We start from the raw sequence: 72,089 nt of genomic DNA, 5'->3' as shown, positions 1-72,089 counted from the left end.
AGTCCAAGCACCATCATATGGTTCTCTGCCAGCCTGCTTTTGCAGATGACCCAAAGATAAGAGTAACTCATAAGGTGACAGGAGCAAGATTGAAAGGGCCTTCCAGTGGTTGGGACTGTACATGGACTATCTACCTAGCCCCTCCCCACTAGCAGAGATTTAATAGGTACCTATGCAAAATCACAATCTGGTCTTTCCTTGGCAAAGGACCTACACATACAGAGTGGGGTGAACTGTAGGCACCTGGGAGGTAAAAGGGTAGAAGGGAAAGTTGAGAGAAGGAAGATGTTGAGGCCATGGGTATCAAGAGGTAGTGAAGTTGATTAGCCAACTTGCTTGTGAAAAATGCCACGTGGTAAAGGCAACTCAAAGCTTGAAGCACATCAGAAAGCAAAATGCATTTATGTTCATAGATACACATATATAATTCTTGCTTAGTAGAAAAAATCAAAGTTAAGGTATTTGCCTACTTATAAAACCTATGAAAATCACCAGAGGTACAATGGTGAGACAAAAGCTGGGGAACTGTAAAAATTCTAAGCCTGTTATGCAGATAGAATCAGGCAGCAGACACCTGAAAAGGGGCCACACAGGAGCAGAGGGAGGTGGATAAATTAAGAGCTTTATGGTCTGAAGACCTGGGTTTGAGTCCTAGTTTTACCACTAGTAAGTGGTAACTCTGAGCAAGGTAACCTCCACTTCTCTCAGCCTCAGCCCCACCCCATCTGTCAAAATAGTATCCCTGTTTTATATATATATATATATATATATATATATATATATATATCCCTTAAACCACTGGGTTGTCTTAAAGAGCAAATAAGATAAAGTTATTTTAAGTGAAATCAGCCGATTCATGGTAGATAACAGTACAGAAAAGTAATAGCTATTCCCTTTCCACACAGTGATCCTTCAGATATAAAAGTGAAGCTATCCCATTACTTTTTAAAGTTTTTAAAAAATATTTTCACTATTCACAGATGACCTGACGCTCATCGTACCTAATTTAGAAAATACAGATAACTAAAAAAAATTTTTTTAATCCCTCATAATCTTGTGGACCATAGGTCACCATTATATTTTTTGTAAAATCTTCAATGTTTCTATGCATATATGTAATCATATAAAATGGGCTCATATTATACCTACTGAGTTGTATTCTGCTATTTTCATTTAAAACTTGGAAATTTCTTCACAGGTCAGTAAATACACTCTATCATTCTTACTGGTTGCATAATAGTACATTTTGTGGCTGTATCACAGCTTATTTAACCATTTCCCTATCATCAGACAGTTAAGTTGTTTGCAGGTTTTTTTGTGGCCATTATTTTGCTAGTGCAAACAGTGCTGATCTAATCATGAAGAAACAGCAGAGAACTCCAGATTGAAGAATGTTCTACAGAACAGCTGGCCCATACTCTTCAAAAAAGTCAACGTCTTGAAAAACAAAGGCAGAGGAACTGTTCCAAGTTAAATGTGACCAAAGAGACATGACAACTAAAAGTAACGTGCGATCCTGAGTTGGATCCTGGTTCAGAAAAAGAATTCGTGCTATGAAGGACATTTTGGGGACTTTTAACTAAATGTAAATATGGACTGAATATTAGATGATACTGTATCAATGTTAATTTCCTGTTTGTGATCATTGTTGTTATATAAGAATATCCTTGTTCTTAGAAAATACATACTGAAATGCTTAGGAGTAAAGGTGTGTCATGTCTGCATTTTAACTGGTTCAAAAAAATAATGTGGGTGTGTGTATGTATGTGTATGTATAAAAAGACATAAAGCAAATAGGGTAAAATGTCATAAGTTGGTAAATCTTGGTGAAGGATATACAGGAGTTCTTTGTATTATTCTTGTAACTTATCTGTAATTTTGAATTTTTTTTCTAAGTTAAGTTAAACACACCAGCAGAAACAGCAGCTCTTGTTAAGGGAGCCTGAAGAAGGAAATAGGAGTAAGCCTTGGTGAGCCATCAGGATATTTCACTAGGGAACCACATCTGGAGGAAAGAGTATAAACTGTATTCGGATCAGGTGGCCTAGAGAGGAGCCCTCTCCTTTCCCATGCAGGAATCAGGGAATTGGGAATCAGGGTGATTCCCAACCTTTTCTACTGAAGTACACCCAAAATAGAGGAAATTGGTCTTTTGAGCTGTTTTCACCCTTCAGCTGCCACTGTTATGCTTTGTATCTCATTTCTTCATCTATCTTAGATTCCTTTTTCATTTTGTTGAAGTAACATTTCTTTTTTTCTTATAGGATACAAAGTAACAAATATTTAAAAATAATGCTGAGATGAACATTCTTAAACATATAGCTTTCTGCCCTTGTCTGATTATCTCCTTAAGATAAATTTCTAAACAAATTCCCAAGTCAGAGTTCTGTGCACATTTTTTAAAGTCCATTAATTCATATTACTAAATGCCCTGCAGAAAGTTTTTACTGTGAACACATTAGCCAGTTTCAACAATTATTAACTAACTTCCAATCTTGTTTCATATATACCCCTACCTGTTCCTCTCCCACAGAAATATATATATATTTCTCTAAAAAACAAAGACTTTTAAGAAATAACAATCACAGTACTATTATTGAACCCCTCCAGTGTTTAAGTTTCTCCAGTGGTAAGTGCTAAGTGTTTGTTATTCTCATCTAAATTTCCACAGATTTGAGGAGGGAGAAGCAAACAGAAGTTCTTGAGGTTTTGTTTGAAATCATCTTAAAGGTCATAATTCACTTTATATATAATTTTCTCTATATTATATGTTATACAGGTATATATTACAGGCAATTCTGGTAGACTGTATAAAATCAGATGCTTATTAATCTAGTTTAATGCTAATTTAAACTCTCCAAACACACTTTATTAGGATATACGATCAAAATAATACAGACAATTGCTAAATAATTATTACAAACATTTGTCGGATAGCGTGCCTTTAAAAGTCCACACACAAAGTTGAGTAGAAACAGTTTTATATATTCATGTAAATTGCAGAATTTTACCTGGATTCGGCTAAGCAAATTATTATGAAATAGCTGCCAGTGAAAATGAGTTATTTAAAAAGCAGTTGATTAGGCAACAATGAATTTGTTGCCTAGTCAATTGCTTTCTAAATTTCTAATAAATGGTGGAAATTAGGCATAGTCTTAATTATGTAGTAACAAAGTCATTATTAGCATTATTTTTTATCCATGCTGATACTATTCCTTTAAACTAGTTTCCTGTATTAGGAAGGTGTTTCCAAAGAAAATCCCATGATTCGTCATTTCCACTGGTAGTTATTTCGCATAGCCTGTGGATCAGCTAAAGGGTGAAAACAGCTCAAAAGACCAATTTCCGCTATTTTGGGTGTACTTCAGTAGAAAAGGTTGCGAATCACCCTGATTCCCAATTCCCTGATTCCTGAATGGGAAAGGAGAGGGGTCCTCTCTAGGCCACCTGATCCAAATACAGTTTATACTCTTTCCTCCAGATGTGGTAGTTGCTGTTGGTGCCCTGGCCAGGTCCCTTTACCAGCTGTGCCCCCATCCCACATTAGCTTCGAGTGCACCTTACACCTGGGACCTCTGGTTTCTTGCCCTTGCCTGATGGGAGCCTAGGAGGCTACACTCACCCTCTTCCAAGGTAGTCAATGATTCCAGGATACAAAATCCTTGTCCCCCGGGCCTGAAGGCAGGACTGCTGCAGCGGGTCAGTCCAGGGCTCTGTGTCCTTGCTCACCTCTCTCCCTCTCCTGCTTCGATTCCTCCCTTGTGAGTTTTTCTTTAAGAGCGCCCCCTCCACAAATCAGAGAATTGAAATAACGTATCAGTCAGGGAAAGAGTTATGCTTTTCTTTTAAAAATTTAAGTTTCAGTTGCAAGTCCACTGATAGTGAATTTTTAAGCAAATGTATTCATTCCAAGGGCATTGACACAGCCTGCTAAACTGAGGGTTAGAAGTGGAGCAGAAAAGAAAGAATGGGGCCTTTGTCTATGCCTGTCGGAAAATAGAGCATTAAAAGCAATTCTGATAAGATTCTAAGACAACCGCAACTAGATTTCTCATCAGTTTTACTCAGTCCTGTTTCGATTTCCACTTGGAGTAGTCGTCTACTTTTGTGAAGTCATCTGCCTCTGCACCAAAATAGTCCTGGGAATCCTGAGTCTTAGGTGCACTGGAATAGTCTGTCAGTTTTATGCACCTGGTAGCAGTATCAGCTTACACTGAAAAGCCTGCTTCCTTCCTCCCGAGGCTCTGAGACTGTTCTTTACCATTCCTTCCAGAAGACTCTCTAGCCCAGAGCTGTCCTACAGAACTTTCTACAGTGGTAGAAATGTTCTGTGTCTGGCCGCTGAACATTTGAAATGTGGCTAAGTAGGACTGAGGAACCAAGTGTTTTACTTTATTTAATTTTAATTCACTTAAACTTAGATTTAAATAGCCACATGTGGTTAGTGGCTGCTCTATCAGATGGCACAGCTCTATCGAATTTATAGCAGGGCCCTTTAAGTAAGTGTGAAGGGAGAGCAGAAACCAAGTGCTGAAAGATGGAATGGTTCTGTTTCATTTTTTAGAGTAACCAAAAGTATCAGAATGGAGGAAAATGGAATGCCTTATTAGAGAATTGTACGCAAGTGAATGGACCTACTTGTAACTTTTTATTAACTTAGTGTATGATAACCCTGAGGCAAAAACATATTATGAACAGAGAAAGCCTTGATAAACCTTCAGGGTGTTAAAATCTGTCCCAGTACAGTGTGTGCTATATAATCACTTTCAAACAACAGAGCTATTTTAAACTCAGCCATAAAATCTTCTTTAGAAGTCAATTTATCTGTCACCTTGTTACTACCCAGCTTGAAAAGGTACCAATTTCCTATAGTAGTATTTGGCCTATACAAAATTAACCTAAAGTAACCTGAGCTTCTGTCTTTGACTTAAAACTTTCCCTGTGTTGGAAGCCTGAACTATATAAGACAGTTTACTGTTGAGCTCGTTAAAAATATATGAAGCATATCTAGTATACCTAATTATTTCTAACACACACCCCTCCATCCTGATACCACGGGTCAGCAGATGAGGGAGTAAGCCTTTGGTGCTAGCAGCCACCTAGGAGGGTGCTAAAGATGGTTTGGTGTAAAATACCCTGTTCATTTTAGTATTCTGAATTTTGGGCCCCATCCTGGAAAAGAGCAACATTAGAAAGAGATGTCATGTCAGCATACAGATAACCTGAGAACCCCAAGAAGCCACAGCCTTAGCTGTATTAATAACCGGAGCAACAGTGCTTTCTGAAAACCACAATAGCAGGTAACATAACCTTAGGGATTTTAACTTCTCTAGAAGTAAGGAACCCTTTATTATTCTTTCTGTCTTATTTGCTGATTTTTCTACAATTGTCTATAGCAGAAACACTCAAATGCAGCACATAAGCATGAAGGTAGGCCTTTTAAGAGTACAGATTTATGTTGGGTGAGGCAACAACTCTGCCTTCATTTAGAAAGTAATTTTTGGGACTTCCCTGGTGGTCCAGTGGCTAAGACTCCATGCTCCCAATGCAGGGGGCCTGGGTTCGATCCCTGGTCAGGGAACTAGATCCCACATGCCACAACTAAAGACCTGGTGCAGCCAAATAAATAAATTTTTTTTAAGTAATTCTTTTATTGCCTCACCTTGAGAACAAACTGTATACTCAATGTGTAGTCCTTTTTATTTTTGTGAGCTACTAATTCTATTTTATATAAGGTTCCCTTTTCAAAAAAGAATTTAACATACCTCAAAATGTACGTATTTCAATATACAAATTTAAGTATACATACACATACTAAATACTGATAGATGGCATTACATTTTAAACCTTAGTTGTTAAAATATAATTACTCTTGGGACGTCCCTGGAGGTCCAGTGGTTAGGACTCCACGCTTTCACTGCCGAGGGCCTGGATTCAATCACAGGTCGGGGAACTAAGACCCTGCGAGCCGCGTGGCATGGCCAAAACAAACAAACAAATAAATAAATATAAATTACTCTTTAAAAGCTTATTATAAGACTCTTGGTTTTTATCATCATGATTTAAATTATAACCTAGTGCCCAGAGCTTGGTTTCTAATGCCACTCTCCAATGAAAGGAACCAGGGCTTTTGGGGGAAATGGCTGATTCCAAGGCTAGGGCAGGGAAAGTACAAGATGAGCCTAGAATATCATGCGGTGCCAGAAATTAAGAAAGTGCCCAGGACTTCCCTGGCAGTCCAGTGGTTAAGACTCCGTGCTCCCAATGCAGGGGGCACGGGTTTGATCCCCTGGTTGGGGGAACTAAGGATCCCGCATGCTGCATGGTGCGGCAAAAAAAAAAAAAAAAAAAAAGTGCTCAAAGAATGGTGGGGAAATATCAAGACACAGGAGCCAACATAGAGGGACTCCCAACAGCCAAATCTTGGGCAATTTGGGCAACAAAGTAATGCTATTAATGGATCATTACCTATAAGATAAAATTGGAACCCGTGAGTCCATGACGATGTAAATAATTTAATAAATAATGACTGGGGAGAAGGGAACGCTCTCCATTATAATAGCATTTCAGCTAATAAACTAAGAAGGAATGATGTTAATAGGAAAATCAACATTTGACATACAACCCAGTAATAATTACTTCAGGCAAGAATCATCAGTGGATGCTAAAATTGGTGAAAGTTTGATGAGGAACAATATTTACATAGTCTTAGCATCATTCCTCATAACCTTTATTAGTTACAAAGGGGAAAATAATATCTTTATAGTGAAGAAACCTGGCAGACACTGCCTTAACTTAGTGATCCAAATGAACATCAGTAATGGGACAGATCGGTAGCATATGCCTCCAAATACGAAGCACTGTGAAGGACACACCATCACAGCTGCTGTATTTCTGACCCAAAATGGAATGCCTGAAATTTAATGAGGCCGTACCATTGGACAAACCCAAATTGAGGGAAATTGTACAGAATAATAACTCACCAGTGCCCTTCAAAATTGTCAAGATCATATATACACTATTGATACTATGTATAAAATAGATAACTAATGAGAATCTACTGTATAGCACAGGGAACTCTACTCAATGGTCTGCGGTGACCTAAAGGGGAAGGAAATCCAAAAAAGAGGGGATATATGTATATGCATAGTTGATTCACTTTGCTGTACAGTAGAAACTAACACAACATTGTAAAGCAACTATACTCCAATTAAAAAAAAAAGTCAAGATCACAAAGAGTGAGGAACTGTTCCAGAATGATGGAGACTTAAGGATATGCAACATGCATTCCTGGATTCAGCGTGGTCCAGGAAAGGGATAGTAACGAGACACTTGGTGAAATTTAAATAAGGGTTCTAGATTAGTTAACACTGTTGTAGCAATGTGAGTTTCCTGATTTTGATCATTGTACTGGGTGTGGTTGTATTGGATGTTAACACTGGGGAAGGGTATACTGGAAACTTTGAGAGAGAAAGCAAGAAGAAATAGGGCAGCAGGAGAATCAGGAAGGTGGTGTTCCGGAAGCCAAAGAGATGGCAGAGACATTCAAGAAAAAAGTGATAAATAGTATCAAATGCAATGTGAAGGACAGTTATACAAGGCCAAAGATAGTGTCCATCGGATTTGGCAAGATAGCAGTCACTGGTGTTCTTTGTCAAAGCTGTTTCAGTCCAATGGTGGATGCAGAAGACAATGAAAGTTTGTTGAGGGGAGATGGGAAGTGGGAAACTAGATAGAGCAAATATGGAGAGACTCATCACCTCTGGGCCTGGAGGATAAAGGGGAAGAAGCAGTGTAGATGTGGGTGGAAGGAACTGATGTGATTCAGGCCTGATTCCTTCCCTCTCTTCATAAGTTAATGGGTTGAGTCTTCATTCTAGAGTGAATTTGATGGGGTTGAATAGGGATGAATGTTAAGAGCATTACTGAGGGGAACAAGACGGGGAGCTGACCAAGCACTTGTGAAGGATTGTGGAAGGGTGTTTAGGGCCCAGTTGAGGTTTGAGACCGTGAATCTGTAGAGGAACCAACCCGCATGGTTGCGGGGTTTTCTCCTACAGCCCTCCACAGCCTAACAGGTAGACAAAACAGGCTGTGGGTTGATCCAGGGTGTGGCTTTGCCATTGTGGCAGAGCAGAATTAGAAGGGCACAAAGGACTTCTGGCAGTGGTGAGAGAGTGGTTCATGTGGGATGCAAACTGAACTGGGAAGTCAGGGATGTAAGGGAAGCCGAGAACAGGGTGATAGACCGTGGAATTGGAGGTCTCCCGTGGATCTGAAGCATGCTTAACGTTAGGCAGGTGGCCAAAGTGAACTGGAGAGGGAGAAAACTCTCAGAGATTGGGGGACTTCAGTTGAAGAGCTGCCATCAGCAGCATTGGAAAGCATCCCCCAGCTGGCCCTATACCATTGTAGGTATATACATTGTAGGTATATACATTCCAGTTTGCCCAAAACATTCCCAGCTTATGTGTTATCCCGGCATCTTGTCCAGTTTAGCATTTGTCCCAGATTTTTCATTTTCCCACGAAGTGTATTAATAGTTGAATTGAAATAAGCCAGGATGGGTCTGCTGCATCACCACTTTTTAATTCCAGCTTCTGCCTTGGTCTCATCTACTAGCTTGTGAGATGCATGTACAGAGAACCAAATTCTCACTTTAACAGAGAGTTAAACCTAAACAACAACCAGTGATAACTCTTCTCCCTTTTCCTAAGTTTTTCCAAATACAGGGTAACTAACAGCTCCCTCTCAAGGACAGTGTGCTGGGTGTTCACTGATAACAAAGCAAGTGCACTGACACTAGGAGTTAAAGACAACCGACTCATTCTTGTCCTGGCTAGGGATTGGGGGGCAGTATTCACCACTGTGCCCCTTGCTGGACACTGGGTGTGCCCGCTGGGTGTGCCCGTGCCCAAACCTGCAAGTTACAAGAAGCTGCTAGGCCACCAGTCAGTAGGCCAGTGGACACAGGGAATTACATATTTATGTGTATGTAAAATACATTCAGGAAATAGAGGCAGAAATATGTCCTGCCATAGAACATAATACAGCGAGTAATCTGAATGCTCTTGGTACAATGGTTATGTCATTCATTATATGTTGCAAATCTACAGCCCTTTTTTTTTTTAAATTTGCAGTCCACCCTTTCAGCATGGGTTCAAAAAACTAAAGTGCATAACTGATAAAAAATACCAAATTTGTTATTCCAGAAAATTGATCATGAATGTGTAACATGAACAAAACATTTTTGATAGTTATTATCACTGACTACATGAAAACCAGAAGACATGTCTACAGAGACAGCAGCATCATCTACCTCAAAGGTTTGTAGTTATTTTAAGAAGGCCATGCAGCAAAGGTGATTTAACAAGATGCAGCTGCAGAGAGGGTATCTTCATATTGCTCGTGAATGACTTTTTTTAGATCAAATAACTTCTTCAAAATTCATTTACTCATTTTTGATTTCAGGTTTCCTTGTACATGATGAAAAGTGAAACAATACCTTTTAATAAGTAGCTCTATTTGCAGGAGAACTTCACAGTTAAATGATGTCAGTTTTATATTGATATTGTGAGATGATTCAAATTGAAAATCAGTTATATTAGTCAGGGTTCTCCAGAGAAACAGAACTAACAGGATGTGTGTGTGTGTGTGTGTGTGGGAGAGAGAGAGAGAGATTTTAAGGAATTGGCACACACGGTTGTGGAGACCTGGCGAGTCCAAAATCTGATGGAGAAGGCCAACAGGCTGGACACAGGGAAGAGGTGCAGTTCCAGTCCAAAAAGGCGGCAGAATTCCTTCTTGCCTGCAGGGGAGGTCAGCCTTTGTTCTATTCAGGCCTTCAAATGATTGGATGAGGCCTACCCACATTAGGGAACGTAATCTGCTTTACTCAGAGTCCACTGATTTAAATGTTAATCTCATCCAAAAAAACACCTTCACAGAAACATCCAGAATAATGTTTGACCAAATATCTGGGCACCATGGCCAAGCCAAGTTGAAACATAAAAATTAACCATCACATTGGTTAATTCCAGTAATGGTTCAATTTGTCATCCAATTCATGGAATCAAAGTAAAGCTAATGGGAATTTATTCTGATGAAGGCGAAACATCTGACATTGAGAAAGCTATTGTAAATTCAGTTTGAAAATTCAACATTTAGGATAAGTATTTTTTAATAAATTTATTTATTTTTATTTTTGGCTGCATTGGGTCTTCACTGCTGTACACGGGCCTTCTCTAGTTGCAGTGAGTGGGGGCTTCTCATTGCAGTGGCTTCTCCTTGTGGAGCACGGGCTCTAGGTGCACAGGCTTCAGTAGTTGTGGCTCATGGGCTCTAGAGCGCAGGCTCAGTAGTTGTGGTGCACGGGCTTAGCTGCTCTGTGGCATGTGGGATCTTCCCGGATCAGGGATCAAACCTGTGTCCCCTGCATTGGCAGGTGGATTCTTAACCACGGCACCACCAGGGAAGCCCTAGGATAAGTATTGTTGCAGTGATAATTTTTTTTAATAGAAATACAAATTTTGGTGGACCACAGCACCATGGTAATGTGTGGAGCAGAAATATACTCAGAATTGGTTGTGGTACAGAAATAATTCCTCATTATGTCCACATAAGTGGATTACAAAACTGTTCTGGAAAGTCAGGAGTGGGGCAGGGGAATCTTGGGTTATACCCATGCTTTCCTTATTTCTTCCTTCATGCAGATATTCTAGTAAAGATCGGTGGCATACATAGCATATTTGACACCCAGAATGACAAAATTATACGAGAAAATTATTTTGTCTGACAAAATTATTTTCTGTAATAGTAAAAACCATTATTTTCTTGATTTCATCTTTAGTTTTGAAACAATTAAAAATTTAAAAGAATACATTTCAATTTTAAATACATTGTCCAAATTCAGTAAAATATTTCATACATTAACCAGATTTTCACTTACCAAACAAAAGGATTACGTCTTGTAGGCTGCACTTTGTTTGCTGTTTTAAATTTTAAACACAAGTAAAAGCTCCAAGTTGTCACCTAGAATGACAGGGTTGAAATAATGACTGTTTCTTTGTCTTTAAAGTCACTGGGCTTTCACCATTTATTTCAAATCTCTGTTAAAATACAGGAGTATGTGGTACCATAGGGGCTGGAGAAAGAAACTGCAAGCCAGAAGCAAGCTGGAAGGGTTCTGAAGTGTTGGTATCTAATTTAGAAACCAGTGTGGGTGGCTGAGTCCATTTGTGTCAGGGGCCAAATGTATAACCGAAAGTTCTCTGAATTAATTTCCCAGTGAAACAATGATTGTTAAAAGAATAAGTAATAAAATGTGCTAATACGAACTTCAAAGTCTATATACCCAATGGAAATGCACTCATGTTCACCAAAAGATACGTAAAAAAACAAAAAAGTTCATAGCAGCACTATTTTTTAGAGAAAGAGACTGAAGCTCCGAGTTCAATGACTTACCCCGTTTCACAAGTCACCTACCATCACATTTCCCTCAGTGGCCTTAATGGAGGCCACCAACTTTGTGCTGGGCACTGTGGTGGGTGGGTGCTGGAGCTACACAGATGAGCACGTTAGGAATGGAACAACTCTTATTTGCTTACTCGACCTATTGGAGAGTCGGGGAAGATTTTTTCACCCATTTCCGTATCGGGAATTGTGGTGGCAAAGAATATAGATCAGCAAAGGTGATAGTTCCCATTTACTGATTGTGCACTGTCCTAAGTGCTGTACCATATATATATAGATAGATAGATAGATATACATATGCACACACCATATACGTACACATCATCTTCTTTAATCCTCAACGATCCTTGTTAATAATATCCCCATTTTACTGAGACGAAAAAGAGAGGCTCAGTGAGCCTGATTCGCACAAGGTCACAGAACAGTTAAGGGTTCCCCTCACATTTGTACCCTTATCGGGCTGACTCTAGGGCTCTAGGTCTCAACTCTTATATCCAGTTAAAGATTTTTGTTAGAATCCGGCTACGAGTCAGGAAAAATGGAAGCCGCAATGCAGTCCAAGGAACCTGAAGAGCCGGCGCCCAGTTTAGGGCCACTGGGAAGAAAGGAGGGCGGTGGCAGGTCTGGGAATTTGGGAGCCTTCTGGATGGGAGACTGAGGGAAAGAGGAAGAGAGGCTGCGCGGGAGTCTCCGCTTCTTTGGGAAGAAAATTCCCACGGCCACCTCGGGAGCGTGGAAAGCCGCAGGCTCCCACGGAGGGGCGCGGGGAGCGCGCGGCCGTTATGGGCGGGGCCTTGGGGCGGAGCGGGGGCGGGGCCTGCTGCGCCTCAGCTCTTAGCGGCGGCGGCGGCGGCGGCGGCGGCGAGGAGCGCTCGGGCGGACTACTCTGCTTTCCCGCGCGGCGCCGCCTCCTGCCGCGCCTCCGCCTTCTTCTCGGCCCCGCCACCGGCTTCCTCCTCCTCAGACTGCCCTCAGCCCGCGCACCAGCCGGCTCCGTTATGGCGACCCGCAGCCCCAGCGTCGTGGTGAGCAGCCTGGCCCGCCAGGCCCGTGGCGGCGGCGGCGGCCGTTCCCTGAGACGCGGGGCCGCAGTGCGGGCTCGGGTCGGCGTGGCCCGGGGCCGGGGGGCGGGGGCGGCCGCAGCCTCCTGGGTTCGGCCGCGCGTCACACCCGGGCGGTTCGGGGGATGGAACGGTGAGGTGGGGGTGGCCGCCTCAGGAGAGCCCCGGGAAGGAGGGCTGCGTGTGGGAGGAGAGGGTGGAAATGGCGTTTTGGTTGACATGTGCCGCTTGCGAGCGTGCTATGGGGAGGGGCCGTGGGCCAGTTCGGGAATGATCTGGCGGGGTGAGGGTGGGAGCTTTCTTAGGAGGGGCTCTTCCCTGTCGATTTGCGGTGTGTGGGTGAGGTCCTCGGGGCAGCTCCATGAGAGGGACCAGGAGCACGGAAACGACCACATGGGAGGCATGCGGGGACTGGTATTTTAATCTAGTTTTGCAGACATTGTAATGATTATTTGTGGGAATGCGCATTGCCTCATTGCATCCTCACGGCAGCCTTGGCAGCGGTAACCATGCCTACCTTTTTACACACGTAGAAAGTAGTTAGCCGATATTAGGTAGCTTTCCCACGGCCCAGAGGTAGCCAGGCCTCGTAATCAGATCTGCTTGAATCCGGATCCTATGCTCTTTGATGCTGCAGGGGACAAAAAATGCGAATCTGGTCCTTACCTTCAAGGGCATTGGCACCGTAATCCGTCTTTGGTATCCTGTCTCCAGCCTCATTGGTTCTTTTCCTTGTTTCTCGAACAAGCCCAGCTGCTCCCTCCCCTTACCCTCCCGTTTTGATCACGCTTGCTAAAATAGCCAACCCTCTCTCAATAGTTAAATGCCTTAGCCTGCATTATTACTATTATTATTATTATTTTAGCAGTTACCTTATTACCTGTTGATTGTCTCTCCCACAAAAACATAAACTTTATAAGGGCAGGAAGCACCGCTGTAACCCCAGCGCGTAGTACAGTGCCTGGCATGCAAGAAATTCTCAGTGATGGTCTGTTGGATGAATACATTAAATAATTAACCACTTGAGCCCTAAAAAGGGAAGGGTTCTAGTTCATATTAGGCATTGTGACTTAAGGTAAAGAGTAGTGCTCTTAATGGAGTCTGGCCTGGGATCCTGCTTGCGTGGGTTATTTACTAGCAGTGTAGCCTTGGGTAACTACCTTTCTGGATTTAAGTGTCTTATGTATAACTGAGGTGCTAACTACCTCATGGTGTTATTGAAAGGATAGCCGGTCTTTGTGAATGAACAACCTTTGCGTGGTTCCTGACTGGGAATAGTAATATCTATCGATGTGTTTACCTACATAGTCCTGTTTAGTCCTCAAAACAACCCTCTAACAAAAGTATGATTATCGTTTTACAGATGAGGAATCCTTGAAGCCTCAGTGAGAGGTTAAGTAACTTAACCTCTTAACGTAACATACCCAGTGTCACACGGTTATTAAGAGGAGCTCAGACTCAAACCTAGGTCTCTCTCAAGGAGGGCCCATACACTTAAATGTTATGCTAATAGTAGGTACTCAACTGTTTTTATTCAGTTGCTGAGGAAGTTAGATGCTTTTAAGCTTTGGGGTCCAATGGCTGCACCAGCATATAGTGAATTATTTTTGCTAGAACTGGCTGTTAGTTTTGTTTGAGCATCAAGATATTGATTGTGTTTTCGGTTTGCAAATTCCTGTTCCTTTTTTAATTTCCTTCCCAGAAATTGTCTTCATGTTAGCAGTGACGGACACTTAAATAGTGCTTACTGTATGCTGGTTACTAAGCCCTTTACACATATTAACTGGTTTGATATTTATTTTAAAAATTTATGTGGCTCAGAGAGGTTAAGTAACTTTCCCAAGATTACCCAGCAATACTAGGATTTGAATCTAAGCTATCTGGCCCCAGAGTCTGCTCTTAACCTCTCCACTTTTAGGTTCATAGTGACAGTAGTAGATATTTATTTAGTACTTACTATGCTTTAGGCATTGAAGTAAATATTTTGCAACATTATCTAATATAACTGCCCTAAAGATACATAATAGGAGGGAGAGAGATAAACACTAGTATGACCTTGGAGGCACAGATTGGTGAACTATTGATAACTTGCCCAGTATCACTTAGATGAAATTGACCTGCAGATCTGCCTGATATGACCCATGCTACTTGTAACTATCTCTCTAAACTTCCAGGGTAAACTTGGACACACTTGAACAAAGAACAAGCTTCTGAATGTTTGCAAGTTATTGTGAAACATCAGATACACATTATGTGGATAAAATATCTTCTAAATTTCAGGATGGTAGTGCTAGAAATGTAACCCTTATTAACTGGACTTAAATCTTACCCGGCTAATAATTTTCACAGAATTGATAAAATAGTGCATTTTTTTGGTCCACAACCCTGTCATTGTTATCAGGGTTTAGACTGACAATGTAGACCAAAATTATTCTTGGTGACCACCAAAAAATGGAGCAGTTGAGTTTGGGGGTTTCATTCTACAAATTGATTAACGTGACATGCATACTGTAGATTCATCTTAATTGTTTTCTGTCCATTTTTTGTATCTAGGTGTCACAGAAAGTCCATAGGCAGGAGGTAGGAAAAAGACAAAAGGACCAACCAGATCAGCAGAGAAGAGGGGTCTTGAAGTTCTCTTTTAGATTTCTGTAGTTCACTAGGCAGTAACTGGGCCATGTCATTCTTTTCCCCTGTGAAGAGATGATAAAGATGTGCTAGTGTGCTCTTCTTCCTATCTGTAATTGTATATTGTGTGCATTGATAAGATTTATATGCTATAAAAGTGTCAACCACCATCGTTAATATTGAGACTGGATTGTTATTTTCCACCAGTGGCTACCAAATTACTAACAAACATTTAGAATAACTTGCTACTAATAAGAATTCAAACAAACACTTCAGATTGCTATGAAACTACTATCTTCAGCACTGTGCTTCTGATAATTGATAGGCATTTATGTTTTGCCCAGAATTAACATGCCTGTTATTCCACTGTGCACACTGGAAAGGAAAGATGATAGTATTAGATAGTAGTTATGGGCCCGCTTACGTAGAAGCAGGTAATAATTTATCCCTGAGTTGAATAGAATGCTGATTTTAATTCTTGTAACCCTTAGATTCTTGTAAACCTTTTAATTCTTTTCACATTTAGGGATAAATGCATCAGTAGTTCATAATTTTGGTCTTATGATATCCTGAGTTATTACAAATTATCCCAAGGGGATGACACATCTGCTTTGGGTTTTTCTGAGAATTTTAAAGTGTCTGAATATAAAAGGTAAAAATATGCCACCTAGCCATTTCTGCCTATTCTAGAAGCTTGGAATTATTGTTGGTTACTAGGAATAAAATAAAATGTATTTTATCTATTACTGTACATCTTTTAATTCATATTTTTAAAGACTCGCTTCCTCACTTCCATTTAGTCTTGTTTGGACCCAGGAACATTGTCATTTTTTGACCACAAACAGGCTTAAGCAATCCTGCTCACAGATGATGAATTGATGTTGCATGTGTTGTCTTAGCTCGAGTTAATTTCCATGCTTACTGTAATTTTAGATAGTATATCTCTGTAATTAGACATGTGTAAACCACAAAATTTTTCATATATGGAAACCATTATTATCGATGTGACACATAATTATTAAGAATTTGTGGCTTCAGTTTTACTGAAAAATAAAATTATTTTGGTAATTTATGATAGCAAATAGACAAAAGATAGTAATGTTACATTTTCGATAATCTTCCATATTAATAAAAGTGCCTTGTAGATTTTACCATTAACAAGTATATTACAGATAGGCTAGAATTTGAGAGCTATGTTTTAAAGCTCTGAGGAGATGCAGTCAGATTTCTGAACTGTCTGGGTAAATGGTAAGTAACTGAGAGCTATTAATAACCTATCCTTTGGCCATTTCTGGCTGAACTGGAAATCAGAGTAGGAAAGGTGGATCTGCAGAGAAACCACATTTCATTTGTTTACCACTTCCAGCCCCTCCAGGGCTCTCCCGCAAATATTTTGGGGTTGGGCCCTCCCCAAAGCCATCCAGGACCTTCTTTGCGATCTTTAGCCATTTTATGTTAAGTTCATATGTTGAAGCTCTAACCCCCAATGTGATGGTATTTGGAGATGGGGCCTTTGGAAGGTAATTAGGATTAGGTACGGTCATGAGGGTGGGGCCCTGGTCTTTTAAGAAAGACACCGGAGAGTTTCCAGCCCCAGCGCTCAGCACACAGATAGCTAGGAGAAGATGGCTGCCTACAAGCCAAGAGAAGAGACGTCAGAATGAAATCTACTTTGCTGGCCCCTTGGTCTTGGACTTCCCAGCCTAAAGAACTGTGGGGAATAAATTACTGTTGTTTAAGCCACCCGGTCTACAGTATTTTGTTGTGGCAGACTAATGCAGTTCTTTTAGAAGGTGTTGGTAATAACCACGTGCTTAGACATGCAACACCAAGTCACAAATAATAAAACAGATGTGATTTATACTCATATACAAAGTTGGGCATTGCTATTGCCTAGTTGATTTAGAAGACTGTGCTAATTCAGTATCAGAGACATACCAGTCTAATTTACTCAGTTTATATCCTAGGCAACAGAATATATTGACTACTTTAAGCTTGATATTGCTTTAGGAGGGAGTCATTGGTGCTGGCTGACCTTGGGTTCCATGTTTATCTTTAGTGTGTATAACCGCTTTTGATAATCACACGTTTGTGGGCTTCTGAAGTTAGATTTGGTACAGATTATAAGCTTTAATGTGCTGCATAGTTAGTTATATGTGTATATGTCTTTTCCATTAGATTATATGCTCTTTGAAGGCTCTAAATTTATAATCATCTTTGTATCCCCCTACAAAATCTATTGCATAGTACCTTAATCAAGGTGGGTGCTGGATGCATTTTTATATAATTAAACATATTGCAATCCCTTCCTATCAGAGTACCCACTGGATTGTTAACTAATCCATGTTAGATGGGGTTAATTAATACCAGATATTAACCAATATCAGATGGAACAAATAAGGGCTGATAAGATTAAAGGCCACCAAGTATATTTCTCTCTAGCTCTTCTAGAGATTGAGATTATTAGCCCTGTTTAATATGAAGCTTTGGTGCTTGGGATGATTAAAACAAATTCCTGTCTATTGAATTATATCTTCTGTTATTTCTTATTGTCAATGGTCTAGGTGCAAGCAAGGCTTCTGAGAGTTTGAGTACCCTCCTAAACTCCCATAATACTTTTTCTGTATTTTTAAAATAGTTTCACACTGTCTTATGGTTTTTCATGTATATGTCATATCTTCTACTACACTGTAAGCTCTTTGCGGGTAGTTGTGTCAAATTTATCTAATCCTCTCTAGTATGTACAACATAGTAGGTACTCAATAAATATTTGAGTGAGTGTTGGTGATAAGAATTACAGGTCCTGAATAAGGTTCTCACCATTTAAAAATTACTATTCTAATACATATTTGAACATTAAATATGAATTTTTAAAACTTGGATTTTTCATTAATGTAAAATTGAGAAAAAGTGATGTTGGTGCCTCGTTATCATTTAAATAAATTGCTTCCTGTTTAACTTTATTTGAAACATACACAGGTACACATATTAGTATAATGAACCCTCATGTAGTCCTTGCCCAGTTCTGACAATTATCTATGCATGGCCAAATCATATGTTTCTTAAATTAGGACCCCCATAAATACACCCCATGTATTTATAGTGAATTATAACAAAGTTGTGAACTTATGCCTAAAGTACCTCAAGTGATACAGGTTTTATGAATTCTTATTTTTGCCTTTTGGGAAGAGTTATATTGACATGTTTTTTTAATCTTGAAATAACATATCAACCCTTTTACACTGAATGTGATATGTAAATCTAATAGTATTGATTGAAAATAAAACCTTTTGAATTGGAAAAAAGAATTTTTTTAATTAAAAAACATTTTTTTGCCACGCTACACAGCTTGTGGAATCTTAGTTCCCCAACCGGGGCCCTCAGCAGTGAAAGCGCAGAGTCCTAACCACTGGACCGCCAGGGAAGTCCCTGAATTGGAAATTAATTTGGCGTGTTGACAGAGAGAGAATTCCTATTTGGGGGGGGTACATCTGTGCTGGTCTGTCTGTGTTAAACTGCATGTTTGGGATGAACTCTGGGCAGAATTCACATTGGCTTTGTTTGAGACAAACAAGACTCTTGAAGTTCTTAGGCTGCCTGCAAAACCCATAGCCAGGCACTGAGCCATTTTCACAGAACCAGTAGGCTTTATAAGTGTTGCATGTTTCAAAGAGTCCTGGGTGGGTCCTGGTTTATGCTTATGGCAGAAGCAGTGAGTAACTGGGAGGAAGGGGTGAGTAAGTCTCAGGGAAGCCATTTTGGTGCTCCGGATCTTGACTTTAAAAGCACTATGAAATGGTACGTTTTCATTCTTGTCAGGTAATAGCAGATCTGTTCTGATGAGCCTGATATCAATGTTTGTCCTCTTGTAGCATCTAGCAAGGTCTAGCTCTTCTTTTCCCAGAACTTTTAACTAAATTTCAGTTTATAAAATTTAGAAAAGTAATGCTTGCTTGTTATGAAGCATTATAAAAGTAATGCTTGCTTGAAATACTCTTGTAGATGACACAAATGTCCTAGTCCCATTCTTTTTTTTTAACATCTTTATTGGAGTATAATTGCTTTACAGTAGTGTGTTAGTTTCTGCTTTATAACAAAGTGAATCAGCTATACGTATACATATATCCCCATATCTCCTCCCTCTTGCGCCTCCCTCCCACCCCCCCATCCCACCCCTCTAGGTGGTCGCAAAGTACCGAGCTGATCTCCCTGTGCTATGCGGCTGCTTCCCACTAGCTATCTATTTTACATTTGGTAGTGTAGATATGTCCATGCCACTCTCTCACTTCGTCCCAGCTTACCCTTCCCCCACCCGTGTCCTCAAGTCCATTCTCTACATTTGTGTCTTTATTCCTGTCCTGCCCTTAGGTTCAGAACCATTTTTTTTTTTTAGATTCCATATATATGTGTTAGTATACGGTATTTGTCTTTCTCTTTCTGACTTACTTTACTCTGTATGACAGTCTCTAGGTCCATCCACCTCACTACAAATAACTCAATTTCATTTCTTTTATGGCTGAGTAATATTCCATTGTATATATGTGCCACATCTTCTTTATCCATTCATCTGTCGATGCACACTTAAGTTGCTTCCATGTCCTGGCTATTGTAAATAGAGCTGCAGTGAACATTGTGGTACATGACTCTTTTTGAATTATGGTTTTCTCAGGGTATATGCCCAGTAGTGGGATTGCTGGGTTGTATGATAGCTCTATTTTAGTTTTTTAAGGAACCTCCATACTCCCATTCTTTTTATAGTAAATGTCTTCTGAAATAAGCCTGATGACAATGTTTAGCAGATACATTAGTACTTCACCTTAGAGGACCTGGCATAATCTTTTGCCCCTCAAAATAGGATTTTTTTCCTGCATATGAAAGTAATACATGTTTTTAAAAAAACAAATCAATATTGACTTCACACCTCGTGCCGAGCGAGTGCCTGTGCACTATGTGCTGCTGGAGCTTACCTGTGGGCATGTCCCAGTCCACCTGCCTGAGTCACTGCCAGGCTCCTGGCCACGTGCTCCAAGCAGAAGCGGTGCACAGCTACTACCAGTCTGACATGACGGTACTTGAAATTCCACCGAAGTCTGGAAAACTCAGAGCTCTTGGGACTGAAAGAGAGATGATGTGAACCTCAAATTTCTTAGAATATAATTATCAATTCTGTGAATAATAAATGTATCTTAAGTATATATTTTAGAAATTTATTGAAAACCAAGATACTTGTCCTTAAGCACCTAATACAGTGCTGACTGAAGGAGGAGGTACTCAATAGATATTAACTGATGCAGTGAGATTTAATTATGGTTTGACCAGTATTTCTTGCAAACTGCCAGAGTTCATGTCATCAGCTTCTTGAATGTGATTTGGAAGATACTTAGTCTTGAATGTCATGTGAGACAGTATTATAATTGTGGTTTGTGTCTTTGAATAAGCTTTAAATATAATGCTGAGTGGGAATTATAAATCAACTATAATTTTTTTAAAAAGTGAAATTGGCAGTGAGGAAAAAAAAAGAAGTCAAAGTGTAGAAAGTGGCAGGTCCCCACTTCTTACAGTTGACTATTGTTTGGTATATTCTTCCATACCCACCCTTTCTTTCTTCCTCTCTCCCTCTCTCTCCTCTTTTTTTAACTTTCTGTATTAAAATTTTTTTGTTTGTAGATTTGGTTTTAATATATCATAAAATTTCCCCATACTTTTCACATATGTATATAAAAACACATACTACCACAAATAATTTATAAGAAAGACTTGATATTTTTAAAAAGCAATATGTACTCACTGAAGAAAATTTGGGATATATAGTATAAAGAGTTAAATAAAATCGCTGTAACTCCCCTCCGCAAGACAAAAGTTTTTTATGATTTTGTTATATTTTTCTGTGTTTATAGGCCCATTATATAATTATAAAACTGTAATCATAGTACATTTTACCACCACAGGTACCTCATCATCAGTGTTATTAAACATTTTGCATTATAAGGACTGGACATATCAAGACGACCAATATGTGGTCCTACTCAAACAATCTTAGAGTATCTATTATGAAGGCACCTCATGAGTTGATTATAACAATCTCAGACTTCTAGAAGTTTGGATTTTTAAGGAATCACTTAGCTTTTTTGGTGATTTTTTTTTCCTACTGTGAGATGAGAGAGACTCTTTGGGTTTGAGGTGGGGAACAGCAGTTTTTCTTGCTCACTGTAATATTTTAACTTGCTAGACTATACTGTATTAAGCATTTTTTACTAAATTTTCAAACATTTGCAAAAGTCGGGAGAATAATATAATGGATCCCCATATACTCATCACGCGTTTATAATATTGTCAAGATTTTGCCACATTTGTCTTAGCTCTTTAAAGTTTTTCTTTTACTCTGCTGAACTAAAGAAAATTTCATGTCATTTTACTCTGTAATCTTAACTATTCATCTCTAAAACATGTAGTTGATTTCTTATATAACTGTAATTCATTATCATACCTACGAAATTACAGAAAGTTCTTGATATCATACCTAAATTTCTGTGATAGGCTAAGGGTTCTAAACGTCTAAATCCAATCAAGTGTTTGTATCATGAAATGCTCTCACTGAAAACAGCCATATTTCTCTTTCAGATTAGTGATGATGAACCAGGTTATGACCTAGATTTATTTTGTATACCTAATCATTATGCTGAGGATTTGGAAAAGGTGTTTATTCCTCATGGACTAATTATGGACAGGTTAGTACGATCTTAAATTGAAATTTTGTTTTTTTCTTATATTAATTTCAAGTGTCAGCAACTGTTTTAAGTAGTTGATGTTTGAACATGAACTAGACCAGCTTGTCACATAATAGATGCTTTCTGTTTTAAAAGCCCTCTTGACAAAAAAGGGAGGAAGGGAGAGCTTACTAATTACCCAGTATAAGTCATAGTATACTGGGAATCTGTAGGGAGTAGAATAAAGTAAATATTGAAGGGAGATTGGAAGAATGAACTCTAGGCACAAAGTCTGATTTCTCAACCCTGAACAGGGTAATGGACTGGGGCTGAAGCACGGGAAGACAAGGTCAGATTTTGATGATTATGCACGTCTAGCTTGAAAATTTCCTGTTAAATGAATTGCAGTGAAAAACTTTACTTGTTATTTAAATGCTTGCCTTGTGTGTCTGGCTGTTGTTTTTTATTTTAAAATTATAATATCAATATTATAACTCTATTCTAATATAGCTATATTCTAGAATTCTAAAATATTCTAACTATAGAGACTTAAACAAGAAGAGTGAAGTTCTCTCAGCCTGCTGTACACATTTCCTCCCTATACATTGGCCATGTACATATACTATATATTTTAACACATGGGTATTACTATCATATAGGTCTAAAATTTATTGGGCATTTTTTCATATTAATACATCCAGAACTATCTCATATATTTTAAAGGTTGCATGGCATTCCATTTTCTGACTGTACCATAATTGATATAACCAGTTCCTTATTGATTAGGTGCAAGATGTCTCCATTATTTTGCTTTTGCAGATCATACTAGAAGGGAACATCGTCTTATAGATGTTTGGGCAGTTGCTCAAATTTATCCACGGGGAAATTTTGTGACAAGGGGAAGGTGTTTATTGAATGTTTTGATACTGCCAAATTATCCTCCAAAAAGTTTATATTAATTTATACCCCCAATGGTATATGAGAGTGCTCTTTCCTTACAATCTCTTCTAATATTGTATTATTGGAATTTGCTGGTTTGATAGGTGAAAATTGTATCTTATTTTAATTTGCGTTTTTAAAATTTATGATAGATGTAACAGTACACTTGGATTTGGAAGGTTTTTGAAATTTTTATCTTCACTTTATGAGCAAGGATATTATACTTCATGGGGGCAAAGGATGTGTTTTGTTGAAGTTTAATCTTTTTTTTTTTTTTTTTTTTTTTTTTTTAATGCTTGGCTGAGCCTCGCAGCTTTCGGGATCTGAGTTTCCCAGACCAGGGATTGAACCTAGGGCCACGGCACTGAAAGTGCCGAGCCCTAACGACTGGACTGCCAGGGAATTCGAAGTTTAATCTTTAAGGGATGTTTGTTGTAAAGTTTAAATGTTCCTTTTATAATATAATTTAATTTCTATTAAATTCTTGATTTTATTTCTGTAGGACTGAACGGCTGGCTCGAGATGTGATGAAGGAGATGGGAGGCCATCACATCGTGGCCCTCTGTGTGCTCAAGGGGGGCTATAAATTCTTTGCTGACCTGCTGGATTACATCAAAGCACTGAACAGAAATAGTGATAGATCTATACCTATGACTGTAGATTTTATCAGACTGAAGAGCTACTGTGTAAGTATATTTAATGCATGTTTAAAATAAACGTGGCATTTTTATTATATGTATCCTATATGTATGAGCTTTAGCTGGTTATATATAAATTCCATTAGCTTATAACTTATACAACTAAAGAACCAAAATTGATCTACATAATAGATAAAAACAAAACCATATGAATTCAAATTAACATTAATTTGATGTGAAGGACTATGTTTTGCTGAAATAAAAACAAAACAAAACAAAAAAACCCATGGCAACTGTAGGTTTTCCTGTATGTTTTTGAAGCTCTGCAAACTATACTTACATGTTCATTTTACTTGGTTAGAGTGAGATTTTCTAATATATTCCCTAGTACTGTATATCCAAGTAAATATTGTCTTTTTCAAACTAGTCGCCTATACTTATTTTAAAGGTTCTTTGGTTTACTTTTGTTTTGTTTTGTTTTGGATTTTGAAAAACCCGTTTTCGGAATTGCTCTTGGGACTTGGGGGATATACTCTTTTGACTGTACTTACTGGTGGCAGATGTCCTCTCTGGAGCTAGATTGACTTGAGGGGGAGTCATATTTGGAGTTAGGTGTGAGTAATAAGGTGGGTCAACAGCTGTCTCTTAGAAAGTGCGTATGGAGCGAGAGCATTAGCACATTGAAAAGACCACTTTTGAGTCACAGTCGCTTTGTCTGTGTCACACAATCTCAAATGCTTCAGAATATTGACACTTTGTGGTGAATCAAAATCCAAGTCATCTTTACTCGTGAATTTCATCATCCACAATTTCTTTGATCGTGTGAATGTTTGATTTTTATTACTTCATACTGTTGCTTTTTTTCTGGTTGTATGTTGTCATTGTAGTTCCTGAGAGTTACTCCTTTCCTTAAAAATAGGATTTTTCCTAGCTTCTTCAAGGATTAGAATAAATGTCTGATCTTTGCTCTTTCATGAATCAGTATTGTAGTGCATCTTTGTAGAAACTTGGCTTATGTTTACATTTTCATTGAGCATAAGACCACTTATCTACATTTAACTTTCAGCCTCCATTCTCTTCGTTAATCATCGATTTGACCCAAGTCTTTGACCTTTTCTCCATTTTCATCAGTCCTGTGGGTGATTGGACAGCCATTTAAGCATTATCATAGACATTTTCCCTATCCTGTTAAAAGCCTTTGTGCTCATATATCATGACATTACTTCATACTCATAAGCTCCTTTTAACGTGTCAGAGTCTCACTTGAATTAAAGACTTGCTTAAATACAAAATTTGGATTTTTACTCAACAGAAGTTATTTATTTTGCTGATTTACACTAAGATTTAATTCTAGGCAGTATAGCTGCCCAGGCTTTAATATGTTGTTGCTTAGAGGCAAAACATGGGCTTACAGTCCAGGGCTTGATTTCTCTGTTTGGTCTTCTTAAGCACCGCCCCCCCCCGCCCCCCACATGTGCACATAAAAATCAATTTTGTTACTTTATGACTTATACTTCATTGCTCTGGGGACTTGTGCAGAATGTTCTTTCTTTGAAAAGAAAGCTCATTAAAAAACTGAGAGGAGTTTAATATTTTTAAGAGTATTTTATAGTTATAGAGCAATTTTGAAGCGGTAGAAACACTTTGACATTTTAATTCCATTTTCTACTTTTAGTTTTTTTCCTGTTTGTTGTTTTTTATTTTTTTGTTTGTTTTTGGCCACGCTGCGTGGCATGCAGGATCTTAGTTCCCCAACCAGGGATCGAACCTGTGCCCCCTGCAGTGGAAGCTTGGAGTCTTAATCAGTGGACCACCAGGGAAGTCCTAGTTTTTTTCCTATTAGTTTCAGATGTTAGAGGATTGTTAAGCTGAACTCCTCAACTGATAAAAAGCGTTGGAACATTCAACATGATTAAAGCAAACATTTAGGTAAATTTTCACATAGAGAAAAAAATATCTGTTCTGTTTTATGTGAAATTCTGTGTAGATTTACTACTAAACAATAGAAATTAGGAAAACCATATACTTTCTGTTGATTTGAAGTAACATTTCTACCCTATTTAATAATTCATCAGCTTGTTGTGGAAGATATTCACATGTGCCTATAAAAAACAGGCAATTTAATTTGATATAATCATAAAATGGGAATTTAAAATTGCAGCATCAGTAACATTGATGTTAATGCAGTTTTACATGTTGATCTTGACCAGTTTGAAACAGTGAATTAAACATTAACTGTTCTGTACTTATCCTAAAGAAATGCTCCATGAACTATTAAATGTTCCCAGAATATATAAAGAGCCATAATAATATTAACACACCCCATCTAGTTTTTCTTCAGAATGAAAATTGTATTTTTCCGATTAAAAAATACATGTTTATTATAAAGAACATACAACCATGGAAAGTTATAAAGGAATTAAGTCACCCTAAATTCCACTACCACTTTTATTTCTAATATTTTGAAGAATTTTCTCTCTGTGTATATACACTCACATTATAGTTTACATACTTAGAGTAGCTAGGCAGAATTTTATTTGCTTAGTGCCTAGTTGACAGATTGCCTGGGGATTCCAAATACCATGTTTCATTAAATCTTAGCACTGATTTTAAGATTTACCACTATTTTTTGTACTGCTAAGAAAGAAGACGCTGTCAGTTATTGTTGTAAGTTGCTGTTGATTGTAATATGTCAGTTTCAGGGGTATTAAAATGTGAATGTACATCTTAGAACAATAAAATGTAGTACTATATATTTAATGACTTTTCTATCCCTAAGGCTCTGTGATATTAAAAAAAGACACAGTTGATAAGTGTGCAAATGTATTTTCTCTGTTGTGAGTTCAATTTTGCAGTGAATTTTTTTTTTTACTAAAATAGTTTAATTAAAAAAAAAAATGAGGAAGTCTCGAGAGGGAAAGTTGTCCAACAAGTAAATTTTTTGTGGGAATATTTTTTGTGGGCCCTAAGCAAAGGAGAAATTAACCTGATTTATGGTGTGTCCAGACTAAATGGCTTACGTTAAAATGAAATTCTTCTTAGAATTTTATTTTATTTATTTTTCATTATTATTATTTTAAAAATATTTATTTATTTGGTTGTGTCGGGTTTTAGTTGCAGCAGGCGGGCTCCTTAGTTGCAGCATGCATGTGGGATCTAGTTCCTGGTCCAGGGATTGAACCCAGGCCCCCTGCATTGGGAGTGTAGAGTCTTAACCACTGCACCACCAGGCAAGTTCCTCTTCTTAGGATTTTAAATCTTGCAGAAAACTTTTGAGTTATGAATTATTATCTCCATGTACATTTGAGAACAATGAGGGGCAGAGGGATTAAGTGACTTGCCCAGGATCATACAGGTCTTCAATTTGAACACAGGCCTTTAATTCTGTGCAGAACTGAGAGTCTTATTTGGGAAAACTTTTAACTGACTTGGATCCTCTAATATGGGCTTCCTATTATTTCTTCAGAAGTTTTGCATGCAAACAATTCATTTTGCCAGTTATGGGATTTTTCCTCAGTTAGGGTCAAGGTTCAGAAAGCTATAAGTTTCAGTCTTAATCTTGGAAGTCACTTGATTAGTAGCTTGATTAGGCTATCTGTTTAGTATGTCAAAGGTACAAATTACTTTATAGCAATTTGTTATTTGTAAGAAACTGACTTTTTGAGTGAGCTTGTTGAAGAAAACTGCAGAAAATATTGGAGTAGTTTCTTAAAGTGTCTCGTCTAAGAAGAGGTCAGTAGCTTTTGGTCTGACACTTTTCTCTGTATGTATTCAGTTAATGGCTTTAAGGTATGCTTTTTTCTCCAGAACAGTTGAAGTTAAATGTAAACGTACCACTTTGATGTTGACACTAGATAGTCTAAAGCTTATCTTCTGTAAATCTATCTATTTATATAAAGAAAGTGAAGTGATTTATGCCTTTCTCCTGCTTATTGAACTAAGACCATAGACGTGGATGGAGAAAAGAATTTGTTCGGTTTAAATTGGCAGGAATGGGGATGTGTACTGTCCATGGTATAAGGAAACACTAACAGAACTAGAGTCAAAAGTATACTTTCTAACTCTTGCCTGTGGATTTTCACTGTGATGTAGTCCTTGTCGGACAACTTAGGTTTTATGTAAGCACCCTGATTAGTAGAACATGAAGGTACTGGTCAGGTTTGGCCCCATGAAACCACAACGTCTATTTTTAAAAAAAATTAAGGAGGGAGTTTCCTGGTGGCGCAGTGGTTAAGGATCCACCTGCCAATGCAGGAGACATGGGTTCGAGCCCTGGTCTGGAAAGATCCCACATGCCGTGGAGCAACTAAGCCCATGGGCCACAACTACCGAGCCTGTGCTCTAGAGCCCGCGAGCCACAACTACTAAGCCTGCGTGCCACAACTACTGAAGCCCGTGTGCCTAGAGCCCGTGCTCTGCAACAAGAGAAGCCACACAATGAGAGGCCCGTGCACCACAACGAAGAGTAGCCCCTGCTCACCATAACTAGAGAAAGCCCGCGCACAGCAACGAAGACCCAACACAGCCATAAATAAATAAATAAATAAACAAATTTTTTAAAATTAAGGAAATTGATTAATTCACTCAGCAAACATATTACCACCTGTTGTATGCAAGGTACTATCTTTTAGGCCATGAAGAGTGGTTCTGTAGAACATGTTTATCAGATCCTAGTCCCAAACCAGACATGGAATGAAAAACAAGAAGACAGGTTGCAATAACTTCTGAAGGTTTGAAAACAGTGTACTTGAAAATACTAGATATTAAATATCAGCACTAACACTTCAATCTTTTCTGGTACCCTGTTGTACTAAATGATATCTTTGATGTGTGTAGAGCAATGCTGAGCAACAGAACTTTCTGTGATGATGGAAATGTTCTGTGTCTGTGTTGTCTAGTACGGAGCCACTAGCCACATGTGACTGTGAGGCTGTGAAATATATATCTCATGCAACAGAGGCTCTGGTTTTCTTTGGGGGCCACACTGCGCGGCATGTTGAATCTTAGTTTCCTGACCAGGGATTGAACCCGTGCCCTCTGCAGTGGAAGCGGATTCGTAACCACTGGACCCCCAGGGAAGTCCCTGAATTTTTAGTTTTATTTAATTTTAAATAATGTGGTTAGTGGTTATTATATTGGATAGTGCAGGATTAGATGATCTATAAGGGCCCTGCTTCATCAGCATCATTTTTAAAACTGATAATAGCTTCTTTTTCCTTTAAAGCAACATTTTAAGTTTAAAATAACAGGTAAATAAATTGACTTATTACCTGGGCATATATCCTTCCAGACTTACTATTTTCTGCATATATTTTTAGAAAATTGGATATCTGCCGTTTTTCATCTGAGGTGCAGTCTACCTCTAAAAGTTCATGATTCTAATATTCTCACTTTTGTTGATATTTGATCAGGGTACAGGAGACCAGTTAAAGGACACAGAGGATGGTTGAAATTATGACGTGAAGAGAAAATATGATTGAGTGTGGTGGACTTGGGACCTAGCTGGATGTAGAAGGAACAGTTGTTTCCCCATAACTCCATTCTAGGGTCCTAAAGAATGATCTGAAGTTCACTGCAAAAAGGAAGGCACATATCGCTAAGCCACTAAGTGCTAAGGCTGGACTTCCTACATCAGTAATACTCCTAGTCTCACCCTCTTGGGAGCCCAGTTTTGGTGATTAACCTCTCTGCATTCTCTTCTTATGGTCTCAACCTGTTTGTTCCAAGCCGTTCTTTTGCAGCCCACTCATTAACGTGTTTTCACACAGCTTTCTCTCCTCTTTTCCTATACCAAGCTTCAGTTCCTGTTGCTACCTGGAGGTTTGCAAAATTTTTAGGGATAGACAGATAAGAAAGTTCCTTCCTATTTCCTTTCTCTTTTTTTTACGTAGACTCGAGAAAAGGTAGATAAAATGGAAACACAGACACGGAGGGTATGTATTTGGTAGACCCAAAGAGCTTCTCTGGGGATTTTATGTAGTTGACAGTGACATTCTGAGTTAAGGACATATCGGGCTCTCCCATGCCAGTCCCATCATCTCCTTAAAGATGAAGCACATAAGAGTCACTCAGTAATGAAATGCAGCAGGGATACAGTGGGAAGCTTGTCATAGACAGGAAGGGAGGGAGCAAGGGAAAATCCTCTGGTGGGGTAATTGATTCATGGGTGCCATTTGTATGCAATTTGGGCACTTATACCTGTATTCTAGCACAGTGGACTGTAACATTTTTCTTAACTGAATCTTCTGTATTACCCTTCATTTAAAAGGTGGCTGTGTTTCCAGAAAAAGGAACCTCGAAGCTAAAACCCTTGGGGCGAACGGAAATATGGAGTTTTAGATCTAGTGCAGCAGCAGTGTCTTGCGTGCTTGGAGTTCTCTTGTCTCTTACCCTATCACCATCGCCTTTGGATCACAGGGTTTTTTCCATACTTTTCAGTTCTCAGGTCTTTACTCCTTTTCTCTGTAAAAAAGGGTCAATTGAAGTCGACTGTAATACCAAATTTATACAGAAGATGTCGCTATTTAACTTGATTTACTGTGTAAATCGTTTACTACTGTGATTCGCTCTCATTGAAAGCTTCAGGTTTCATACAGTTGTTTCTTTTTGGGTTTTTTTTGCTATTAATTCTCTGTCTTTGAAACTCTAGGTTTTAAGTTAGTTAGAATAAGAGGTGTCCGAAATTTCCTTAAGATGAGAAGTAATATGCAAGAGTTTTTTGATACTGGTAGTCATACTTACGTATCTTACGTTTAGTTTGCAACACTGTATACTGTTGGCCCATTTGTGATTTTCAAAAATAACACTCCATAAAATACGGACACATATATAGAAGTGTATGACAAAATTAGAAGTACAGGCGCACCACGTTTTATTGCGCTTCACGTTTTTTTAAGTCATTTTTTTTAATATTTATTTTTTGGCTGTGTCAGGTCTTAGTTGTGGCATGCAGGATCTTTCACACTGCATGGGCTCTGTAGTTGTGGCACGCGGGCTTAGTTGCCCTGCGGCATGTGGGAACTTAGCTCCCCAACCAGGGATCGAACTAGGTGTCCTCTGCATGGCAAGATGGATTCTTAACCACTGGACCACCAGGGGAGTCCCTATTGCACTTCACTTTATTGTGCTTTGCAGATACTGCATTTTTTATAAATTGAAGGTTTGTGGCAGTTTTGGGTCAAGCAAGTCTATTGATGCCATTTTTCCAGCAGCACTTGCTCTCTTTATGTCTCTGTGTCACATTTTGGTAATTCTCGCAATAGGTCAAACTTTTTCATTATTATTATATTTGTTATGGTGATCTGTGATTAGTGATCTTTGATGTTACCATTACAAAAAGATTAAGACTCACTGAAGGCTCACATGATGGTTAGCATTTTTTTTTTGTTTTTTGGTTTTTTTTGTTTTTGCGGTACGCGGGCCTCTCACTGTTGTGGCCTCTCCCGTTGCGGAGCACAGGCGCCGGGCGCACAGGCTCAGCGGCCATGGCTTACGGGCCCAACAGCTCCGCGGCATGTGGGATCTTCCCGGACCGGGGCACGAACCCATGTCCCCTGCATCGGCAGGCGGACTCTCAACCACTGCGCCACCAGGGAAGCCCGATGGTTAGCATTTTTATTTTTTATCTATTTATTTATTTATTTGGGGTGGGGTGGGGTTTTACCATAGTTTCATGTTTTATTTTTAAAGAAACTGCTGAAATGTTTTCCAGAGTGGCTGTACCATTCTACATTCACATAAACAAAGTATAAGTGATCCAGTTTCTCTGCATCCTCCACAGTATTTGACGTCACTATTTTATTTTATTTTTAAATTAATTTTTATTGGAGTATAGTTGATTTACAATGTTGCGTTAGTTTTTGCTGTACAACAAAGAGAATCAGTCCTACATATACATATATCCACTCTTTTTTAGATTCTTTTCCCATATAGGCTATTACAGAATATTGAGTAGAGTTCTTTGTGCCATACAGTAGGTCCTTATTAGTTATCTATTTTATATATAGTAGTGTGTGTATGTCAATCCCAATCTCCCAATTTATCCCCGCCCCTTTCCCCCTGGTAACCATGTTTGTTTTCTACATCTGTAACTCTATTTCTGTTTTGTAAGTAGGTTCGTTTGACCCATTTTTTTAGATTACACATATAAACAATAGCATTTTTTAGCAATAAAGTATTTTTAAATTAAGGTATTGTACATTGTTTTTTTAGACATAATGCTGTTGCACACTTAATAGACTACAGTACAGTGCAAACATAACTTTTATGTCCACTGGGAAACCAAAAAATTCCTGTGACTTGCTGTATTGTGACACTCACTTTATTGTGATGATCTGCAACCAAACCCGAAATATCTGAGGTATGCCTATATATAAAAGTAGAAAGTCTTCTTATCCCTTCTCACTACTCAGAGGTAATTGCAGTTAGAAACTTTTTAAAAATGCTGAACAGAAATGGTTCCGTAGGCAACACATTGCTCTGTAACTTGGTGTTTTTAGTTACCATTGTTCATGTCAGTGTGTATAGATTATCAGATTCTTTTTTTTTTTTTTTTTTTTTTTTTTTGCGATACGCGGGCCTCTCATTGCCGTGGCGCCTCCCGCCGCGGAGCACAGGCTCCGGACACGCAGGCTTAGCGGCCACGGCTCACGGGCCCAGCCGCTCCACCGCACACAGGATCCTCCCAGAGTGGGGCACGAACCCACGTCCCCTGCATCGGCAGGCGGACTCCCAACCACTGCGCCATCAGGGAAGCCCTATCAGATTCTTTTTAATAGCTCCACAGTATTACATTGTGTGGATGAACTTAATTTAAATAGCTCCCTGTTAATAAACATGCTGGTTGTCTCCAATTTTTGTTTTTTATAACAGTTGATACAGTGAACATCCTTGTATGTACCTTTGCACACTTGTGTTTTGTAGCTTTGATTCCTGGAAGTGGGATTGCTGGGGCAAATGGCATGCGTGTTTACAATTTTAATAGGTATGGCTATATATTTTTCAAAGGACAGTGTACTGATTTATACTCTCACCACCAACAAGGGTGCTTGTTTCCTGTCACTCTTGCCAAAATATATATCATCAGACTTAAGTTTTGCCAGTGTGAATGAGTGAACAGTAGAATCATGTTGTTTATTTGTTTCTCAGATATCATTTTATATGTTATGACATTCTTTTCTGTGAATTACCTACTCGTGTTCATTCTCCATTTCTCTATTGGATTCTTATTGTTGGAGCCCAATGTATACTAGAAATACTCGTTACAGATCTTTTCTTTCAGTTTAGGTTCATGTCATGCCTAAGTTTTTACCTTTCTGAGAATGTGAAAATATTCTACGTTTTCTTCTGGTTTGCTTATGGCTTTATTTTTTACGTTTAGATTTTAATCCATCTGGAATTTATTTTTGTGTATGCTGTGAGGTAGGGATCATACTTTATTTTTTTCCCAAATGGATTACTAGTTGATGAAACACCATTTATTGAATAATTCATCTTTTTCCTACTGACTTGAAATACCATCTTTATCATATACTAAATCCTCATATATTTCTGGGTCTGTTTCTGGGCTCTATTCTGTTCCTTGATCTCTTTGTCTGTTACTGTGCTGGTTCAGCACCATTGTAATTGCCACAGCTTTGGTATGGTTTGCTCTCTGGTAGGGCAAGTCTAAGCTGTTTCATTCACCTGCTCTTTCACTCCAGTTTTCTGTCTTGAATCCAGCACAGCAAATTATGATCATTATCACCACCAACTACAGTGCGTGTGGAGCATTCCCTTTTGAAACTCTTTTAAGGGTTTCTACTAGATTCTGTGATAGCATAAAACTGGGAGCCTAAGAAGTATGCTTTAAAGGACTACTGATCAGACCCGATTTCCCAGACTGTGCTGAAGATGACCTGGGCCTGAGCTAGACTTTTGAGGGAAATATCTTTGGAGTCAAGTGTGATATAGACGAGACCCTACAACTTGATTGACTCATGGGAATGGTCCAGGGCCAGAACCAGACACCTGTCATGCTAATAACTTCTTTCGTGGTTCAGAAATTACTGAGACTGAAGATGGGTGGCCTCTGTAATACTGCCCACTCAAAAATGGGTGTACCCCATTTTTAGGACTCTTTGAAGCATCAAATCAGTAATGACCAATTAGAACTTCTTAATTTTTACTAATCTCTAGTTGAAAGTTACCTAGTCATTCATTTCTAGAGACATAATTCTTACAGTTTGTATCATTTAGACTATCATAATGCTATGACATTAGATAGCTAACTTCTTAAATCTTCTAGTTCGCGTTTGATAATTTGAAATGTGTGTGTATACATGGAAAGATATACATATATATTTATCTTTTTTTTTTTAACTAGAATGACCAGTCAACAGGTGACATAAAAGTAATTGGTGGAGATGATCTCTCAACTTTAACTGGAAAGGTATGTATCTTGAAGGGGAAGAAAAAAACATTCCATACCAAGTCAATTAGTAACACTGTGCTTTCAATCCATCACCAAGAGGCAGTTTAGATAGTTATTTATGCACTCAAACAAGGGTTATTTAACCCTTGGAAACAACCTAAGTTAGATATCTTTCTCTAGGTCATATAGCAAAGAGGCAGCAAAATCCAACATTACACGTCAAGTCTGTGTTGCCAAGTACTGCTGGTATGCTTCTCTGGGAATCTAATTTGGGATCCTTCAAAGGAATATATGGGGGAAAAGACAGTCTTCTTTTTAAAAATAGACAGCACATAGTTTCTTAAAAGATAGAGAAACAGTATAATGTAGTGACTGAAAGTGTGGGTTCTAGAGCTGGAGAGCTTTGATTCAAAGCCTGGCTCAGTACCTCGTAGCTATGTGATCTTGGGCAGGTTATTTAACCTCTCGTCTCCCATATGATGCTACTGGCAGTCATCTCAGTGAGTTAAGAGGATTGAGTGATATAATGCATGTAGAGCTCTTAAAACAGTTTCTGGTAGTTAGAACACTTAGTATGTTATAACATACTGTTATTTTAAGGAATCCCAAAAAAGAGTTTAAAATACATCAAAATTCTTCCAGCATAGACATTTCGCTGAGATAATAGAGCTATTAAAATACCTGAATATTTACAATATTATTCTTCAGATACACTGAAATGATTTTTGAGTAACCAATGATAAATGATGGAATGCTTTTTTTTTGCAGCTGCCAGTTACTTTTTTGCTTATAGACACAGTGCCAGATATAAAGGCATAATCTCATAAAAGCTTCACAAGAATCCTCTTGAGGTAGATATTATCATCCCCATTTTACAGATCAGGAGACTAAGACTCAGCAAGGTTGAAAGACTTGTCCAAAGTCACACTGCCAGTTAAGTGGTAGAGCTTGAATTTAAATGCAGGTCTATCTGGCTCCAAAGCTCTTTTCTTCCTCTGGTCTTTAGATTTTAATGTTTATAGCTTACTTCACTGAGTATCTGTAAGACGACTTTAACATGCAACACTTGTGTCAAATTCTATGGTCCCATATCAGGGTCGTGCCAAACTAATGTTGTCTTCCTCAACATCTTTTGAAAACTTCAAAGGAGAAATTATAATCTGTTGACTCTTTTCCCTTCCTGCCAGACCTATCCTCCTTCCCTTTCAGCGTGCTTTGCCCATATTTAGAAGTCATTTGAAGCCCTTACTCCTATAATCAGTTTTTAGTGCTGGAAGGGACCTAGCCTTCAAAGCTCTCTGTGATTCCATTTGACCTTGCCTTTCCCACCTAATGGCTCTGTCCCACTACATAGCTCTGTGATCTTAAAAGGTCTCTGCTTCTAAAATAACTTTCTTTTCATGATAGTCACAGTAAGCACATTTATTGTGGGAAAAAAACAAGATGCAGAAGTTGGGTGAAGTTGTTTCTTGGTGGTGAGATTATGGATTATTTAGACGTTCTATTTCAGTTTATCTCTGGCGGATACTGTGTGTGTGCAGATACATATATATATGAATAGTTTTCCCCTTTTTTCCAGTTATGGTTGAGAATATGGGCTTTGGACCCTGAAAACCCCTCTTCAAATCTATTCTCTACCACTTGACTATTTTTATGACTTTAGGCAAGTCATTTGACCTCTGAACCTCATATTTTTCATTTATTAAGTAAGGATGTAGCTATTTGATGTAAAATAAGCTCTCGGTAATGGTAGCAATTCTCATTCTTTTATTTTTTAAACATTAATGACATCATACTCTGGATACTATAATTTTGTGTGGCAAATATTTAATCTCTCAGCCTCATAGTAGTAAAAGTCTTTGATTATGATTTAGACAAGGTTTTGCAGCTACTTAGTATTATAGGCAAGACTAGAATCCAGTTTCTTTGTTTCATAATTCAGTGCTCTTTTCAAACTATAATTCCATCCCATGGTGCAAATTGCTGCATCAGTGAGCCAAAGTCACTGATGGGAAAATGTCCTTCAGATGTGCTAGCTGGGTTAGAGAAAATGCTGAGAAAGAACCACATGGTAGGTGGTGAAACAATTATTTGGTCCATTAATTGATTACAGTTGGCCCTTGAACAACATGGGTTTGACCTATGTGGGTCCACTTATATCCAAATTTTTTTCAATAAATCCTTACTACACGATCTGTGGCTGGTTGTATCTGTGAATACGGAGGAACTGTGGATATGGAGGGCTGACTGTAAAGTTATATGTGGATTTTCAACTGTGTGGAGGGTCAGTATCCCTAGTCCCCTTGTTGTTCAAGTATCAACTGTATATTCAATTTTCCTAAAGATTTAGGTTACAATATCTTTTGAAAAGAGAGAAATTAGTTGTGATATGAGGAAAGGAGTAAATTGCATATGAACTATGGTAGTAATATAATGTACATTATAAAATGCATGCAGTTATAAAATTATAGATTACATAAGGTGAGGTTTAAAAAAAGTTCTTTTCTTTCAACCCAGTGGATCTTGTGTGCCCTACCTTGATAACCACTGACTTAGAAGAGTATATAGAACATTAAAATTCTGATGCTTGTAGGTATGTGATAGAGAAATGAGAACTACAAATAAGCAATATAACATGAATCTTCTTGTGACAATGATTATAACCAGTATGTGAAATGCTGCCTCATTCCCAGGAATAGATATAGGACTCTTCACTACCTCGGAGGTAATTGTTAGATGGTATTTTCTCTAAGCGTTCTAACAGCTATAAAATTCTGAGAGGTAGAAATTGGGGTAAGGGTTTATGGTGGGAGGAAGCATTGGTATCTTTTAGTTTAGTCCAAGAATATGAACACATCCAGAAAATGCAGATCAATTTCAACCTACTGAGAAAATGCATTTTGAATTGGATTCCATATGGTAAGTTAAATGCATGATTTTGGAGTTATTGTACAAATTATAGTTTTGAATGTTAGAGTTGGAATACACATATTAGTTGAAGTCCCTCATTTTCCACATGGGAAACTGAGGCCCAGAGAAATTTCGTGACTTGCCCAAGATTAGACCTCCGTTTAAGTAATGAAAACTCTTAAAAAATGAACATATGGGTCAAATTTTATTTTTAAAAATTCCATTGCAGTGAAAATTTTATATTAAAGAGTTCCAAATCCCAACAGATGGCCCATTTGTTTAAATCAGAGTTCGATATAGTAAAGTAGCTTAAAGCAAGAATTTGGATAAATCCTTAGAGTTTGTTATGATGTGACTTGAATTATAATTGGAAACACTGTCTGATTCATTGTACTGATTTTCATTTCTCTTTTTCTTCCAGAATGTCTTGATTGTTGAAGTAAGTTTTACATACTTTTAATGTAGTGTTTATGATTTTCTAACTTGGTATGCACAGTCCTAAAGGTAACCCAGGGAAAGAAATTCCTTTTCATCAGTTTTAATGGTGGGCTTGTGTTATAAGGGAGTGAGATTGTTTTTTTTCTAAGAAATATTTAGTAATTTACTTTTACCGGATAGTGGAAACATTTTGGCATATTTCTTACCCCTCTCTTTTTGGCTTGAAATTTTTTTGTTCCTTTTAAAGTTACACATATCATTCCCATCCATGCTTTTTATGCTTCTATTGCATATATATAACCATATACAAAATATATTTTTTGATAATTTATATAGTGCTACACTGTATATATTCTCTCTTGCAGCTTGTTATTCTCACTTAAAATTGGTTTTGAGGTTATTCATGTTGAAACATATAGAGTTAGTTGACCTTAAAATCCTTCATAGCATTTCAGTGTACAAATCAACCTATTTATTGCCCTACAAATAGGGAGTTTGCTTCCAATTTTTCTTACTACAACAGGGCTGCTAAGAGCATCCTTTTGCGTTGTCCTGTGTGCATGTGTGTGAGTTCCCTCTGGATACAGGCACTTAGAAGTGGAATGACTGGGTTTTCGAATTTGTACGTTTTCAATTTTACTATTGTTGCCAAATTACTCATCAAAGTACTTTATATTCCCACCGGTAGAATGAGTTCTTACTCTTTTATGTAAAATGGTGTAAGGCTTAAGAGCAACAGTAACCCCTGATTCATTTTTTGTTGTTACCAAGGTTTTTAGGAACTTTAGCTCATAGATTAAAAAATAAACAAATAACACTCTTTTCACAGGGTTTGTGTACATGAGTATCCCTGGGAACTGGTTGCTTTTTTTAAAATACAGATTCACTAATTCCACTTCAGATTGCTTCATTTTGTCTGCAGTAATGCCGCCTAACAAATTACCACAGACTAAGCCGCTTAAAACAACACACACTGATTATCTCAGTTTTCAGGTGTCAGGACTCGAATACAGGGTAGCCGGGTCCTCTGCGCCAGCTCTCATCAGGCTGAATCAAGGCTGGGGTTCCTATCTCACCTGTGACTCATGGTACTCTTCCAAATTCATTCAGGTTGTTGGCAGAACTGAGTTCCTGTGGTTGCAGGACTGAGGGCCCCATTTTCTTGCTAGGCTGTCCTCATGTCCTAGCACATGGCCCTCTCATATGACAGCTGACTTCTTCAAAACCAGCAGAATCTCTCTCCAGGCTGCTACAGCTGTCTTGTGTAACACAACCTACTGACAACCCCATCATTTCGCAAGTCCCACTCACACTCAGGGAGTGGGGGATGATTCTGAGTGTGTACACCAGGGGGCAGGAGTCCTGGGGGCCAACAGAATTCTGTCTACCACAGCCCAGAAATCTGCATTTTTCACAAATCCCCAGCCCTGATGTTTCTGATGACTTACAGCCCCACTTTGTGAACGCTGCTTTATACCATCTGTAGAGAATATTTTCATTGAAGAGCATTAGGGTTATGGTTTAAGAAATGTTTTCCCAATTAGAGATAGGTTTGTTTTGAATAATGTCTTACTTTTGACTAAATAGCTAAGATTCACTTTCATGTAAAGTAATTCTATATGGTAAAACTTTAATACTTTGGATACTTTTAAGATGGTATAAAGCAGTGTTTCTTGGTGTGGTCTCTTAACCACCTGCATCCGAGAGTTGGAGCATCCTGATCTTGAGTTTATAAAAAAAAATCTAATATCTTTTATAATGAAGGGCAGCACCACAACTCTCTAATAAAATATGTGTGTACATACTTGCATATATATACTTAAATTAGCTGTCATTGATCTCTTGGTGCCTATAAAATCCAGCCCTGAGGACTGGCATTCCTACTGCTTGCTGAGAGCCAGATGACTTACAGATTCCAGAATATCTCAGTATGAATTGTGAGAATCACTGCACCGAAAAAAAAATGGCATTATTCCAGTTATACATGGGATTTTGTTTTTTTGTGTTTATATGATGACTGAATTTAAAGGTACGATAGTTTTATTTACCATTTAAATGTCTTTTCTTTTTTTAAAGGATATAATTGACACTGGCAAAACAATGCAGACCTTGCTTTCCTTGGTCAAGCAGCATAATCCAAAGATGGTCAAGGTTGCAAGGTATGTAAATAACATTTTGACATAGGATACTTTCTTCATTTGAAAAAAGATTAATTGCTTCTTTGTAAGGGTAAATTTTCTTATCTCCAAAAAGTAATATAATCTCAAGTAAGACTCAGTAAGTGTCCTTTGTAAATAATTTGTCGTGTGTTAAAGCCTTTCAGTGCAGTCACCTTATTGCCCAATGTTATTACTCTTTGGTTTTTCCCCAATCTAATAATGATATCAAAGTTGTCCTGGGTAGCATGGCAGAGGATTTGGGGCCTCTTTGCAAAACTGAGACCAAGGATCCCAAAGACGGGTTAGGAGGTGGTAGGAAGGAGTGGGCCCTGGAGATCCTGAGCTCCTGGAATTCAGTGATGTAATGGTCCTGTGTGATGCATCTTGTTTTGTAGCCACGTTGAAAATGTACAATATCTGCTTCCTTTCTTCTAAGCCAGCCTCACTTCCTGGTCCTACCTGTGCTGTTTGGCTTATTAGTTCTACCTGTGTTTATCCCTAATTATAGTTTCACTCGCCAACAACTCAGAGGTAGACTATTATTCCCACTTCACAGATGGGGATACCAAGGCATAGGGAATTATCCAGAGGCACAGAGCTGGATCACTATAGAGGTAAAATTTGAACCCAGGCAACCTGCCTCAGAGTTCATGCCTTACTATTTTTTTTGTCAGGTGACGTCCCTGGATGTTTTGGGGTTTTTTTTCCTTTTTTTTTTTAATTTTTGACCAATCTGCAATTTTATGTAGGGGTCAGATAGTGATCTAACTTTTATTTCCTAAACGATTAACTGGTTTTTATAAACCCCTTTTAAAGGATCAAAGTATTTGTCGAACATCTTTGAATCAGAGTAAGCCTTCTACTGAGTCGTGTGTCAGCAGTTTGTCCTTTGGGGCTTTTCTGATAGCTGGTGCCAGTGTATCATCAGTGAGTTTTTACTTTAAATGGATTTGGGACAGGCATGATGAGAGTGTAGAAATGATGCATTCTAGGGCACTAAGCAGTTTCCTGCAGACCAATCAGTGCATTTGCTCATTTCTCTACATGCTTTCAGGGTTTTAAATGTCAACCTACTGTGGCATATACTCCTCCAGGTATTCTTGTGTGCCTCTTTCCTGGAGTATGCTGTGAAACTGAGATAGACTGCCTCATGAGAGAGATACTTCCTGTAGCTGGAGGTGTGAGGGTCATTAGTGATGGGGCTGTGGCCCAAGTGGGTTGTTTCTCAACCTTCTTTTCCTAATCTCTTCCTTGCCATTAAATTTAATATCACAGATATATTGTGTATCTATTTATGCAATGTATGTGTATCTGTGCTTTATACCTAAAAAGATTAAGTACAAAGCAGGGTTAAGAATGACTAGAAAGCTTTTTAACTTAAAAGTTAAATTAAAAATTAAAAAACCATTAACTGACAGGCATGTCAAGTGCTGCAGCCACTTTGGAAAACAGTTTGGCAGTTTCTTAAGAAACTAAACCTGTAACTGCCATACAACTCCAGCAGCTGCACTCTGGGCATTTCTCCCAGAGAAATGAGAACTTACATCCGCTCAAAAACCCGTGTGTGAATGTTCATGGCAGCTTCATTTGCAATAGCCCCAAACTGGAAAGAGCCAAAATGTCCTTTGGTAGGTGACTGGTTAAACAAACTGTGGTCCACCCTACCATGGAATCCTACTCAGCACTAAAAAGGAACAAACTGCTGATGCACACGACCTGGAGGAACTCAACGGAACTGTGCCAATCTCAAAAGGGCAAATACTGTATGATCCCATTTATACAACCTTTTTTTTTTTTTTTTTTGCGGTGCACGGGCCTCTCACCGCTGTGGCCTCTCCCGTTGCAGAGCACAGGCTCCAGATGCGCAGGCTCAGCGGCCATGGCTCACGGGCCCAGCCGCTCTGCGGCATGTGGGATCTTCCCGGACCAGGGCACGAACCCGTGTCCCCTGCATCGACAGGCAGACTCTCAACCACTGCGCCACCAGGGAAGCCCCTATACAACCTTCTTAAAGTGACAGAATGATAGAAATGGAGAACAGATTAGTGGTTGCCAGGGGTTAGGGTGTGGTGGGTGGCTGTGACTATAAATAAAGAGGTAGCAAGAGAAAGCCATGTGTGATGGAAAGTTCTGTATCCTGATTGTGGTGGTGGTTACACGAATCCACACGTGTGATGCGATTGCGTAGAATTACACACATATAAATATGAGCACAGAAAGCTGATGAAATTTGGATAAGGTCAGTCCACCAATGTCCATGTCCTGGTTGTGGTAATCTACTACAGTTATGTGACATGTTCACTGGAGGAAACTGGAGAGAGGGCACACAGGCGCTCCCTGTGCTTTTTTCTTGGCTACTTCCTATGAATCTGCAATTATTTCAAAATAATTCATTGAGATCTATAGGAATATGAGGTGCCGAGTTCCCCTGAACTCTTAGTACAGCTTGCACTGAGTTTAATGATACCTTTTTTGGATTGTTCCTGAATGAGTTCAGGTAGATGGAAGGGGTTTTGCTGTGATTGGTTTGTTATTTTCTTTCTAAATGGAACCCGAGTCTAAGTGTGTCCTCTAATTACTGGAAGGAGAATCTCAAGGGACTTGCCTGGACTACGATCCCTTGGAGGATAAGGCTTAGGCCAGTGCTTCTCAACTTTGGCTGCACATTGGTATCATCTGAGAGTTTAAAAAACAAAACATAACCTACATCTGTGTCCCATCCCCAGCGATTCTGATGTAATTGGTGAGGGGTATGGCCTGGGTATCTGAGTTTTATATAGTTTTTTAATGTTCCCACATGATTCCAATGTGCAGCGAAGGTTGAGAATCACTTTAGGTCCTTTCCAGTCCTTTTAATATACTTATCTAGGAAGTTATGAAATCTTGTTTTATTGGGACTGCCCTTATCATATGTAAAGGCTTTCAGAGCACCATTACAGGTTTTTTAATGGCTGAAAAATTTCAGCAGGCAGCACTTGGATTATGAAATTAGCTTTCGTTAGAGTTGACACATCCTACCTGCAGTTTCTGCTCTCAAAAACAAATACTAGCTCCTTTAGCATGCTACTTCTTTTTTAAGCTAACATTCCTCTTTGTAAGCTATTTACTAGAAGTCTTGAAAGGTGATGCTCACCTCTCCCACACCATTTGTGGCTTAGGGATTGTTTTCCAGGGATTTTGGACTGAAAGCCTTTACTTGTCATCTTTGCTCATTGGCATTCCCCACCCGTTCATCCTCCCCAAGTAGCTGCCCTGGATAGGTAGTGGGTAGTCAGGGGGCAGCTCTCAGAACAGTCCATCGTGTTCCAGGTGAAGATCAGTCGAGGGCCTCGTCTATAGTGTGAACTCATTGATGCCCCTGCCCAGGGAGCCCTGTGATTTAGCTTTCTCCATTTCAGAGTGTTTCTTTGGGTTTGTTAAAACTGACCATAGTATTCTAAACTGCAGATGAAACCGTGTTGCAAACCATGAATATTCTCTTTTGTAATGCCCTGCAGTGTCTCCGTGTGTCACATGTCACATTTTATAATTAACAGCTTGCTGGTGAAAAGGACCCCGCGAAGTGTTGGATATAGACCAGACTGTAAGTGAAATACTTTGTCAATCATTTAACCAGCTTTAACCCAACAAGTTTTATATGAAATGGTTTAGAGTCACTTTAGAGAATGTTTGCACGTATTAGATTTGAAAGTGATGTTTTCTGTATCTAAATGATGTGATTCTTTTTAGTTGTTGGATTTGAAATTCCAGACAAGTTTGTTGTAGGATATGCCCTTGACTATAATGAATACTTCAGGGATTTGAATGTAAGTAATGCTTCTTTTCCTCATTCTCATTTTTCAGAACCCATATAAAAATTTATAAGAGGGAAGAATTGTTTTCTCTTTCCAGCACCTCATAATTTGAACAGACTGATGGTTCCCATTAGTCACATAAAGCTGTAGTCAAGTACAGACGTCCTTAAAGCTGTAACTTGGCCAGGCTAGGGTAACACATCTTGCTGGCTAAACAGTTGAACAGGTTTAATATACAGTAACTGTCCCATTATTATTTCAGATGATAGATGTGATCATAAGTAAGCGAGAAATGAACTAGTTTAAGTCTTTTAATTCACTCTCCTTCAAATACCCACCACCTCCTCTGGAAGCAGGAGTGCCGAGAACGCGTTTGTGAACGCGGGTGAGGAAGATGAGGAAGGCCGTTTGTTTTGTAAAAACCCCTGCAGCAGAATACTGTTCATAGAAGACATGCCAAGTACTGTTCTCGCCTTTCACTTCACAGTATACTTTTCTAATGTGAATCTCTGGATTTTTATTTTATAGCATGTTTGTGTCATTAGCGAAACTGGAAAAGCAAAATACAAAGCCTAAGATGAGAGTTCAAGTTGAGTTTGGAAACATCTGGAGTCCCCTTGAAGTCACCAGGAAAATTATCAGATGTTCTAGTTCTGTGGCCAGCTGCTTAGTAGAGCTTATTGCATGTATCTTCTAAGAATTTTATCCGTTCTGTATTTTAGAAAGGTCAGTTGCTGCATTCCCTAACTCTTTATTTGCACTATGAGCCTATAGAGTATCAGTTCCCTTTGGATGGATTGTTGTTTGATTTGTGAATGAAAAATCTCTTAAACCACACCACTAATGAATGAAAATATTGAAATTGTATCTGTAAGAAACATTGAAAGAGGAGAATATATTAGTTTTTTAATTGGTATTTTAATTTTTATATATTCAGGAAAGAACAGAAGTGATTGAATATTGTTAATTATACCACTGTGTGTTTAGAAAAGAAGCAGTCAGTTTCATATCAGTGACAGCATTTAGAGGTATTGTTATGTCGGATAAACCATATGTCCTGGAGTTATTTTAGTAGGTTTCAGTAGTATTAACTGTATTTTCCCGCTTGTTCAGATTATTTCTGGAGAATCTTTGTCAACAGTTCCTTTTAAATACAGGTCAATACGTTCTAAAAACCTACCACTTTTTGAAGTCTTCAATGTAAAAATCCTTAAAATAAAGGCTGTCTCTTTAAAAGAAACTATGCATAGCTGTTATTTCTCTACAAATTAACCTAGTGTAGTTTTCTGTTGGTTGCCTTTTCCTTGTCTGTTAAATTTCAGTAGCTAGTTTAATTGTAATCTTTACCAAGCAGAGCAAATAATGATTATCTGGTAGAATGGGTTGGTGGAGCTAGTGAGATTCTTACCTACTTCAGAGACCTCAGATTTTAGACACATGATATATAGTTTATTACATTTTCTGATGCTAAAATAACATGGCTCTCTCTTGGAATTCTGTTAAATTGCTTCCATTGCAACCTCACCTGCAGTTCAACAGTTTTTCAGACATACGCTGTTACCTTCTTTGGGTAGAGAATACTCTATCGACTAAAGAACAACAACAAAACCTTTTGTTTTCTGGGAGCAGGCAGAAAAGTTTTAAGCCAAAACTCTTCATTGCTTCTCTGCTCCAGGTAAGGTATGAACTAGTAACCTTGCAGGCCATCCAGCTATATTTATGCCTTACAAAGTCCGCTGTAATTCCCAGCAGCAAAACAGGGAACTTTAAATGATACTAAATAATAATTTGCTATAGTCCTAGAACTTCCTAGTTTACAAACAGTTTTCCCTTTTGTTATCTCATTTGATCTTGGTGCCCTCTGAGGCTGAGGTGGGCGTTACCCCGTGTGAGTGTAGCATCCAGGGTAACTCCGCTTCCTCTCCTCAGCACGCCACCTCACTGGGCTCTCCCGGGCCACCCTACTCACCACTGCACCCCGCCTCCGACTGCGGACCCTCCTCACCCTCTTCTCAGTTGCACTTACCACCTTCTCTTAGGTCGAACCGTATGAAATTACCATTTTTGTAGGTCAAAATAGTTGGCAGTTGGCAATTTTGAGTGGTATAATCTAATAACATGCAGTATAATTTACATTTGTATTTGTTGCTCACTGTTTGTCTCTTCTTTTCATGTCCTCTAGAATGTACGCTCCATATAAGGAGGGCAAGACTTGCTTCATTTCATTGTAGTATAGAGGGAAGGGAGGAGGAGCATGATAAGGGGAGGAGATTAAGAGGTTCAAGCTACTATGTATAAAATAAAGGAGGGCAAGAATTTGTGTCTGTCTTGTTCACTGAGGTGTGTACCTAGTGCCTCAAAGGTGGTAGCAGCTCAGGTGATGGTTGTTGAATGAATGAATAGCTAAGAGTTCTGGGTTAGACTGTCCTGGCCATTGCTTATTAGCTATGTGACACTGAGTTACCTAACTTTGGAACCTGTTTTCTCAACTGATTCATGGGGATAATGCCGTCTCCTTCACAGGCTTACTGTAAGGATTCATTATATGGGAGAGTACAGGTGCAACACGACAGCGGCCTGGGGCTTAGCAAGTGCTCCATAAACGTAAGTCGCTGCTGAGAAAAATGAATGTTTCGAGAAGATAGGTACATGGCTAGTAAGTGTCAGGGATTAAACCAAGATCGGTCTGATTGTTGGTACAATATCATGAAGAAGCTGAACTATTTCCCCTTCTGACTTGTGCAGACTCTTTAGTTTGTGGTTCTGTTTTAGCTGGTTGACAAACCCAGCAAGAAACCCAGGTAACAGCCAGGAAGGAAAGGCCTGCTGAAGCTCACACACTTTTAAGAATATTGTGCAGACAGACTTGACTTAACCTGCTTTTGGGGCATACAGTTCTAACAATTTTATTTCTTTAACCAATTTTCAACAGATCAGATATAGTCCGTTTATAAGGTAGGGGAGGGGAGATACTGACAGGAATAGCAGTAATTTGTAGGGTAGCAGTCTGTCAAGGTGGAGGAAAAGTATTCAAAAGAAAAAAGCTGTAGCCTTCTGGGGCCGTGTAGTCATTGAGGATTGGCGCAAATGGTCATAAATGTCACACTCCAGTAATCCCTCAGGGCTGCTCTTTCATTACAACCCCTTAAAATAGGGATGTTCATAAGAAAGGAAAATGAAATTTCATTTGCTTGATTTTAGGAGCTAGGACAACGTGGACCCTGTTTTAGGAGTATTACCACCCAGGGGAATGTTGATGCTTAAAGAAGAAGCACACCTTAGCAACCTGGAACATTCATGTGTCAAACCCTTCATATGTTCCCATTTTGTGAATGCTTAGAATATTGTATGTATTATACCTGTAAATATAGTTAGGTCCCCATTTTAATTCCATGTATAAAAGATTTATAGATAACCTGGGCTACTGCCTTAATTCTTTAGCTTGGAAAGTTAATCAATTAATGTCCTTCCCTGCATTTGAGATCCTAGAAATACACCGAGCATCCGCTCTGTGCTAGGTGCTGGGGAAGATGGGCAAGGTTCCTGATTTCGTGAAGATTTCATTCTAGTTGGGGAAAGGGACAGTAAACAAAATAATTTCCAATAGTGGCAGGTTGTAAAGGACCTAAAACAGCAATGTGCTGGGGACTGGAGGATGAGGGGTAGGTGTCATATGTTAGATAAGGCGGCCAGGGAAGCTCATGGTTGAGCTGCGATTGAATGGGAGAGAAACCGGCCGCATGAAGCACTGGAGTAGAAAGTTCTCATGGTAGGAACAGCAAATGCAAAAGGCACTGAGATGGTGACAAGCCATCTGAGATGTTGGAGGGAGAGAAGGAAGGCCAGAGTGTCAGCCAGCAAGGAAAGGGGCAGGCCCTGAGACTGGAGAGGAAGGCCTGGGCCAGACCCTGGACCACCTACCTGGTAGGCGGTGACCAGGAGGGTGGATTTTCTGCATTCCACAGACGGAAGGAACTTCAGGGTTTTTAAGTAGAGAGTGATAAGGTTTTATTTGCATTTTTAAAGGTACAAGAACCTCTAGGACCTGTTCTGAAAGTGGGTGCAGAGGATTCAGGAATAAAACTGGCAAAGCCAGTATAATACCTACTATTTAATAGGTTTAACATGTGTCCGATGCTGTGCTACAGTGCTTTATATACATTATTTTTATCTATTGTAAGCACATTTCACAGAAGAGACAATCTCAGAGGTTCAGTTGCCAAATTCGTGGAGGGAAGGCTGCCGTGGACAAATTGGTCATCATTTCTTCCTTGGATTATGGCAATAGCAGCTTCCATTCTTGTCCCCCTTCCCCCTGACCGACACACACACAGTCTCTCAACGCAGCAGCCTAAGTGATCCTAATTAAAATATTAGGTTGAGTCACTCTTGGGCTCAAATCCTTCTTGTGGCTCCCAGTTTCCGAGTAAAATCCAAACTCCTACAGGGGTGGATAATCTACTCTTCCCCACCTCGCTGCTCCAAGCACCTGGCTGCATCACAAGCATCCTTCACCAGAGTGCTCGGACACCGCTGCCCCCTACTTCCGCGCTCGCCCCTCTTGGTCAGCCCCTGCACTGCAGTTTGGGTCATCTTTTTTTCATTCTTGTGTGTGTGTTTTGTTTTTACTTTCTTTCTTTGCATGATGATCTTTAAAAAAATATAAATCGGATTACAGTTGACCCTTGAATAACATGATGTTGACCTGTGCGGGCCACTTATACACAGATGTATTGAATATTACAATAAATACCCACAGCGCTACATGCTCTGCCGTGGGTTGAATCTGCGCACTTGGAACTAACAAGTTCTACACGGATTTTGGACTACTCCCCTGACCCCCGTGTTGTTCAAGGGTCAACTGTATATCACTTGCCTCCTTAACACTTGAAAACTCAAGCTGTCCTCAGGCCTGCAAGCCCATGTGTAAACTAGCCTCTGCCCGCTGGTCTAACTTCATTTATCCTCTGCCTCCTGTCTCAGTTCATTTCACACGTGGTGTTCCTTCCGCCTATCACTCAGTTCCCCCAGATCAGCCTGCCTGGCTCACGTGTCACCTTGGTGAACACTTCCCTGCTCTCCCTAACAGCCTCAAAGTCACTCTCCATTACATTACCTCTGTTTTAGTTTCCTTGTGGTCCTTAGCTCTGTCAGGTGGTCAGGCAGTCCCTAAATGGCAACTACTGCCACAGCTGCTAGGTTGGACTTGCAACTCTGCCATCAATTCAGGTGCAGAGGAAACAAAGCCCAAGGCTGATGCAGAGTTTATTACTTAGCAGCGTAGGCAAGATCAGCATTATGTCCACTTGTTGCATCCCCAGTCCCACAGGATGATACCAAAACAGGGAGGACAGATGACACAAGTGGTGGATTGCCCTGTCGTGGAGGAGTCGGCTCCATACTCCAACTAAGTGACTGTATAGCCTGCAGCTGTACCCTCAGTGGGGCGGCAAGGTTGGAAGTCCCACGCCTTTTGAAAACCAAGGAGGCGGACCAGAAACTGCCTCATGGCAGCCGCCGCAAGATCGGGAGGTGGATGACCAATGGCCTCCCGACAGCTCCTCACGTGGCTGTTTACCATGTTCCTGGGAGGGTCACAGGGCGTTCGTCTGAGACTTGGGGCAGACTGCAGTTGACCTTGTCCTCATGGCCTATGTGGGGACGTCCATGGCAGAGCTGTTCCCTGACAAGCACCTGCCAAATGGAGCTTTTCCTTTATTTCTCTACTTATCAGCTGTCTCCCCTTAGTAGACCATCAGCTCCATGAGGGCAGGACTGGGACAGTCTCGTTCACTGCTATATCCCAGACACCTACGAGAATGCCTGGCAAATTACAGTGCTCGATAAGTATTTGTTGAATAAATGACAGAATGTTAAAAAGCAAATAAAATATTTAAAAATTGTATCTGAATTACCTAGAATGAGAAGCAAGACCTATTTTCAGGTTGAACAAAACAAACAAAAAACCCCAAAACCCTATTTATTATTAATCATTAATTGAATTATCACCATATGCAATGGAACCATACTAAGCACTTCTGAATCCTTATGATAACCCCTATGAGGTGAAGTGGATTTTTTTAATCATCCGAATTTTACATATGAAGAAATGCAAGCCTGGAGAGGTTGCATAATTTGCCCAGGATCACACAGCTAGAAGTGGCAGATGAGGAATTCGAACCCAGGCAATCTTATTCCAGAACCTGGCTCTTAGTTCTTTGGCACTTAACCTTGGCGCCCACCTCTTATGTGGAAACTAATACACCGGTAGCATAGAGGAAAATATTAAGCTCATTGAAGGTAATAATTCCAAATGACTTGTACATTAAAGAGCTTTTTCGAGGTCATAACTGATCTTTAAGAATGTAAACTGACTTCCTCTGGCACTGGGAAGCATTTTCAAAGATGATTACAGAGTTCCTCTAATGTGATCTTCAAGTTTTTCTGCCGGCTTATTTTATGATCCTGTGGGCAGCTTCAGACAAAATAACTTTCTGGCATGAAGGGTTGTGTGTGCTCTTTGCCATTTTTAAATGTGAATTTTATAGATACTTCACTTGAAAGAGTAATGATTTTTTAATTGTTTTTTCATTATTATTTGTAACTTCAAGCATTACCGATAAAAACTGCCAAATTAAGTTTCAAGTTTTCTCTTTATACAGCATGAGTGTGCTTCATAATGAGCTTCCCCGTTATGATTCATGACTGAAGTGACTTTCAAACTTGGTAGCTTTTCAGTAGAACTTCTTTTCCTAACTTTTTTTTTCTTTCATTATGACAGTATTTGAGAGCTTTGAACATAAATCTCAGGTTCATTTATACTGCACATGTTTCCCCCAGAACATTTGCCATGCATCTTCCCATTAGCCCCACCCCTTTTCAAGCACTTTCCTATTTCCTGGCACCATAGGACATTACGGGTTCACCTTGGGTTTGCCCTGCCCCGCTCTGGAATCAGCCATTACTTCAAGGATTCCTTTATTGGACAATGGTGTTAGAAACAAAGATCTGAGTGCTAGGTGTGCTTATGACTGTTGGTGTGTCTTTGCTTCTAGGTCCTCCCAGTGGACAGAGCTAGGAAATATAAGCATGCATACTAACCCGTGTACACACACATCTATATCTACTTCTGTATCTGGGCTAGAATGAATCCTGTGGTATGGATGAGAGTGGAGACATCCGTATGTTTATTTCCATAAGGCTATTGTCTCCATTCTCATCCCCACCACAGGAATCCCCTAGCCTTCCCCTTTTCCTTATTCTTAAACATTTTTTCTTTGACAGTGAGAATGTGGCTTGATTCACTAGTTTGTTTGACCCTAGTATCATAAAGTAGTTACATATGTCTGTAACAGATTTATTAACTAGAGTCCAGTATTTGTGGACAGATCTTTGTCGTAAGCCTTACAGTAGCCAATCAAAATGCTGTTTTCCAAAATTACTTTGTGTTGTTCACCTGTAAAGCAATTTGATTCATTTGTTAGTGTTTATATTTCATGTAGGCCCCTGGCTCCCATATCCTAGTTGTAATTACTTATTATGGCGAAACATAATGAGAGTCAGAGCTATACAAAAAAGTCTGCTCAGAGAGAGATTGTTCCCTCCTCATTCCTGCTGTCCTGTCCCCGTTACCCCTACTTTCCACTGCTTTTCCCTCCCACCCTGTGAGGGTCATCCTCCTTGTTGTTAATGGCAGTTGCATGTTTACCGAGCGCTTACTACATGTAGGCACTTTTCACGCATCGCTTCATTCCCCCTGAGGTAGTAGGTACTCTTATTCCCCCCATTTTCTTAGATGAGGGAGCTGAGCCCCCAGAGAGTGGAAGGAACTTGTCCAAGGTGACTTATCTGGAACATAACCAGTATGAAACAGGGATCTGTCTGACACCAGGGCTGGTGTCCAGACCACCCCCTCCTTCCTTCCTTCCTTCCTTCCTTCCTTCCTTCCTTCCTTCCTTCCTTCCTTCCTCCCTCCCTCCCTCCCTCCCTCCCTCCCTCCTTCCCTCCCTCCCTTCCTTCCTCCCTCCCTCCCTCCCTGCCACACAGCTTGTGGGATCTTACCTCCCTGACCAGGGATCGAACCTGCACCCCCTGCATTGGAAGTGTGGAGTCTTAATCACTGGACCACCAGGGAGGTCTCCAAACCACCCCTTTCTTAAAATTGTCTGGTCCCTCCTCAGTGTGGGTCTTCCTGAAGCTCATCACTTCCGAAGTCGCCTTTCTGAAGACATTCCGTTAATGATTGCAACCCTTGCTCTAGTTGGTCAGGTGTGGTTAAACAAGGTCCACAAGGGGCCACCTGGCCTTTGGTTGGAACTTAGGGGAAGATGCTGCCTTCAGTTGAATCTGCCCTCCCCTTTTTCAAAATGTGTTTACATACGTTACTTGTAAATTTGGAGACACAACAATTTCTTTAAAAGGTCACTAAGCCTTCATAGATAACAACTGTCTGGGGTCACATAGGTTAAAGGAGCAACCACATTCCGCATTGTTGCTGTTCAACTCAGTACAGTAAGTCCCCTACATACAAATAAGTTCTGTTCCAAGAGCACGTTCGTAAGTCCAATTTGTTCCCAAGTCCAACAGAGTTAGCCTAGGTACCCAACTAACACAATCGGCTATATGGTACTGTACTGTAATAGGTTTATAATGCTTTTCATGCAAATAATACATAAAAAACAAACAAAAAATTTAAAAAACATTTTAAATCTTACAGTACCTTGAAAAGTACAGTAGTTCAGTACAGTAGCTGGCGCCTCTTAGCAGTACCAGCTACATCACCGCTGCTTTTATCCTTGCTTCCAGACATCCTGGGCTTGAAATAAAGACACTGTACTACCGTACTCTATACAGTACTGTACAGTAAAGTACGCAAAATCACAACCACTTGTAGAGGATGCATGTGCGTGACAGTGTACACCAGACACGTGAAATAACTTACGTGATTGGACATGCGAATGCATGTTCGCATCTTTGAAAGTTTGCAACTTGAAGGTTCGTATGTAGGGGACTTAGTGTAGATTATTATGGGGCCTTCCTGTGTCTCAGGCTCTGTGCTAGGTGCTTTGGGGATAGAGGTGAATGCAAATTGTCCCCCCGCCTTGAGGGGCTTAAAGTCTAGTAGGGGAGAGGGATCAAGTATACAAGCAATTCTAATGCAAGGCAAGTCTTCGTTCAGTGCTAGAAGAGGGGGCACACCTGATGCGAGGAAATTCAAAGAGGAAACTCAGAACGGGGAGGGGGAGGCAGGAGGGCATTCTGGGGGAAGCTTCAGGGAGAAGCGATATTTGAAATGGGGCTTGGGAGAATGAGAAAGCTTTGGACAGGTAGATACAGAGGAAAGAAGGCTGGGGGAAAAGGTTTCAGACAAAAGGTCTACTTGGGTAGAGGCGTAGGGAAAAAAATTGCAGGGGAGTGTGGGAAATGGTGAGTAGTCTATTTTGGTTGCAGCAGAGAGGAAGCCAGACTGGAGTCATCTTAATGGCTTTTGTATCAGTTAGCATGTTCTAGGCTTCCAGTCATATTGCCTAGATCAAACTGGCTTAAACAATAAGGTTTATTGGCTACATAACTGGGAAGTCCAGAGGTAGCTCAGGCCTGACCAGTTTGATCCACTGCTCCACTAGGATACCAAGAACCCATGGGGTTTCCACTGGTCTACTCTGCTGTCCGTAGTGCCAGCTTCATCCTAAGTCCGGGCCTTCTTGTGGTCAGGAGAGGGGCTGCCAACAGTCATCTGAGTGCAGGCTTCCTCAAGAAAGGCTTTCTGTGCAACTCTCTTAAAAGCTGTGAAAAATCTCTCAAGTCTCACTAGCCAGAATGGGCTCAAATGTCCCATTTCTTAACCGGTAACTGGAAATTGGGGGTGGGATTGCCTTTTGCCCAATCAAGCCCACTTTTAGAGCTAAGATTATAGTTCATTTCCCTTGGAATATGTTGAACAAGATCAAGATTCAATGAAACAGGAAGATGTCTGAAATTGGTGCTGGAGAGGCAACCAAAACCTCTGTGGTCTCAAGTGCCAAGAAAGTGGAGTATTGTGCTTGTTAAGTGAAAAATTGGAGAACGTGGAAAAGTTTCTAGGTTTGACAAGCCAAAAATATTCCTGTATTTCATTCAGTCTAAGATGCTATCAGTTGTTTGTCTACAGGATAAACAACCTGGTTTCTTTAACAAATACGTTGCAAGGAAAAAAGACATGAAGGAGAAATCTATAGATAAAGAGACTTAAAGAAATATTAATCAGGGAGACTTCCCTGGTGGCGCAGTGGTTAAGAATCTGCCTGCCAACGCAGGGGACACGGGTTCGATCCTTGGTCCAGGAAGATCCCACATGCCGCGGAGCAACTAAGCCCGTGTGCCACAACTACGGAGCCCGCACACCACAACTAGAGAGCCTAGAGCCCGTGCTCTGCAACAAGAGAAGCCACTGCAGTGAGAAGCCCACACACTGCAGCAAAGAGTAGCCCCCACTCGCCACAACTAGAGAAAGCACACGCGCAGCAACGAAGACCCAATTCAGCCAAAAATAAATAAAATAAATAAATTTATAAAAAAAAAAGAAATATCAACCAGGGATTCCCTGGTGGTCGAGTGGTTAGGACTCGGCGCTTTCACTGCCAAGGGCTTGGGTTCAATCTCTGGTTGGAGAACTAAGATCCCGCAAGCTGTGCAGCGCAGCCAAGAAAAAAGAAAAAGACTGTTAAAAAAATATATATATATCAATCAATAGTGATGTATGGACCTTATTTGGATCCCAATTCAAGTAAACAAACTTTAAAATACACACACATTTTATGACACTTATGAGACAATTGGAAATTGGAACAGACTTGAATATACATTGATATCAAGGAATTGTTGTGGTTTTTAAAATATGGAATAATATATTGTGGTTATGTGTTTTAAAAAGAGTCCTGTCTTTTAGAAATACATATTCAGTTATTCATGGATGGAAATGGCTTGATTGGAGTCGGGGGAAATAGGTGGGGTGTGGCAGCAAGATTGGCCATGAGCGCATAATCACTGAAGCTGGATGATCGGTCTGTGTGGAGTTCATGATCCTACTGTACCTTTTTATACGTTTGAAAATTTCCATAATAAAAGGGAGATTGGGATTGACATATATACACTCATATGTACAAAATAGATAACTAATAAGAACCTGCTGTATAAAAAATAAAATAAATCAAGGCAAAAAAAAAGAAAGGAGGTAAAACAAGGTATCAGGATAAGCCTAATTGAGAAGGTGACATTTGCTGTGGAATGCTCCACATGTACAGGGCCCCTGCCACCACCTGGCATTAAAAATACTAAAAACATACTGTTTAGGGGCTGTTGTGATAAAATAAAGATGGCCAAAAATTCTTTTCTAATCCTTCTATTAAGAGGCAGAGAAAATTCCCCTCCCCTTGAATCTGGGCTGGCCTTGGAGACTTGCTTGAGCAGTAGACTACAGCAGAAGTGACATTCCAGACTTCTACACAAAGTCATAAGAAGTCTTATAGCTTTGTTTGGCTTGCTTGGAACACTGAAAGTCCTGAGCTACCCTAGGAGAAGTCTGACTACCCAGAGTCAGTCATTCAGGAGGCTAGACTCCAGTAAACAGTCCCAGCTGAACCCAGCCTTCTACCCATCCATCCCCACCAAGGCTCCAAACTTATGCGGAGCCCATGTGGACCTTCCAGCCCAGCCCATCTGCTCTGTGAAATAAAGAATCTCCTAGCTGAACCCTGCCTGAATTTCTGACCCATAGAATCATGAGATACAATTAAATGCTTGCTGCTTTAAGTCACTGAATTCTGAGATAGTTTTTCAGGCAGCAAGAGGTGGCCAGAATAGAGCTGTATACATATGTGACAAGCTGTTTAAGCAGGGAATAACAAATACAAAAGTCAGGATAGTGTTTCTTGGGGGTGGGTGGTGGGGGGAGATGCAGGTAGGAAGAGGTAGGGGGATGGGGGGATGACATGGGGATGGACACAGGTGGATTCAAAGGTATCCACAGGACCTAGTTCTGAGATTGGGTATTGTAGTGGGTTCTCAAGTGTGCATTTTAATTTTATATGCACATTACACACATAATATTGTAGGTACCGAATATTACATGATAAAAGAATTTTATAAAAGGTCTCAAGCAAGAATGGGAAAATACTAAAATTTATTAAAACTGAGTGGTGGGTACATGGGCAGCTGCATTATGATTCTCTATACATCTGAAATCTCTTACGATAATATTTTGAACTTAATAGGATTTCTACAAGGACAAAAAACACATAATATGTATATACATAAGTGTAGAGAAAGATGCATGAAAAGATGAGTTCCCCAAGTTTTAATGATTATTACCTCAGGGAAGTTCTTGCACTTTTTTTTATTGTGGTAATATATACACAACCTAAAATGTACCATGATAACCATGTTTAAGTGTAGAATTCAGTGGCATGAAGCACATTCACATTGTCGTGCAACCATCACCATCCATCTCCAGGACTTTTTCATCTTCCAAAACTGAAACTCTGTACCCATTAAACAATAATTCCCCAGTCTCTCCTCCCCCCAGCCCCTGGCAGCCAGCATTTTACTTTCTGTCTCTATGAATTTGACTCCTCTAGATAGTTCATATAAGTGGAATTGTACAGTATTTGTCCTTTTGAGATTCGCTTATTTCTGTTAGCATAATGTCTGCAAGGTTCATCCATGTAGCATGTGTCAGTATTTCCTTTTTAAGGCTGAATAATATTCCATTGCATGTATATATAACCTTTTGTTTATCCATTTATCCATTGATGGACATTTGGTGCCATGGACTGAATTGTGTCCCCCCAAAATCCATAACCCCTAATGTGACCGTATTTGAGATAGGGCTTGGAAGTGGTAATGAAGTTAATAAAGTCATAAGGATGGGGCCCTAGTCCAAGATACCAAGAATGCAAAAAGGCTATGTGAGGACACAGCAAGAAGGCGGCCATCTATAAGCCAAGGAGAGAGGTCTCAGGAGAAACCAACCCTGTTGGCAGCTTGATCTTAGACTTCCAGCCTCCAAAACAGAGAAAATTAATTTCTGTTATTTAAGTTACCCAGTCTGTAGTATTTTGTTATGGCAGCCCTAGAAAATTAGTACACTTGGGTTTGCTTTTACATTTTGGCTATTGTGAATAAGGCTTCTATGAACATGGGTATACAAATATCTGTTTGTGTCTGCTTTCAATTCTTTTGGGTATATATTCAGAAGTGGAATTGCTGTTTACTGGATATTCTGTTAACTTTTTTGAAGAACTGCCATACTGCTTTACACAGTGACTCCAACATTTTACATTCCCACCAACAATGCACAAGGGTTCCAATCTTTCCACATCCTTGTCAACACTTATTATTGTCTGTTTTCTTGATAATGGCCATCCTCATGGGTATGAAGTAGCATCACATTGTGGTTTTGATTTGCATTTCCCTAATGATTAGTGATGTTGAGCATCTTTTCATCTGCTTATTAGCTATTTGTATATCTTCTTTGGAGAAATGTCTATTCAAGTCCTTTGCCCATTTTTAAATCAGGTTGTTCGTTTGGTTTTTGAACTTTTATGTATATATCTAAATGTATATAATCAGGAAAAATGAAACTTTTTATTGTAGCTAAAATAGAGGAAGAAGAAAATAATTTTTAAATGAAGCTAGTGCTCTGTGACTTTTTTCCTCTTTTCAATTATTTTTCAATCATTCTGATTACATCAAGAAGAAAACCTCAATCTGTGCTCCTATGGTTTTTAATGCTGATTTTTTTAAATGTGGAAATTAGGGGGGATGGGGTGGGAGGAATTGGGAGATTGGGATTGACACATATACACTATTGATACTATGTATAAAATAGATAACTAATGAGAACATACCATATAGCAGTGGTCCCCAACCTTTTTGGCACCAGGGACCGGTTTCGTGGAAGACAATTTTTCCATGGACTGGGGCGGGGGTGGTGGTGGGGGGGGGATGGGGGCGGGGGGAATGGTTTCAGGCTGATTCAAGAACATTACATTTTTTTAAACATCTTTATTGGAGTACAATTGCTTTACAATGCTGTGTTACTTTCTGCTTTATAACAGTGAATCAGCTATACATATACATATATCCCTGTATCCCCTCCCTCTTGCATCTCCCTCCCACCCTCCCTATCCCACCCCTCTAGGTGGTCACAAAGCACCGAGCTGATCTCCCTGCAAGCACATTACATTTACTGTACACTTTATTTCTATTATTATTACATTGCAATATATAATGAAATAATTATACAACTCACCATAATGCTGAAGGGAGGTGGAGCTCAGGTGGTAATGTGAGCGACGGGAAGCAGCTGCAAATACAGATGAAACTTCGCTCGCTCCCCCCCACCCCCGCTGCCCACCTCCTGCTGGGCCGCTCACCTCCTGCTGTGCAGCCTGGTTTCTAACAGGACACGTTCCTGCCAGTCCTCGGGCCCCAGAGTTAGGGACCCCTGCTGTATAGCACAGGGAACTCTACTTAACTCTACTTAATGTGCTGTGTGATGTAAATGGGAAGGAAATCCAAAAAGAGGGGATATATGTATACGTATAACTGATTCACTTTGCTGTACAGCAGAAACTAATAACATTGTAAAACAACTATACACCAATAAAAATTCATTTTAAAAAATGTGGAAATTAGGGAAAACTAGGACATATCCAAACACAGTCGTAAGTGCATAGTATTTTTTTTATCCTAATGACCATGACATTTTTTTCCTTAGCTTTGTGTGTCATACACATTTCCAGGCTATTGCTTATGAAAATCAACATGTGTCTACAGTCAGAATTAGATTTCTGTGCTCACCTCCACTTCCTCCATACCCATGGAGTCCGAGCAACGTTCTTAACCTCTCTGAACTTCAGTTCCCACTGAGGGTCCACTTCCAACAACACGGGGTAGGTAGTCAATAAATGGCAATTCTTATTACAATTGTTACACAGACTTTTATTAGTAATCTTAACAGCTATTTATTTTTAAAACAGTAACTGTTTCAAAATCAAAATCGCTTTTTTCCCCTTCTCTGTGGTTTCTGGATGGCCCTGACTTAAAGCAGGTCCTTTCACAGTTCTACTGAGATGGATTAAAACTTCCAAAGTATGGTCTTTGTTTGAACCGTATACCCAATGGTGGGATTTTAAAAATTAATCAGTTATTAATTTATTAATCAAAATAGCATCATTGTTTTCTGGATATACAAGAAGGTATGAAGAGCACTGGAAATGGCAAGTAAGTGAGTAAAGCATAAAGACTATTCTTTCTTCTTATTTACTTAAAAGATGACTCTATAAAGAAACAAATAGTAGAAACTGTGAGCTGGGGTTTATAAGAGTTGTAGAAGTGAAAGATATGACCATTGCACAAAGAACACGAGGGCAGGTATATGGAATTATTGCGTTGTAAGGTTATTAGATTTGTGAAGTGTGGCACGTAAGGTGAGAAGGGGAACGTTGGAAGTTTGATGTTTTTGGCATGAAGGATGAGAGAGACAATAATGATTCTCAATAGACTTTTTAAGTTAAGGATGCATATTGTTAACCCCAGAGCAACTGCTAAAAATTAACAGAAAGAGGTAAAGCTAAGAAGAAAATAGAGGAAATAACATCAGCACAAAGAAATACTAACCCAAGAGAAGGCAGGAAGTTCCCAAATATTAGAAAAATTCCCGCACTTCTAAATAACCCATAGATCAAAGAAGAAGTTATGTGAGATTAGACTTACAAATTAAATCCTGTGGTTACACTGCTCTTTCCTGATTTTAACATTTTAAATATTTTCTATCGACTGCCTCTGCCTCCTCCCTCTCTCTCTTTCTCTCTCCCTCTTCCTCACCCTCTCCCTCTCTCCTTGACTTTCTTCAAATCCTTGGCTGTTTTCATACTCTCCAATAACTTTTTTATCTTTGGCTGCACCGCCCGTATGGTGGGATCTTAGTTCCCCGACCAGGAATCGAACCCGTGCCCTCAGCAGTGAAAGCGCCGAGTCCTAACCACCGAACCTCCAGGGAATTCCCAATGTCCAATAACTCTGTACAACTTTCAACCCAATTTTTCATATGGGAAATACATTAGAGAATCTTGTCAGCTCCACTTTTTTTGTTGTTGTTGTTTTCTGGCTCCACATTTTTCCTCCTGGAAAACAACCCTCTTGAGGCCTTCCATCCCCTGCTCCAACCTAAACAGGTAGCTCTCAAGGTCTAGTGTACAGGTTTCATCCTGGCATCCTCCTTTCCTATCGCTGTGGGAATTTCCTTTGTATCTCTTCTGTGTTACATTCCCTAATTGATGGACCCCTTTTCTTCTTCTTCTTCTTCTCCTTCTCCTTCTCCTTCTCCTTCTCCTTCTCCTCCTTCTTCTTCTCCTTCTCCTTCTTCTCCTCCTTCTCCTCCTCCTCCTTCTTCTGCTCCTCCTCCTCCTCCTTCTCCTCCTCCTCCTCCTTCTCCTTCCCCTCCTCCTCCTCCTGCTCCTCCTCCTGCTCCTCCTCCTCCTGCTCCTCCTCCTCCTCCTCCTGCTCCTCCACCTCCTCCTTCTCCTCCTCCTCCTCCTCCTTCTGCTCCTCCTCCTTCTGCTCCTCCTCATCCTCATCCTCCTCCTCCTCCTGCTCCTCCTGCTCCTCCTCCTCCTCCCCTTCCTCCTCCTGCTCCTCCTCCTCCTCCACCTCCTCCTCCTCCTCCTGCTCCTCCCCCTCCTCCTCCTCCTGCTCCTCCTCCCCCCTCCCCCTCCCCCTCCTCCTCCTTCTTCTTCTTCCTCTTCTCCTTCTCCTTCTTCTTCTCCTTCTTCTTCTCCTTCCTCTTCTTCTTCTTCTTCTTCTCTTTCTCCTTCTCCTTCTCCTTTTTTTTTTTTTAAAATCTGCTGTGCCTTGTTTTATGGTTTTCAGTTTCCTGCCACAATTGTGAAGCTTGGTGTTTTCCCTTTGAACAAAATGTGCATCACTGTTTTATAATCAAGCTTGAAAATTCTGGTATTGGGAGTTCTTCTGCTTTCTATTGGCTGTCATTTCTACTGGTTCTCGCTCATAGTGTCTTAAATCTTTATGTGTTTGATTATGCGTTGGGCATTAGATTTTAAATTAAAGACATAATTTGAAGCCTAGGATATTGTTATATTCCTTTAAAGAAGATTTGTTTTCCCTAGGAGCCTGGGACTGCTAGCTATCTGGAATACCCTTAATCCAATTTCAAGGTGTGTGGTTTGTGGGGATGGGTTACTCGGATGAATGGAAGGCACACTGCAATGCATGTGACAGCTGGTTTATTTCCAAGTCATCCTTACTCCTAGGCTACAGCTTTTCAGGATACCAGCCCAAGGCAGGCGATGATTTACCAGAGTCTTCGTCTTGGGCTGACGCTGGACTCTGACTTTTGTTCCCTGTCCCTGGGAGGCCACTGGAAGCACTCGGTCTCTTGGCTTCTTCTTCCCGATTGAAAAAGTCTCTTTGAGCCAAAATGACCCGAAGAGCTGGTCTCATTTCTCCTGGATATTGGCTCTCTATTTTCTGTCTTGTTAAGTGTTTCATGCTTAAGGATATTTTAAAATTATGTTGTCCACCTTCTTTGATGTCTTCAGCAGGAGTGTTGGCCCAAATGACCTAGCCTGCCATTTGCAGAAGCTGAAGTCTCTCTTCCCCATTTTGGTGGCTTATAGCCTCCAGCAGCTTCCTGAGAAAGGAAGGAATTTGTTGAGACCCTTCATGTTTGAAAATGTTTATATTCTATCCTGATGCTTAATTATTGCTTTGGCTGGATAGAGAATTCTAGGTTGGATCTTAATTTTCCTTCAGAATACTGAAGGAATTACTTCCTGTATTCTAGCTGCCTGTATTTCTCTTGAAACATCCAAAGCCATTCTGTTTCCTGATCCTTTGCGTGTAATCTATTTTTTTCTCCTGGAAGTTCCTAGAATCTTCTCTTTATCTTTGTGTTTGAGAGTTTCATGATGACGTGCCTTGATGTGGGCTTTTCCCATTCACTATGCTGGGCACACAGTGTATTCTGCTAAACGGGAAATTCATGTCCTTCAGTTCTGGGCATTTTCATGTATTATTTCTTTGATAATATCCTCTCCACTTTTTTTTTTCTGGCTCTCTTTCTAGAACATCTATGATTTGTCTCCTGGAACAATCCTCTAATATTCTTTTTTTCTTTCCTTTCCTATTTTCCTACTCTGCCTTTTTGTTCTACTCGCTGAGAGATGCCCTAAACTTTTCATTTCCAAGAGCTTTTTCTTGTTTTTTAACTGCTCTTTTTTTTTTCTTCTTGAAGAATGCATAAATTATGTCTCTGAGGATATTGTGGATTTTTTAAAGTTCTTTTCTGCTGTATGCATTATTTCCTTTATTTGAGTTTCTTTTTTCCATTTGTTGGTTTTAATCTTAAAGGCTTTTTACTACTGTCTTGGCCAGTGCCAGGACTACAGGGAGGCAAATAGGACACCCAGGGGGCAACATTTAGGGAGGTGCTCACGTCTCAGGCCCATGCAAGTGCAGGGTCAGCTGGAGAGGGTGGGCACTTCCCTTGCCTCACTCTCGTCCCAGCTCTGGACCCTGATCCTGGGCCCTGATCCAGATTTAGGGATGAGATGCTAACATGCTGACTGGAAGCTCTGTGGCCTAGGTCGGGCCTGTCCACCGGCTTCACTCAAGAAAATTGGACCAGCACACAGACATTTCATTCTGACATCTCCAAATGGAGAGTATCTTAATTTGCGTTTCCTCAAAAGTAGAGGCTGAGAAAAGGATTTGAGAGCAGGTAATTTATTTGGGGGTTGATCTTGGGAAGCTGGAATGAGGGAGCTAAGAGAGTGACACAGGGAAAGAGGAAAAGCCAATATAATCGTGCGTTATTGAGGTCACCCCTGTGGGAAACGTGGGTTTCATTCCACCCAGGGCCTCCCTAGAAGCTTTGAGGCCTCCCAGAATTGACCACTGAGGAGCAGGAAGTTACAGCCTTTAAACACAAGCTCCCATCTCCCTGGCAGGTGAGGGTTAAGCCTGGGGCTTATTAACCCTGGGGTGTTAATTGACCACAATTACAAGATGCTCTTACGAGTGAGCCTGGTAGGCTCCTACGGCGTCCTAGTCCACTGGGGCTGCTATAGCGAAATACCACAGACTGAGGGGCTTATCAACAAGGGACGTGCATCGCTCACAGTCTGGGGGCTGGGAAGTGCAGGATCATGGCGCCTGCCTCCCGATTCATACACTGGCCTCTTTTCACTATGTCCTCTGCTGGCAGAGGGGGCGAGGGATCTTTCTCCAGCCTCTTTCATGAGGGCACTACTCCCATTCCTGAGGACGGCTCCACCCTCAGGACCTAATCACCTCCCACCCTGACCTAATCAGGCCCTGCCTCCTAATACCATCACCTTAAGGGTTAGGTTTTAACATATAAATTTTCTGGGGTGGAGACACAAACATTCAGACCATAGCACATACAGCATCAGAGAAGGCCTTGAAACTGAAAGCAAAAACAGACCTAATGCTCCCTGAAGGTCGGCCGCTGCCAGCATGAGGTCAGTCTGATCTTGTACAAAATGGTGCACTTGTGCAGATGAAATCAAAGGTGGCCTAGGTAGAAGGGACGAGAGGCACCAGAGGTGTCTACTACATAGAGTAAAACCCCACCTCCTACCTGGGCTCATAAGCCGGGTTGCCAGGATTCCGGACGCTCAGTGGGGAAGGGAGGTTGGGGCGAAGGTGGTGGAGTTCTCATTCATTTAGACTTTCAATTAATCCTTTCCATTTTGGTTTGGCGAATAGCTCGCATCCTCAGCTGTGTCACGTGTTAGCAACAGCAGATCTTCTAGAATTCACCCCCACCCCCATATTGGTGCCTTCCTCAACCTACTTGGACCAAGACGCCCCACATGTGCCAGGCTGCCCCTCCACATGGATGCGTGCTCACAGGTTGGCAGCGCCATGCCGAGGTTTGTGTCCCGAGGGTGGTCGCGTACAGACCTTTCGGCTCCCCGGCTCCCCTGTCGCGCAGCCCCCGTCCAAGTACCTAAGCGCATCCGGAGCGGAGGTTGAAAACCCTTGGGCGGTAGCTGGTCAGCCTTGGGTCGAGGTGGTTGGCCCTGGGGGGAGCCGGGAGGCCTGACCTTTCTCCCCCAGACTCCGACCCCAACCCAGGTCCGGGTAACGCGCATGGGTCCACCTACGAGGCCGCAGGGAGGGGTGGTCCTCCGGAGTGGTTGCCCGAGAGTGTGCCTGCGCCCCCCGTCCTTGGGGAAGGTGGGAAGCGCTGCATGTCTGCAGGATGTCCCAGCAGTACCTATGCTCTGTGGCTAACTCTTCTGACCTGTAAGAGTCTGGTCTCTTACTGGAGGTCTGGAAGCACCCTCTGGGGAGGTGCTGAGCCAGAGGGGCTCCCCCGGTGCTGGGCCCCTGGCAATAAAACTGGGATGACTCAGCGGTGGATCATTCTGCTGCCGGGTCCTTGAAGAATGCAGCTAGCTACCAGAATTAATGTCTCTGTGAGTCTGACTACCATAAAAGCATATAACTCATATAAACGGAATCATACGATATTTGCCCTTTTGTGTCTGGCGTATTTCACTTGGCATAATGTCTTCAAGGTTCATCCATGTTGTAGCATGTATCAGAAATTCCTTCCTTTTTAAGGCTGAATAATATTCCATTGTATGGATATATCACATTTTCTTTATCCATGCATCTGTAGATGGATATTTGGGTTATTTCCACCTTTTGGCTACTGTGAATAATGCTGCTATGAACACTGACTGGTGTATACATATCTATTTGAATCTCTGCTTTCAATTCTTTTGTGTATATATGCAGGAATGGGATTGCCGGATCACATGGTAATTTTATGTATAATTTTTTGAGGAACTGCCATGTGGTTTTCTACAGCTGCTATACCATTTTACAAGAAATGCACAAGTGTTCCAATTTCTCCATGTCCTTGCCAACACTTGTTATTTTCTGGGTTTTTTTTCCATAGTAGTCATCCTAATGGGTGTGACATACATTTATTTTTTAAGTATAATTTGATTTCACTATGATAAACACAAAACCATTTCCACTTGCCATAACAAAAGGAAACTAAAAATAATCACATAATACTAAATTTAAAAAAATCCCCTTTACTGTCTAACGATTCTCTCACCTACCCCCAGTATTGCTCTCACATTATGGAACTAGGAGTGCAGAAGTACAGGGTCCCCTTCACCCCTTGGTCCTTCCCCATCCTCACTTTTGGTCCTAGAGCTTAATAGTGCATCAGACTTATGCTCCAAGAAGTGATCAATCAATACTGGCAAGAGGGAGTACCCTGCTTATGGATTGCTACGTAACAAACCACCCCAAAATGTAGTGTCTTAAGACAACAACAATCATTGATTTTGCTCAGGAACCTGCAATTTGGCAGGGATGACTTGTGATATCCAGGGACTCAGCTGGAATGATCCAAACTGCTGGGGGCTGGAACAGTTAGGGGCTGCCTGGGCACCTCTTTCCCTCCTTACTGGAGTCCACGGCATCTCTTCACATGGTTTCTCCAGCACCACATCCTCAGAGCAGCTGGACTTGTACGTGGAAGTACAAGGCTCCAAGAGACCCAGGTGGAAGCTGCAAGGCCACTTCTGTCACGCTGGGCAGCAAGGCACTGAGGCCAGCCCAGATTTGAGCGGAGAGGACACAGACCCCATGTCCCAGTGGGAGCAATGTCAAAGAATTTGTGGCCCTTGTTGGAAACTAACACAACACTGTGAATCAAATATACTCCAATATAAAATAAAACGTTTCAAAAAAAAAAAGAATTTGTAGCCCTCTTTTATCCACCAAAGGGAGAAATGCTTGTCTCGTAGGCACTCCACTCCGAAGACCGTGAGTATGGTAAGCAGATGGAACTTCCCAACCGGAGCAGTGGCAGGATGATGCCATAACTCTGGGGAGACAGAGGTAGAGAGGAAGATGCGAGGGTGATGGGATGAGGCTGTTTTCTTCTCTTCTGGCTGCCCCTGTGAGGCAGACTTTCACAAGCTAAGAGCTGAAAAAAATCATCAAGCAGCAGTTTGCCCCATCTGCTGGACTTCCCGTGCGTTCATGATTGCCTTTGAACTCTTTGTGGTTCTGGACTGAGCTCGGGAGCCTTTCCAGTCTTTGTGGGGCGTAACAATGCTATTTTACATACCCATGGCATGAAATAAATGGAGGCAATACCTGAATCTTGTGACAGGCTGAACTATGGCTTTAATGCTTCATGTGTTCGAGCGAGTGTGGGAACCAGATGCAGCCAAGCAGGCAAGACTCTCCAGAGCTCTGCAAGGAGCATGTTCAGTTCCAAGTGACAGAGCACAGATTTGCGATATAATTTGCAATATAATGCAGTTTTGATTTTATAAATATTTTCATCTTATATCAGGAGCTCTTTCAACTTGGCTGTGATAGTATCCCCTTCAGTACTCTCCAGATGAGTAGGTGACAATGTGTTTTATCACGAGATACTTTTGAAAGTGAGAGGACGCTGCTGATAATTATGGCAATAAAATAGGCCGAAACCAGGACTGTCCCAGGAAAAGGACTTCTGCTCATCGTACCCCTGAGCCATCTCTACAATCAGCCCCGTCAACCAGCTGGGGTGGAGCACCCCCTCTGCAGTGTCAGGCACAGGTTCAGTCTCCACAGGGGAGGTGGTGAAGGCGAGTCCTCATGCAGCTTCCTACTGAATTGCAGGAGTCTCACCGGAAAAAAAGCCACCTCTACTATGAGCAAAGTGCCTGGACATGAGAGTGGCTGGAGCTCAAAGGAGGTTCTACGTGGGTGGGTGCGGTCAAGGGAGTCTTCTGGAGAAGGAAGCACTTGGGATGGGTCTTAGGTGGGTGCGTTGGGGCAGGGAGAGGGCAGCCTAGACGGGAGCTCCTATGGGCCTTCCCTTCAGCTACCATGTTCCGGTCAGTGGCATCTGTACCCCACGTAAATGGAAAATGGAGCAGCCCAGGGAAGGCTGAAGCACACAAGCAATGCGGGCGGGGAGCGGTGGGAGTGCCAGAAGAGCTGGGCCTGGAGCGCTTCCCAGAAGCACTTTATTTTCCTTCTAAGTTGTGTTTCATCCCAGGAACCATGACGTCCTCTTCATGAGAGTATTTCAGAAATGGAGCAGATTGAAGTCCCAGCCATTCCAGCCTTTTCACGGTCACCACTTCCAACCTGGCCTGCCTCAGATTCAGACTTCTGTGAAAGATCACATGAGTTCTCTGCTCAAGAAGTTTCAGACTCCCTTGTTTATAGTGTAGATTCTCTCTCTCTCTGGTCCTTATCCTTAGCATGTACATTCTTCCACGATCTGGCAGGCAGCACTGTTTCAGCTGCAAGTGACAGAAGCACAGCTCAATCTAGAATGCAAACTCCACGAGAGCACTGTTTAACACTATGTCCAGACCCTAGGATGGTGCCTGGCACCTAGAAGGTTCTCAGTAAGTATTTGTTGAATGAATCAAATGAAACCTGCTTAACAAAAAAGCAACGGACCATACGTGCTCTGGACCTTGAATCAGGGACTTAAGTTAGGTCATTTGCCTCCCTCCCCTCCCACTGCCCCCCCTTCCTCCTGTGTTTCTAAGTGTTTCTGTGTGCGTGCTGTTCGCATTCTCTCCTGCTGAAGATGGACTTCCTCCCAGTGATGGACATGCAAGACCAGGGTGGGTGAGGGCATAGCCCCATACAGCCCCAAGCTTAGAAACTGCAAGAGAGACTATTTCAGGATTAAACCCCCAGCCCCCGAATCAGAGAAGTATTCTCATTGGTTAGGCTTGGGTCACATGAGCTTTTTCGAGCGTAATCCATGTGGAAAAGGGCATGGGATACTATGGGATTGGCCTGACCTGGGCCATGTGCCTGACATGAGGCTCTAGCAGTTTCCTGTGATGGGCAGCTCTTCCAGAATCATGTGACTGGCTGGGGAGAGCAGGGCAGCTGTTATCAGAAGTCGAGGACCCTCGTACTGGCAGGAAAAGCAAACAGCCAAAGGTCTAGAGACGAGTGCGTAAATCCTCCTAATGAGACTGGGGTGGGAGTCATGGGGCAGCCCACAGGGGCCTGCAACAAACTTGAAATGACTTTGAGATCTCAGTTTTATCTTTTTGACTCTGTGCTTGTCTTAGAAAAACAGTGCTTTAAATGACCCACTACTGAATCAAATTTGTCCTCTAGGAAGTTGTGCCATATGTATTCTGTGGGACACTGTTTTATCTCCTCTAGGGTCTGCATAGCCCACGCTGAGAAGCTATACTTGACCTTAGCAATTTCCTCCAGACCTACCTCCTGACCCCTCTATTGGCACAGCTCATCCATCCCTGCCTGTGCCGGCCATCGTCCCCTACCTAGAATGTCCTCGCCTGCCTCTTCTGGCCCCGTCCGCCTTCGCAGCTGCTCGTCAAGCCCCACATCCTTTCTAGCGGCTTCCTGGGTCGCTCTCTCTGTCCTTTAGACGCGGTGTATTACAGTGGAAAGAGCCCTGGAGATGAAGGTTCAAGTTCTAACTTCGCCACCAATTCTCTGCGCGACCTCTCTACAAGTTATTTCCTCTCTCTCAGCAACTCGGTTTCCTCTTCTGTAAAATGAGGGATTGCACTGACCCTGTTAGCAAAGGGAAGCTCCCAGCTCCTTCTGCGCCGGCCCCTGCCCTGCCCCCCAGCCCCTCTTGGGCTGGAGCTTTTTTTCTCCGGTAAATGAAATGAGTTTATGGTCAGTGCTTATGTTAAGGGTTCTCTCTCTGTCTCTCGCCTTCTCCGCCTCCCCGCCCCCTCAGCTGGACAGGAAGGCTTCCATTGAGGAAGGGGGCCCTCCCACACCCTTCCCCTATTCCATGCTCTTGGTCTAGCCTAGGCGAAAGGAAGATGCTGGATAATTCAGCTAAGCAAAGCAGATTTTCTGTATGGTCTGCCCTGGCTCAGAAGGTCAAAGCCCCAGCTCTGTACCCAGTAGCAGACAGAGGACAGGATTCGTGTGTTCAAGGGTGCTTTGGATCAGCATCATCTTCACCTGCTTCTCTCCTGTCTTCTCCTCTCCCCACAAGTAAGTAGCCCAGAGCTAGGCACCCCGAAAATGTGCTCAGATTGCTAGAATGCGGCAGAGAAAAATGCATATGAAAGATTAAAGACGAGCACGCCTATTTTTGCAAAAGGACACGTTTGGTTGTATGATTATTTGTCCTTAAGCAGAAAAGGGGCATGGCACCAGGAAACTGGAGGAACGTTCTCAAAGTCTATTTTTGCCTCACAACTGCAGCTTCTGCTTTAAGGAATATGATGGACATATTTCAAAAGTTATGTTTAATAATATGGACTTGCTACAGGGTGTGAATGATTCTTTGCGGGGGGGAAAACAGCTTCCCCAGAGCGCTTCTAAAAGGATCGGGGGGGACCCTAGTCCTCTTCTGAGGTAGTGTCTCTGTTCAAATCAGTGCAACTGCCTGGTGTGTCTCCAAATGCCTCTGTCTCTCTTAAGGGAACAGGGAAAGCTGAAATTCGAGTGGCACATGTGTTTTCCACCACCAGGGTTGCTATGGAGTGCAGCAGAGTTGTGGGAAATGCAGGGGGTTTATCTGCATCTGCAAAAAGTTAGCTAAGTGGAATTAGACTTTCTGTAAGGTGTTTTCCTGACTCAGGCATGTCCCAAACTGGCCAACGTGTCTTGAGGCCCTGGGCGGCAATCCAAGTCCCGCGACCTCAATTGCTCCTGGAGGAAAAGCAGCCTGTTTCAACTTTCTACACTTCTTAAAGTGTTACTTTGATTAGACAGGAGATAGCAGTTTGTTTAGCAATAGTACTATTATTCCTCTGTCATGGTTATATTTTTAAATTATACTTTCTCTTTCCTTTGCCAAGAGTAAATGATAACATACATTTGCACCACGGAGCCAACCAAAGCTGTGTAGGTTTTGCCCAGACAGGTTGGAAAATGTATTCTAGGCCCATTGCTACCCAAATAGGAAGACTTTCCCCATCCCTGGGTCAGGGGACCATGCTTTTTTTTTTTTTTAATAAGTACAAACTCTTTAAAAACATAAAATAAGTTTTATTATCGCTATAAAAGTAATGCATCTTGTTGTTTATACAAGTATTACTTGGAAAATACATAAAAGTATAAAGAGAAAGACAGATATCATCTATAATACTAGAACCCCAACATAACTACTATTAAATTTTGCTATATTTCTTCCTAGGCTTTTCTCTAAATATTGATACAAAACTATGGATGCAAAATGTTCCCAATACCACTTATATTACATATTCAGGAACATATTGCAAAAATAATTTTGTATCTTACTTTTATCACTTTATGATGTCATAACCCACAGATACCCATTATACAAGTTCTCGTTTATTCCCACCAGCCTTTTTTATCTGTATATTGATACAAAACCATGCATGCAAAATGCTCCCAATATATTTATACTGCATATTAGGAACACATCGCAAAAATAGTTTAGCATCTTTCTTTGATAGACTTTTGGTATCCGTCCTCCTAGCTTCTTTCCACATTATTGATACAAAACTATGAATGCAAAATGTTCCCAATACATTTAGATTACATATTAGGAACACATCGCAAAAATAGTTTAGCATCTTTCTTTGATCACTTTTTATACCACAACTCAGAGATAACCACTGTTAAAGTTTTGACATATTTCCTCTCAGCCTTTTATCTGTATATTGAAACAAAACTGCATGCAGAATGCTCCCTGTATACTCAGATTGCATGGATGGGAATAGTGCAAAAAAATCTGCTCATTTCTTTTATCACTAAATGCTTCAGCCAGAGCATATTCTCTTGTCACATGTTAGAGACACCATATTTTATTTACCCAATCTTTGTTATTGGTCATCAGGATGTTTCTAATTTCTACCCTTAAAAATAGTTAAATGAGTGACTTCTCTGGTGGTTGAGTGGTTAAGACTCCACTCTTCCAATGCAGGGGGCGCGGGTTCGATCCCTGGTCAGGGAACTAAGATCCCACAAGCCGTGTGGCGTGGCCAAAAAACCCCAAAAATACTGAAATGAGCATCTTTAATGTATTCTTTTTTTGTGACTTTTTGTTCATGGAGTTTTTATGCCTTTTCTTGACCATGATATCGACTCAACATATTAAGGATGACCCTGTGTCTGTAGTGTTTATGGTTCATGTTTTTCCAGTTGTGTGCTTGAGCATAAATTCTTTAACATTCTAGCACGCATATAAAATCTTATGCCTTAAATGAATTTCAATTCATTACAAAGAACTTAAATGATAGTTAAAGACACAAAGTCTGACCCCCCCCCATTAAACTATCAAAGTACAACTCATCCCCCTCCTTCCGCGACAGCAACCTTTTTCTTCCTTGCTTAGGGCCCACTTTTCGATCTTTTCATCCATGGGTCTTGTAATACTTACCGGTTGTATTGCTGTGAAGATGAGCGGCTCCCAGACCTTTCAGTTATCAATCTGTCACAAGTGCACAGTGGTATCTCGTGACATGATGATCCCCGAGACGTCTGAGGTCTGTGCATCCTTGACCCAAAATTGCTGCATCGCCCGTGACCCCTAAAGACTTTTCAGAGAATTATGTTTGACAACGTAACAAAAAATATGGCATAACGAAAGACACATTGTAAAAGCAGAGAAAGAACTTCAGCTCGAATCCCACCACCTTAAGCAACAGTATGTTTGCTTTGATGTTCTTTCCAGTTTCTGCTCCTATATAGACCCGCTTGTCGACTGTGGTGTCCACATGATTTTATGTCCCTGATTTGTAAAACATGGTATCATAAGCGTTTTCCAGGTTTCGACGTAGTCTTTAAAAATATTATTTGTAATGGCTGATGAAAAAGGTTCCATTGAGTGAGTGACTAAATTAAGTTAACCCCTATGGTTGGACATTCCATCTGTTTCCTTAAGACTAATTTGGTTGAATCTTTAGAAAGTATCAAATACGGTCAGAGATTTTAAATGATTTTAATTAACACTGTTCTTGTTTGTGCACACCTACGTGTATACAGCTGCGCTATTTACTGTCACTATTTAGTCATCCTGGGGCCAGTCTTGGGCCTCACCCAGGAAGTGTCCAGGGTGTAGGCAAAAGCTCATCATACGACTTTCACCTCTAATTTTTCTAACCAAACAAATTCAACTCCATTTCCTGCTCTAGTCACTACTGTGTGTTCGGTTCTGATTAACAGATAATGACAGAAGCGGCACAGCACGAGGTCTGGAGGAAGAGGCCCCAGACTAGCCTAGGACAAATCCTCAACCTCCAGAAGCCCGTTTTCTTGTTGGCCGTTGCTTTTTTGACGTCTTATCCTATTTATCTCTCAGGGTTGTTGCAAAAAGAAAATATGAAAGCATGTGGCAAAGCATGTAAACGCACCCTAAAAAAAAAGGCAAGATTTTGGGATTATTATGTTTCTGACTATTGCGGTTTTGTGGCCGGGACTTTAAAAAGTCTGGTCTTGGGGCAACAGTCGAGTCTGGCGAGCAGGTCAGGGTGGGGTTAGGGGACAGGTGAGGGAGCTGCTTTGGGAGAATCACGCTTCAAAGTCTTCAGGACTACAGGACACTGCTCTGTTCTCAGCTCCCAGACTAATAGCATTGGCCAAGCCGGGGCCACCGCCCAAACTCCCACGGCTGCTCAGATTCTAGAGCTCACTGGTGTAAGGAGAGTGCTCCAAAGCCAAGTAATGCCGGAAATGGAAGTCTGCTCAGGGCTCCTCCCTAATGGCTCAATTTACAATCCCCACAGGGGTCTACGTCTTTTTGAACTTGCCAAAGAGATCACTCCTGGAGCGGGGGGGACGGAGGTAAAGGCTGCAGATAGGTAAGATATTATGAAAAAGCTAACAGATCTTTGTTCATTTATTGAGCAGTAACTAACGGGTAGAATGACTGGGGTGTAGGGTGGC

General features: G+C 40.7%; 1 protein-coding gene across 2 annotated transcripts; it reads left to right on the top strand.

The window, feature by feature from the left end:
• Positions 1–12,315: 12,315 nt before the first annotated feature.
• On the top strand, positions 12,316–44,397 carry HPRT1 (hypoxanthine phosphoribosyltransferase 1). Of its 2 annotated transcripts, XR_009538395.1 has the most exons (10): positions 12,316–12,497; positions 21,783–21,889; positions 23,310–23,493; positions 33,809–33,874; positions 37,188–37,205; positions 39,281–39,363; positions 39,872–39,977; positions 42,900–42,946; positions 43,093–43,169; positions 43,686–43,741. XR_009538395.1 is itself a non-coding variant. In XM_060136945.1 (9 exons), exons 1-9 carry the CDS (start codon positions 12,471–12,473, stop codon positions 43,731–43,733), a joined length of 657 nt encoding a protein of 218 aa, XP_059992928.1. In that variant the 5' UTR covers positions 12,316–12,470; the 3' UTR covers positions 43,734–44,397. The 2 variants fall into 2 exon arrangements, 1 of the variants encoding a protein (XP_059992928.1); XM_060136945.1 differs by lacking the exon at positions 39,872–39,977 and having other exon boundaries at positions 43,686–44,397.
• The last annotated feature ends 27,692 nt before the right edge of the window (positions 44,398–72,089 follow it).

The sequence above is a fragment of the Lagenorhynchus albirostris genome, chromosome X, assembly GCF_949774975.1.
Source record: "Lagenorhynchus albirostris chromosome X, mLagAlb1.1, whole genome shotgun sequence".
Classification (NCBI taxonomy): domain Eukaryota; kingdom Metazoa; phylum Chordata; class Mammalia; order Artiodactyla; family Delphinidae; genus Lagenorhynchus; species Lagenorhynchus albirostris.
This window is presented reverse-complemented; position numbering and strand designations above follow the sequence as displayed.

What these genes read in the sequence shown, in the direction of transcription:
- HPRT1 (XM_060136945.1), top strand. Translation starts at nt 12,471, where the DNA reads ATGGCGACCCGCAGCCCCAGCGTCGTG. An exon ending in TCAGACTGAAGAGCTACTGT is followed by an intron (nt 23,494 to 33,808) that starts GTAAGTATATTT and finishes TTTTTTAACTAG; the next exon opens with AATGACCAGTCAACAGGTGA. An exon ending in AAGATGGTCAAGGTTGCAAG is followed by an intron (nt 39,364 to 42,899) that starts GTATGTAAATAA and finishes TATAATTAACAG; the next exon opens with CTTGCTGGTGAAAAGGACCC.